The sequence below is a fragment of the Alligator mississippiensis genome, chromosome 6, assembly GCF_030867095.1.
Source record: "Alligator mississippiensis isolate rAllMis1 chromosome 6, rAllMis1, whole genome shotgun sequence".
Lineage (NCBI taxonomy): Eukaryota > Metazoa > Chordata > Crocodylia > Alligatoridae > Alligator > Alligator mississippiensis.
In genome coordinates this window covers 66,963,388-67,035,476 of record NC_081829.1, presented here as the reverse complement: position 1 = coordinate 67,035,476, position 72,089 = coordinate 66,963,388, and the positions used below count along the sequence as shown (strand labels likewise).

The window sequence follows — 72,089 nt, the reverse complement described above, 5'->3', positions numbered from 1 at the left end:
GCCATAAAAAGGAGGAGGACAATTCCTTTCCCTTCTAGCAGAAAGAAGGACTTAAAGGAAGTATTTCAAATTGCAGCAAAGTAGATTCAGATTAGACGTTGGGAAGGATTTCCTTGCTGTTAGAACAGTGATGAAATGAAACAGACTGCCCAGGGAAGTTGTAGTACTTCCTTCATCTGCAGTTTTCATAAAGCATTTGGATAAAGATTGGTCATGGATGATTTAGGAATAGAATTCCCACATTCATGCAGGAGATTCAGCCTTGACATCCCTTCCAACCTTATGATTTTATAATTTGGGTTGGTCTAATAAAAGATATCAAATTCACCCAAGGAACCTTGTCTGCCTATATATGGTGAGGTGCTTTTAAAAAAATTACTGCTGTGTCTTAAGCAGGTTCTGCATAACAGTGAGGAGTGAAGCCTGGGGTTGTAGGTTTATATTTTGTGGGTTAGAGCAACAAACAATCCAAACAGTCTTGTCTTCCCTTCACAGTAAGTACCTTTTCCCCTACATCACTCATATTTAAGTATCTTTTTTCCCCTCCCAAGATGTACATAAAACAGGTTCCTTCCCATAGTACTATTAAGGGTTGGATTGGTGAAGCCAGAGATCAGTGCACAGATCAGGGCTGTCAAACTCACACTGTGTCCCTGGCCAGATCCGTACCACAGGGCTCCTTACAGACCTCTGGGGCATGAGGTACTGGTGGCAGTAACTACTAGTGGCATAACTAGGACAACAACCCTAGGCACCAACTTGAGGGAGGGGCATAAAAGAAAGGGCTGCCACTAGCAGCTGCATGTTCATACTGGAGCCATGGCTGCAACTGTAAGTCACCACAGCCCCTGTTTCCCAAGTGCCTGTCTGCATCATTTTGTCATTGGCAGTCACCACCAACATGGCAGTGGGGCAAGGGGCTGCAGGCCCCTTGCCATAGTGATGGGAGTGCATGTGGTGGCAGGCCAAGCAGCTGCAGGGCAAGCATAGTCTATCTTGGTACAGCCTTCACTCACCCCCTGTTGCTGATTTGCAAGTCCACCAGGGCCATAGGACCCTGGATGCTGTAGCAGACCAGGCCCATTATTAGCCACATTCCAAAATCCCTGGTCCACCTATAGCTTGATGGGCTGGACGGAGTGGCTCCATGGGCCAGATCCAGCCTAGGGATTATATGTTTAACCAGGGGCAGATCCAGGGGGGCTGCAGTGGTGCAGTTGTGCCCCTCCCCCTTCCCCCCATCTTTGATTCCTGTGCCACCCAAACTTTAAAACCAACTGATTGGGTGGGGCAGTGGCCTTTCTATTCAGGCAGTGCTGAGAGTCAATTAACTTCATGACTCATTATCTACTCCCTGATTCCTGCTACCATCTCTCCACTCTATAAGTGTTAATGATCCATTCTCATTTTAAGGGTCTCCATGTTGCACTAATTAAACTATCCTTTCCTCTGCTAATTTTGCTGTTTGCTAGTCATTCCTGGTAATGTGTCTCTTCAGTTCCACAGTCCTGCAGATTGTTTAAGCTAGAAATACTAACTCAGGTGAATTAATATTAACTCAGATGCAGAAATGACTGACAGTGAAGTATTGGGTGCATTCTCTAGATACTCACTCTGAATAAGTACATTTAACTATAATAACTACAGGACTAAAGCCACTATATCTTTGGACTATTTTGACCACTTTTTGCCTAGTTTGTTGTGTTATTCAAGCTTAAAATATAATCTAGAAAATTAATGCACATTGCAAAGAAGTTATATTTGTTTTCACTTTGATCTTAGACTGAATCATACAGTACTAGACCCCTGGCATATTATTAAAGCTTCTAGTTTCTCTTTAACTGGGAAAAAAATGTGTGTTGTGTTATATGTGATGATGTGTCACACCATCTGCATCCCTCATTTCAAAATCCTAGAACCACCCATGTGTTTGACACCCCTACTGTAGGTCTATTGTTCCATGCAGAGAATGATACAAGAAACATATATGTGGATTCTGTTTCCTTTCAGTCTGGTAGCACTGCCCTTCACTATGCCTGTGAAATGAAAAATCAGTCACTTGTTCCCTTACTACTTGAAGCCCATGCAGACCCTTCAATAAAGAATCAGGTAAGCAGAAGAAGCTGATAGTAGCTATGACTGGTTCCCTGCTGACCTTCCATAAACAGGAGAGTAAGCAGAGGAGACTGCAGAGTACACTGTTTTCTACGAACAGATTTACTTGTTGTGGAGGACAAAATAAATTTGCCCCATGGCCTTCTCTAGGGGAGAACAGTTTAAGCCCCAAATAAGGCAAATGCAGGCTGCCCAGGGAACACACTGAATCAATTTATCTAACTGTCTTGGCCAAGCCCCTTCCCAAACTAGCACTCACTTCCCATTTCTGGAGTAAGAGGCCGCCTGCCGGGGTCCTGGTAACATTTCTCCTTTCATTAGACATTGTTTCCTCTCAATCACTGCATGTCAGCCAAGAGGAACAATCAAATATATTTCAGTAAGAGTTCAAAGGGCCCAGACTCACTGAGTTCAGTGGGAGCAGGATAAGACCAAATTCATTACGGCAGTCCAGTAGGTGCTTGCTGTGGATCCAACAATAAAATCCATTTAGAGGACTTTGAATCCATCTGATTTCTCCTTTGAAGCCTGTGGCCAAGTACCTGCTTTCATGAGCATTATATCATGGTGCATTTTGTTGATATCTTTCAGGATGGAGAGACACCACTGGATATAGCAAGAAGGTTAAAGTTCACCAACATTGAGTGCATGTTAAAGAAGGCATCTTAGCCTTGAATAGGATGGTATCAAGGTTGTTAGGCATTCAAAAATTACTTATTTTGGCAGTCCTTATTATGCCATACCAAGACTGCAAGGCAGGATGTTTTAAGATAGTGATGTTTATCGGAGACATGTATTATATCTATTGGTTGCAGTCAAGTACACATGTGGCTGTGTGTTCTGCCATGTCTAGAAGGAGTTAGCTTATTTTCATTCCATTTTGACAGAAAAGTGAATTTACCCCAATGTTTATTGCTTTATTTATACTATCATGGAATTAAAAAAGGTATCTATATTCATTTTTTGAAATGTAATGTCTGTAGATGTCATTATTCACATTATATTTCGAAATAAAAGTATATTTGAAAGTTATATTTCAGAGCATTTGATTTTTAACATTTTACCAAATATAATTAACCAAAAACCAGCTGCCATGGGAGGTAACAAATACAGAATGTTTTCAGCTTTTCACTTGAATTTGTTAATGGTAAATGATGGACCTTTGGGGCCTGATTCCACATGGAGTTCTTGGGGAATTTTCATTCTCACACCTTTTGTTTTCTTGTTTATCTGTTATTTGGTTTTAGTGAAGGTAAAACAGACAAACCAAAATCAAATCCTTCCAAACTAATCAATAAAGAGCCAGACTCTTCCCTGGGTTATACTTGGTGCAGAAGAAGAGATCTTGAGGAGCTGGTTATAGCTCCTCAGTTCTTAGGACCAGGTCAGTGCCACCAATAATGCTTACAGCTACTACAGGGCATTTCCAAATTGGCAAAGGGCCCCTACAATGATGGAAGATTGCTGTAGAAAAGCAGAATTCTTTCATATACCTCCATTTCCTAACATACCCATCTATCTGTAGGGCAGGCATGGGAGGTGGAGGGACTGACTTCCGCATGGATAAACTAAAATACATTTTACATCTAAAAGAGGATTTTGGGCTGCATTATGGCCCATTTACTACTGCTCATCAATGCAGAGAAAGTGAACCTGTAAGTGAATTCTAAATCAAAGGCTCTATCCTATCCTATTTAAGTCAATGGCAAAGATCCCATTGGGCTTCTATGTGTCTGAGGATCAGACCAGAAACATTTATATCATGTGCTTGGTTTGTTTGATATTCACTTCAGAGAAAGTCTTGAAAAATGAGGTGGGAGTGAGAAAGCAAAACAGGAATTAGAGCTGCCATTCTTGGAGAGCAGAATGGAGGATGTGACGCAAGATAAAAACTAAAGAATATATGATAGGCAAGCCTAGCCATCCTGATTTTAGACTGGCCCTAAATTAGACACACCAACAGATCAATGTATGATTCTATATTTATTAGTCTTAAACTGCTGATAGTAATAGGGTATGGGAAGTACAAGCAAAGCATTTCTATAAATATGCATCCATTATTCATTAAATTCCTTGATTTAGTGATAAACTAACAACAACAATACTAATAAAATTTCCACATAATGTTAAATCAACAGGACATATTTAAGAGAGCAGTCCTGTAGATGATCACAGTTAATTTTATTTAGTGTCATAAACCCACTGAAAGAACCGCAAATATCAATAGAAAATAAGAAAATAAAAACATTACAGAAGAGGACTGAAAATGGAGCCAAGTACCTCACTTACAGATGAGCACCAAAGCTTACCTAAAGGTTTGGTGCTGATTACAGGAAGACACATAAGGTGGTTCCGTTAAGCTCAAATGCTGGACTGTGTAGTTAGTGCAGGTTGCTGAATATTTGTATATTACAGACACTTGTCAGATTAAGTTGTTTGATTTTTTTAGTTCAACTTTTACAACAAAGTGGACTGGATATAAAAAATAATACATATTTGGAAAGCTGAAATAAGCCTTTCAGTATGCCTTAATAGCATTTAACATTTAGGTAGGTCTATTCATCTTCAAAGTGTTTCACAAATGTTAGCTATATTCCCATGTTAGCTATATTCCCCATGAGGCAGATAATTTATTATTCCCATTTTGCAAACAGGAAGCTTGAGGAAGATGGGTAGAAAGTATGGCTGTGCCAACTGTTTCATTTGGAAGCTGCTTTGATGTGTTTTGAGCTCAAAACAGTGAAATTGAAATGAAACAAAAAGCATCGAAACAGCTTCAAAATGAAATGAGGGCACTCAAAATGTTTTGAAAGTTTTGAAACATTTTGAGTTTTGAAGAAGCCAGGTTGGAGGCAGAGGAGAGCCAGGGCTGTGCTCTGAGCAGCTCTGCAGCCCCATGTAGCTCAGCCTGGCAGGGAGTATAGCCCTGACACTACCAGCCTCCCACCTCTGGGCTGTGCTTCATGGGCCTGGCAGAGCCGATCGGAGGGCATTGCCAGCTCCTCCTGCCTCCCCCTGGATCTGCACCCTGGATGAGAAGAGGCTCAGGCTGCCTCTCCCACCTGGGACTGTTGCTGGGCATGGGCTGCACCCAGGACCAGACAAGATTGCTGCTTCTTCAGCCTGAGCCTTCTGTCATCCAGGGTGCAGATCTGGGGGCTTGCACCCCCAGGAGGGATGCTGGGCTGTGCCAGACTCCTCCCAGGAGTGTAAGCCCCTAGATCTGCATGCTTGATGAGAGGAAGCTGTTGCTGCTGCCTGGGACAGGTGGCAGCAGCAATTTTCTCCAGTGGGCACAGCCCACGCCCAGCACCAGTCTCAGGTGACAGGGAAGCCTCCTCTCATCTGGGGTGCAGATCGAGGATCCACACCCCCAGGAGTCTGGCACAGCCCTGCAGCCCTCCTGGGCATGTGGGCCCCTGGATCCATGCCTGATTGACAGGAGGCTGTTGCTGCTGCCTAGGGCCAGCTACAGCATTAGTCTTCCCCGGTGCTGGGTGTGGGCTGTGCCTGGCACCGGTCCAAGGTGGCAGTAGAAGCCTCATGTCCAGCACAGACCTGAGGGCCCGCACCCCCAGGGGGAGTTCTGCACAGCCCCGCAGCCCTCCCGGGGGTACAAGCCCCTGGGGATATGGGTGCTGGATATCAGGAGGCTGCTGGGAAATTTTGCTTTCAAGACTTTGAGGAGCAGTTTCTGAGACACCTCTGCACTTATCTCCTTGAAACTTGGCAGACTTCGTGACTTCAGAAGGGGTTATGATCCCTATAATTTGCATCCAAATCAGGCAACAAATGACAACAGTTTTGGCATTTTCATGATTCCCCATTATAGCCTATGGGGAAAATGTCGAAATGAGTCGAAACAGTGAAACAGTTTCAGTGAAACAAAATGGGACAGTGCTTCAGAATGAAAAGAAACAATGAAATGAAGCACTGTCCCTTCAAAATGGTGAAACAGACATTGAAATGAAACAATGGTATTTCGCACAGCCCTACTGCCTATGAGTATTGATAGGATGAAAAATATGGTATAGTGACACATGCATGAAGAAAAATCCAAATTGATCACAGTAAATCCTTTTCCTGATCCTCTGAGTACACAAGCTTTTAAGAAAAAAACAATACCAAAACTAATCACCCATTGCCAACATGAAGCAAACAAGCCCCAGGAGGTCAAATCATACCATTTCAAGCCCTGCTCTATGGCTTTAGGGATGCTTTTTCATCATCTGAATGATTTACACATACGAATGATTCAATACATCAAGACCCCAGATTAAATCTATATGGTTCCATTCAGGAACATGCTCATAAAAAATGAGATTAGGTAATTGAGGGAGTAATAGCGCAAATTCCTTTGGGTCAGGTAGGAGGTCACATCCACCACTCTGAACAGCAATTGGCATGTTAATGTTTTCTATGTTGTGTGCTGGAGGAGGTGTCTGAAAAAGCGGGGAATAGACTAGGAATGAAAACCTGTAAACTGTAGACATTTTGTAACAAATTCTGAAGTGAAAAAGTCTATTTTCTTCTTTTCCTAATCCACAAAAATAAAACAGTAAGAATCAAATTTGATCACTTAATTCTGCCTCAGTCTTTTCTGATGAAGTGAGCTTCAGCCCATGAAAGCTTGTGCTATGAACTGTAATTATTCAACTTTAAGATGGTTTCTTTTCCCAATTCATCATGTGAAACGAAGCCTTGTCTTGGGAGCTGTAAGAAATGGAGAGAGCCCAAATAGGGTAGGGGCAGCATCAGCAGCAAACTGCAGATTTCTCCATCACTGATCTGCTCCTTTTCTCCGCTCCCCCTTCCCCTTTCTCCCCATGGAAGGGGGAGGGGGGATGAGAGCAGAGCAGGGAAGGAGTGCTGCTGGTGCCCAGGTCAGTGGGGAAAGCAGCAAGAGGAGGTAAATGGTGGGGTAGTAGTCACCAGAGGGGAAAGAGATGAGGGGCAGGATGCCTCTCCCCCACCCCTGCTTTCCCCACTGCTTCTCCCCACTTCTACTTCCACCTCCCAACCACCCCCTCACTTCTGCTTTTCCAATTGCCAGCCACTTTGCTGCTGTTTTTCTGCTGCAGCTGGGTGGGATGGTAAATTTAAGATGACCTCACAATAATTACATTCTAGACGTGGAAAATTATAACAAATTTATAATTTTCCATGTCTAGAATGTAATTATTGGGTGTATGTCTTAAATTCAAAGTCCCTCTCTGTCTCTGTCTGTCTGTGTCTGTCTCTCTCTCTCTACATACACACACTTTGGTTAGTCTATATGGTGAAAATCTACCCTGCTTTTAATCTTCTCTGCCACTATTGGTAACAATTCTTCCTCTTTCTGGACATTTGTATGGCATGTGAATAACAATTGTCCCATGATTTGACAGCTGGTTTGTGAGGAACTCTTAAAAATTATAATTATTCATTTCTAAAGACTAGCATTGGCACATAATTTGGTGGTTATGGCATTTCGATCCATGTTACAAATTTTGCACAAACACACACACTTCCAACATTGTTGGGTGCCTTAGCTTTCCATTCAGATTTCCTGACTGATAGGCACAGAGTAAACTGAAGTTTGTTTTATTTCTTATGCTCCATATGCTCGTAGACCACACCTTTCTGAGCTTCCTCAACTGGCATTTGAAATAGGATTTTTAAACTATTGGAGGGATTCATTTAATTAGGGTTTTTTGTAGTACCTACCCAAAGGCATCTCAGAAACCTTGATGGATCTATCTACACAGCACTCTTAAGTATTAATATTATTATTAGGCTCAATTTACCACTGGGAACTATGGTAGACAAACATATTAAATGTCCGCTTACAGTGATAGGAGAAAGATGTGACAGAGCAAGGAACAGAACCTGAGTTTCTTCAGTCCAAGGCCAAGACCTTCTGCATAAGCCTGTCATTGGGTTCTATCATTTTAAGATCCAGCATACACAGCTCTTTTAAATTGACTCTATATCACAAGGGGTAGCAACTTAATTTTTTTTTAAATTACATCAGAAAGTCTCATTGATGCAGGAGCAGCAGAAATGGTGTGTGTGTGGAGGGAGGCGGGGAAGCCATCACAAGTGAATTTAGCACATTCTGTTTAAAGATGTGTTGTGCTAGGATCTGATCCTCAGGGCATTAACAAGTTAGACAAACCTTTTCATGCAGCTCTGGAAATGTGGTTTCTGGGGATTTCTTTAATTGAAACTTAATTCTATGAATTGGCAAGCTTACTGAACTTGTTAATAAAACTGTTAATTAAGAGAGCTATACAAATCACTGAGTGTTAAATAAACAGTAACTAAATCTCAATATCTATTTTTTCCTCTTTGTTTAGTTTAGCATGTACTCAGTGCATTCATTTCTCCATAACCATGGTTTCTACCACTTTGTTTTGAATAATCTTCTACATTTTTCTTTTCCAACAAGAACCCACCTATAGTTTGGAGTAGTTACTGACATGTGAGATGTTAATCTTCCTTTCTTTATCTCTGACTTGGACTAGAACCCTTGCTACCCCAAGACAGGGTACACTTGCAGAATGGTAAAATTTAGATGCAGGTGGTAGTTGTCACTCATGAGGTAGGTTCTAGATCTTACAGAGTGGAGACAATTGAAGGAAATATTTACAGAAGGAATGGGTAACACTCACAACACATGGAGGAAGGACCTGGGGTTACTAGGAATAATGGCCACAAATTGTTAGATAGAAGGCTCAGGCTGGACATCAGGAGACATTACTTTACAGTTAGGGCTGCCAGGCTCTGGCATGGGCTCCCAAGTGAGCTGGTACTCTCTTCTACCTTGGGGGTCTTCAAGAGGAGGCTGGACAGATATTTGCCTGGGGTGATATGACCCCAGCACCTGTTCCTGCCTGGGGCACGGGGTCGGACCTGTTGATCTGTTTAGGTCCCTTCCGACCCTAAGCACTATGATACTATGATACTATGACAGGTGAAGGAACAAACTGTCTGAACCAGAGAAGGACATAGAGGAGACTAGAGCCCCGACCAAGGGAGATAATGCAGTGACTAATGTGATGCCTCACAGATCTCCAAGACTGCAAAAGGCACCACAGAAACTGATTTGTGGGGACATGAATGTCAGAATGCTGAGTGATGATACATCTAACTTTCCCAGCCAGGCTCACATACTGGGATCCATAGAAAGCAGCAAGCTGAGTCGGGAGCTACCTAGAGAGAATCAATTAGGAAATGCTGGAGTGTGAGACATTCTTTCTGGGAATTAAGCAGCAAAAGTACTCAAAATTATATGGCAACACCCCTCTCTTTGGGTCCACAGATGCAGAGCTCACTTCCTGAACCTACATCTCTTTTAGATCAGAATAGAGGTCACTTTTCCCTCAAAACTTTCATGGACTAGGTGAGGCACACCTTTACTGCATTGTATAGATAAGCTCAGTCACTTGGTATGTGTGTTTCCCTGTTCCAATTTCTCCTGTGTCTGAGGGGATTCATACACACATCTCCTACCCCTCAGTGATTGCACTCACTACCAACCAACCAGTGGCAGAACTACACACCACTCTCCTGTTGAAGCTATGACATGTCATATAAACAAATTCAAGTTTCTGGGAACTCAGTTTAGTTAGAAGCTTCCTAGTTTCCAGCCCCCGTACTCTAGTGTCTTCATATTCTAGCTGTGCCTGTTTAATGTAAAGTACTGAAACAGTTGTGGGAACAAGGACTGAGACTTGAGTCCCTTTTTGAGGGGAATATCACAACTGCCAGACTACAGTCATAATCCTGCTGGTATCTACTCTCCAGCCCAACGAAACTTGAATTCTTTTTTGCAAAGTGAAACAAACAAGATGAAGAGTGCTCTTTCCTCAACTATTCCATTGACTAGCGCAAGGGCTGTCTTCCAACAGCTGGAAGAAGTGAGTTTAGAGTTTACCTTTTGAGAGAGAGGAGAGAACTCAACGTTACTCTCCTAGGTCCCAGGTGAGTTCTCAAACTGTGCAGAGGTGGTGATAGCCCCTCCACTCACGCTGGGTTAGAAGAAAAAAAAATCTCTGCTTAGTTTTTGGAGAAAAAAATCTATAGGAGAGGAGTTGTGGTTATGGAATAGGCAGAAATGCACCTTTTTGGAAGAGCCTCAGTGCAGGACATGCTGGTGGTTCCAGCATTTTCCATTTGCTAGTTGTCATTATTTCCACGCTGAATACAGAGGCTCTTGTGGCGCCCATTCTGAAGTATCTAACTATCTCTGGTGTTGTGTAGTGACTCAAGCTGCCAAACGAAAGTTAGGTACCTAGAGTTTTTTGGAAGCCAGTGGGGTGAACAGTGGGCTACCTAAGGTGACTAGTAGGAAAGGTTGAGAAGAAGCATTGGATTTGGCTATCACAGCTTAAAATATAACTCGTTGCCTAACTGTGAGCCAGATGGAGGCACAAACCCTCTCAAGGAGATAGGCACTTGGAACCAGGTTTTTTTTTTTCTTACACACACACACACACACACACACACACACACACACACACACACACACACACAGAGGAACAGTTCCACCTCTGCTCCTCTTCTTTTATCCAATAGGTCTGTGTTTAAGTATTCACCTCTGCCTCTGGCCAAGTCAGTGCCCTGCCACTGAACTACTGGGTGGAATGGCACCACTTCTTCCTCTCCCTCACTGTATTTTATGCAAGGCTGAGCTTGTTCAGAGAACTTTGACAAAACCAGGATCCATGGGCAATATAGGCAAGGGAATGCCTCATGTTAATTAGGGCTCCCATTTCTATTTTCTGTCCAAATTTTCACTGTGTATTCTTAATTTCAGCTATCCAGTTTTCAAACCAAGATAGTTTCAAAAAATGCTGTAAGAAACACCTGTCACTTTGGTAAATGTATATACCAATGTGTGATAAGATACAAAGGATAAGTATGTAACAAAGTCTAATATTGCCTTCCTTTCAGAATAACTTTTACATACATGAACCCTGCATAATAAAAAGCAAAATTAAGGTCCCCTGACATTTCAAGAGTTCATTAATACCTGGTGCCAATGTAATATGTTTTGTACAGATGTTCCAGCAGGGTTAATGCTACAAATACAACAATTCTATTGAATTCAATCCAATTTATTATGAAGGATTCAGGCTGAAAACCATGCTCCTGAAAACAACATAACAGACATGCAACCATAACATAAATTTAAACAAAAATAACAGAAATGCAAATAAAAGAATAAAATAGGGCCACCCATTATAAAAGCATTATTCCTACTCCTAGAATTAACATAATCAAGTAAAAATATGGTGATAAATCAGATCATGAATCTATAAAAATGTTATGCATAGGTCCACAATTAACACAGTAAAAACAAATATAGTGATAAAGTTTATTGGTCATATCAACAATAAAGGATGTTTAGCTCTGAAGCTTCAGCCTTGTAAGCAAAAATTGCAACATTGTTTACTAAATATGGGTCCTACAAATACATCTATCTGACTGGGGGGTGGGGAAGAGAAGTGATTATACAAATGAAAGATTCCATTTGAATAATGCTATAAAGTAAGTGGAGCTTATATACCAGTACATTAAAAAAGGAGAACCTAATACTGAGAAAGTCATTTAGTAGTTTATCCACAGAGAACAGGAGGGAGGGAGAAGGGATGGGACACTGCATCCTGAGATATTGGAGGTCTAAAACTTGGGTGGTTCATCTGTGTGGAGTGGCCACACATTAATAGAACACAACCTGGGTAACATGGATCAGCAATAAACCTACCTTGTAGTGGCATAACATTACACTGCCAAAAGTGAGCTTAAAAGTAGTTTCAGGTGTTAATGGCTGCATCTACATGAGATGCTGACTGCGCAGTTGTTATTGCGCAGTTATTTAGTATTTGCATACACAAGTACTGAATGACTATGCAGTAACTGGAGTTATTGTGTAGTAGCATCACCGAATGACTTTTAACTGATGCTGGCTGTGCACTAGCTCATTACTACTGTGCTGTAGCTTCGTGTCACACTTTGTGGCATACAACGCTACTGCAGAGCTGTAATAAGCTACTGCTCAGTCAATGTCTTGTGTAGACACAGTCACTGTGTGGATAATCCAGGGGTTAAGACAGGGGTGGGCAAAACATGGCCTGCAGGTTGCATCTGGCCTGCCAGGCAATTCCATCCAGCCTGCAGGGCCCCTCCATGAGCCCTTTGTAAACCCTGGCCCTTGCTGCCCCTTTGCAAACCAGCACATGGCTGCAGAAGGTACAGCTCTGGTTGCTAAGTAACCAACCCCTCCCACCCCAGCCTGACCTGACCACCCCCAGCCCCAAGCCAGGGGCAGTAAAGACAAGAAGCCTCAGCCTGGCACAGGTTTCTGCCTGGTCACCCTGTGGCTGTTTCCAGCCTCCCTGCATGGAGAGTGGGAATTCAGCTAAGGGCTCCACCAGGCCAGGGTCTGGGACTGCCACTGGAGGAAAAGGGCCCGGCATCTAGGGACTTGGGTGAGAGAGTGGGAGCTGTGCACTATGGCGCCAGATGGAGCTGGGCCCATACGCTGCCACCATGTGTGTCCAGGGATGACAGCAGGAGTGCACGGAGTTGCATGGTATGGGGCCAGGGGAGCTGCCCCTGCATGCTGCCATCACATGTGCCTGGGACTGAGTTGGGAGCATGGGGAGCTGTGCACTATGGGGCTGGGCAGGGCTGACCCTGCTCACTGACACTATATTCCTCTCCAGGGACTTGCACACTCCAGGGACTCCAAGGACCACCTCCCCTCTCCCCACCATACCCACACACACATCCACACCCTCCCACAGCCCCCCCCACACACTTCCACCCCCCACCATAACCCAACACACTGCTACCTTCCCCACCCCACCATACATACACACACCCCCACACCCCACCATACACACATACCCCCACACTCTCCCACAGCCCTCCCACACACTCACCCCCGCCATAACTCCGCACATGCCTATGCTCTCCCACATCCCCCACACACAGTCCCATGTCCCCACCATCACCATACCCACAAAAACACCCGCAGCCCCCCCCACACTCCTACATCTCCTGCCATACCTACCCCCACCCAACCACATACCCAACAACCACACCTTTCCAGCCCACCTCTGCCCCACTACACACACACACACACACACACACACTTCCCACCCACAAACCTCCCACATACACTTCCTTACCCCACTCCCACACAATATACAAGAGTAAGACTGTATTTTGAGCTATTATGCAATCACCTCTAGATACACTGTGCAAACACATCAATCAGGACATAAAATATTTTAAAAAATAAAATTAAGTTACAGTAGATGTTTGATTTTTTTGGTATACGATTTGTTTTTTTCCCTGTTTCAAGATGTCAAGCCCCCTTCCCAAAAGAAGTACCTCAGAGGCAAGGAGAGGGACTTCCACTGGCAAAGGTCAGGGAGTTAGGGGTGGGACTTTCAGTCCCAAGATGGTAACCGGGGGTGGGGCACCTGTTAAGGAGCGGGGCCACCCTTGCAGCCCTTGACAGGTAAACAAAATTTGTTAAATGGCCCTCCAGCCAAAATAATTGCCCATTCCTGGATTAAGAGCTCCAGGAGATACCTAAACTTAGTGTGCAACAAGGCCCAGATACGTGCATAAGAAAGACTACGACGTTTAACACTATTCTAGATAAACTTTGCTGTTTAAAATGTCTGCATGCTTCGGCACTGACCCGCATTAAGGTTGGTGATAATGAATGGTACCACCTCACATGAGGCACTAGGCAGCCTAGATTGCAGTAAGTGTGCTCATGTATAGCATGAATTGGTTTTCTGTATCATCAGACTGCTGAGAGCTTGCAGATGAAATAATTTCCACCTGCAATATTTTTGGGAGCTGAACTGATGAGGCTACTAATGATTGCTCAGATTGAGAGTTCTGTTTAAAGAGCAATACAGATAAAGCCTATATGGGGCTTAAGCTCAGGAAACATACAGAATTGGTTTATTTAACCATCTTAGGTATGCCTCCTCCAGTGTTGCAAATGGTGGAATTCAGAGCTGCGCAGCCAGACCGTTAGGCATTGTTAGCACTGATCTGATGCTGAGATTTCCTTATGCTCCTGCTATACCAAATGTAGCACAGGAAAAGATCTGTCTTTTCCTGTGATTTGATTTTAGCTTGTTTGTTCTCTTTATCAGAAAATAGAACCATAGGTGCAACAATGAAAGTCCTATCAGCATACCCTGCAGAATCAGGTTGGTCTGTAGGCTTCAAATATATGATGGTTCAAACAAATGCACAAAAGTAGAATATGTTCAGAATATTTGTAACTATACTGGAAGTATAAGAAAGGGTGAATATATACTATTGTTTGGGTTTATGTATATTTTGCTTCATGTGTGGTAGGGTAATTTTTTCTGGCTGGTGCATTTTCTACTTGTCTCCTACTCACTCATCTTTATCCACAAAGTTATGACTATGCAGTTAGAGAAGTCATACATTTTTTTATTAGACAGACCCCAGTAATAAAAACACAGATACACCAGAGATACTAACAGAACGTTTGGTTGAAGTCTGGGCTTCAGAAAAGCACTGTCTTTATTCTGCTGCTCTCCTTCTTCCCTTCTTAGCATCCATCTTAGCATCCATGGAGCATCCCCATGAGCAGGAAAGTGTGTTTCCCCCAAGGACCAATAGCAGTGACACATATTTATGCTGCTGCTACTTGTCCCTGGGAACGACCCTGCATATGTGCTCTGGTGTGCAGCAAGTTGCCCTGGGTGGGCTAGGGGAGGTTGGGGCAGCACCTGGCCTGGGCCCAGTAGCCTTACCTGGGGTACCGGGCTCCCTCCAGGGCTGTAGTGGTAGAGATCTGGGCATGCAGAGCCTGGCTAGCAGCCAGAGTGTGGCTCTGGCCAACCAGGCTTCAGTTTTGGGTGGTGCATGCTGCCTCCATGTGCACTGCCCTGCTTCTTTTTGGCACGGTTTTTCTGACACTGAGTGATCCCGGTATCCTAAAACCCACTGCACTGCTATTTAGCAATGCGGTGAATGTATGCATGTACAACGTGTGTGGTTTACGGCACCACAGATGGGTCTGTGGTGCCTCAAACTGCTTATGTGTGCTCATCTGGACATGCCCCTGAAGTCTATAATACCAGTCACTTTCATTTAAGGTACCTTACACCTTCACGTTATCCAGCAGAGTTGCTTGTGAGAAGCCTTAATAGTCGCTTTAAAAGCTGATCAACAAAAGATAAACCTGCTCTTAAAAAACAAAATAATAAAAGTAATTTCATTGACTACAATGAGATGAATGTCATTCATTACTCACTGGAAGAGTAAACTGCAGAAATTAACATTTTGGAATTAAGTGATCTTCTGCAACATTTACTTTCTATGGGTTCAAAAGAATTTGCTATAGCACAGCTTATTTAAGTGCTGCCAGCTACTTAAATCCACTAGCAAGATAGAATATAGGTATATAAGTACAGTGACACATGCATGGGAAAAAAACAATTCATTTATAATAAATTTCTTTACTGAACCCATGAGTAATTATTTTGCAAAAATAATATTAGAAAGTAATCCAATAGACCAACACAATGCCAACCATTCCCAATATATCAAATAATTACATTTCAAGTCCCACTGTGTGGCTTTAGGGATACTTTTTCATCAGGTCAATGATTTTTGTATAGAGGCGTTCTGCTGCATCAAGACCCCAGATGAAATCTAAATGTGCCCAGTCAGGAAAATGATCATGAAAAACTAGGTTAGCAAATCGTGGGAGTAGGATTGCGACATCTTTTGGGTCTGCTAGCAGGTCTTTTCCAGCACTCCAAGCAGCAATTGGTATTTTCAATGTTTCTATTTCATATGCAGGAGGAGAAGTCTGGAAAAGAGGGAAACAGACCAAAGTGGAACGCAAAACTGTAAAGCCACGGTAATATTAAAAAAAAACAAACATTCTGAAGTGATAAACATCTATTCTCTCCTCTTTTCAGTCTACTGAACAAAACAGTAACACTAAAACTTGGCTTTTTAATTCTGTTTTCATCCTTGCCTGCCATTACTGGTAACATAACAACCTCCCTATTTTCGGACCTTTCCATAATGCATCAATAAAAAGCTTTCTGTGATAAATACCTGGTTTGGAGGTGCCCCACAAAAAGTAAAGTTTCCAATTTTGAAAGATTAAAAGTGCTTATAAAACAAGCGTGGCAGTGTCTTGGGTCACGTTACAAATTTTACATGAAAACAAATTTGTGTCATTTTCATGTGCCTTTGGCATTTTAGTCAGATCTCAGAGGACTGGTACACACCAGGTACAATGCATACTTGCCATATTTTCTTATGACCCATGTTCCAAACTTATTAAATCTAATAAATAACATAATAAAATTAATTGTAGGGCACACCATTACATGCTTATTGTTATAAAAATATGACTCCATAAAGCACTTAAAGTTTTTTTTCTTAAAATTAGGGTCTATTTAGTCACCTTACCATAGTAACACAGAAACTGTTGTGAATTCATCTACACAACACTCTTAATAAATCATCATTATATTATTTTTGATTTACCAGAGAGAATAAATGCCTGCTGCAGGTCACACAGGACATCTGTGATAGGGACAGGAATGGAACTTTGGTGTCTGCAGTTTGAGGTATGCCCCTTAAATTCAAGACTATCATCCTACCCTGTAGCTGTACAATACTATCACACAATTCTTAAAACTAGTGATGTGTTGCCTTATTTATTCATCAGCAAGTCTACCTAAGGAAAGGACTAACTAAGATGGCTACTTTTTTTATGTCTGAGCATTGAATACATGGTACCCAAAAGTCTCAATATATATTTTTCTCTGTCTGTTCTTATATTTTATAAGTTAAGTGATGCATTCATTTCTCCTTAACCACAGCTTATTCTACATTGTTTGGAACTATCCTCTGCACAACTTCAAGAATCATTTCCTTCCAGTCTCTCTACACATTGTCTTTCTTCTCAGCTGTAAAGTACCATTAAAACATTAACTTAAAGTATGTTTCCCTTATCTTGCTAAAAACGGAAATTTCTTTCCTAAGCTTTTAAGTTTTCTTTTAATTTTTGAAAGACCACAGCATTTTACAGAAAAAGCATGCAGTCCTACCTGATTGTATTTCTCCATGTTCTTTTCTTTAGAGCCATAGTCATAAGCTTGGAATTGCTTTGCATAGTTTATCTGTTAATTATATATAAAAAATAGATCATTTTACAGTGAAAGGCTGGATAAGTCATGAAATAGAAAGCAGAATGCCACTATCTTTCACCTGTCATTATCACTGTATAAAATGTTCCCACTAGCAAAACTAAAGCTTGATAGCTTTAGCTATTGATTTAGCGGCAGTTTTGTGTGCTTACAAGAAGGAGAAATTAGCTTTCAAGTCATATTTTGAACTTGGTGTCAGTGGATGGAAATAGCTTCCAAAGCAGATGCATATTTGGTGGCCAGTTTATTGGATCCATCAATTCCTTGTGGACATCTAACCCCCCCACCCCCAAAACCCCCCCAAAAAACAAAGACTAACACAAGTCCTTGTTGACAGTCTCAGCAAGGGAGAACTGAGACAGTAAGTTGCACTACTTCTTTTATTTGAGTCAACCAGCATGTTTCTTTCTACCAGTTACTTTCCTTTTCTATTTCTTTTTTAAGTTTTAACATTTTCAAAACTACATTTTGGAAAATCTCAGAAGAAATTGTCATTTCAAATGAAAAAAAATAACCCTTTTCATTTTTTTAAAGCCCAAACTATTCAACACACAGTCACAAAAGGTTTTTGTGGATCCCAAACTATATTTCAGGTAAAAATTGTAGTTAAACAAAAATTTGTATTTGGCTGTATTTCTCAGGCGTTCCCCTTTCCAATTAGGTAGTTGGAGAATATTACTTAATCTTTTCATTTCAGTAGTGCTGCTAAGAAATACTTAAATGTCAGACAGGGACAATAGGAGTAACTGCCCTGTGCACCAGCTTGGCCAAGGTGGGGTGGGAGGGAGGGGATGGGAAAAAAAATCAGCTGCTGCTGGCAATTGTGCATTCACAGTGGCAGCCAGAAGTTGCCGCTTCTGCTTTGTCCCAGGCCCCTGACACAATCCTCTATAATTCCTCTCCTCTTCCAAGGGGGAGGAAGGAAAGGAGAGCACTGGTGGAGTGTCCTGTGAGATCCCTGCTTGAACTCTCCAGGACAGTTCCCAGACTGTTCCAGCAGCTGTACTACTGCCCCCTGCCACTGAACACACCCAGGTGGGATCAGGCCAGGGAGAATGTCCCCTATTTTGCCAATCAGCTCATTGTCTACATTGTAGATCCACAAAGTCTTCTAGAACTGTAAAAGGGCTTCAGAAGCTCATCTACTCCAGCACCCTGATCAAGGCAGGATCATCTGTCTAGGGCTATGGACAGGTGTGCAGCTCCAGTGCTGACATTCTTAGTGCTAGAAAAATAGGCCGGGGCCCCTTGGTTGGAGAGCTCCACACTAGGCCTGTAGGCAGCTATTTGATCCGGCTTCAGATCTGGCTGCTTCGGATGCCAGCGATCAGATCCGGAGCTCCGGACCGGGTTCCCACTTTGATCCGGCCAAAGCAGCTCTGAAGCTTCAGAGCCACCTTGGGTGGTGGCCTCTGGTGAGGCCACAAAGCCTGCCAAGTTTCAAGGAGATAGGTGCAGGGGTTTGGGGGAAACTGCACCTCAAGCTGCTGACAGGCAAACTTGTGACATGGGTGACACTGTGTGTGTTAAGGTGCAGCAGGGTGAAAGCTGCAGGGATGGTAGCCCCTGCTGAGGCCATGAAGCCTGCCATCTGTCAAGGAGATAGGTGCAGGGGGGTTCTGGGGCCCTGCACCTCTAGCTGCTGACAGGAAAAACTCATGACTTTGGTGCTTGTGCAACTGTGTCTGTCTTGCAGGGGGGGGAGGGCGGATGGATGGGACTACTGCTGGCCTGGCTGCTAAGCTACTGTGGTACCAGTTACCAATCAATCATGATTCGCTCAGGGACCAGCTCAATACACAGTTGCTAGCTAATGTAACCAGTTAATTAGCAACGATTAACACCTACAAAACCACAGACTAAGAAGAGGAAAGAATCAATACAGACAATCAAGTGCCCCAAACACCTGTACTTATCTCCTAGAAACTTGTCAGGCTTTGTGGCCTCAGCAGGGGCCGCCACCTCCGAAGTTTTCAGCCCATTGCCCCTTAGCACACGCAGGGTCATCTATGTCACAAATTTTGCCTGTCAGCAGCTTGAGGTGCAGTTCCCCCGAAACTCCTACACTGATCTCCTTGAAAGTTAACAGACTTTATGCTCTCAGCAGAGGCTACCAACCCTGAAAATTTCATCCAAATCAGACAAAAAACAACAAAGTTACAAATTGATTCCCCATTATACCCTATGGCCGGATCGCTGAAGCTTTTCCGAAGCACTTCGGAAGCTCCAAACCACTTCAGAAAGCCTAATTAAGCCAGTGCTTTGATCTGGACATGCTGCTTCAGATGCCGAAGCATCCAAAGCTTCTCTGGATCTGAAGCATGGTCTGAAGCCTCGCACAGCCCTACTCCGCACATGCCTCAAAGGTGAACTAGCTGGCCAGTGGGGGACTTGAAGGCTGCTCCTATTTTCTTGCCAAGTTTCCACTGACATTGCTTCACCTCGAAGCTGAGTAGGCTAGGCTTTATTTTACCTATACACATTTTCTAGCCAAAATATTTTTAGCAAAGACAAGCACCTGTCACAAACAGCCAGCACCAGGTCAGCAGCGAACATGGCAGGACACTAACTTCCCTGGACACACCATCACTGACCTCAGAGTGGTTGTTCTCAGACAACAAACTTTTAAAAGCAGATTTGAATGGGAAATTGCAGAACAAGAAATCATGTACAAATTGGACCGTGTTAAGTATGGTTTAAACACGGACTATGGATTCTTATCTCATTACCTGGATTAACTTTTCTGACTCCTTTGTTCCTATGGGTTTACTGCTTGTTTCTGCTAGCATTGCCCCCTCCCTCCTCTCCTGACTCCACTTCTCTCCCCCCAGTGAAGTGAGGATCAGGTCACAAAAGCTCAGGGTGGGTATGTGTGTCTGGGCGCATGGATGCACGCACACGCTTTGGTTAGTCTATAAGGTGCACATCTACCCTGCCTTCTACTTGACTTTAGACTAATGTGACCACTATGTCTCTGTCTCATTTAATTACAACAGTTACATCTATCCTGAAAAAAATATACAGCAATTAAAATCTAGCTACATTTTGAGAGATCATTAATACCTGACGCCAGTGTAGTACATTTTGTACAGCTGTTCCAGCAGGGGAATGTGCTACATACATGTCCATCCGACTCTGAAAACAAAGGTACTATTATGAACATGGAATTCTATTTGTCAGAGAAGTTAGAATAAAGTTATAAAGAATCCTGTTTACTACTGTGTTACAAAGAAGGATTCATTACTCTTAAGATACAAAGTAGGAAACTTTTTCAGATATTAACAAAAACAGTTAATTTTAAATACTAAATGATAGTACTTTGGCCACTAGAGGGAATTCAGAGCACAAGAAGTTGCTACTACTAATAAACACACAGCTTCAGCAATTAATATTTAAAATTATTATAACAACTATAGTTATCAAACCAGCTGCATGCCTTATCTCAGGCCACAACCCAACAAACATGTAAACAATCCTATAAATGTACATTTTACAAAAACAGATTTAATTTACTCTGCATTTCACTTTTTTCACCAAAACCCTAAAAAAATCTCTATCTTCTACCCTCCAAATAATTTTATATGAATACATTCAGAGACAATTACTTAATTTGGTGCAGCAGTAATTAAGATTCTTCATAATGTCAGGTGTTCTTTATTAAGAATCCCATTACTCATAACTGTTTTTATTCTTTTATTCTATGACTGTATATTGTTTCATTTTATTTATTTTTTGTATCAATATTTATTATTCTCAGTTTTAATTTTGTTTAAATTGGTAGAACGCAGGATCTTATAGTGTACTCTTACCAGTAACCATCATTTATATAGTTTTACTATATAATATATTATTTTATAGTCAGTTTTCCTGTATTGTTTTAGGAAAAGCTGTAAATAAACTACTACTGCTACTACAATTAACCCAAATCAGAAAATGCCTTATTGGTTTATCTTCACCCATACAAAAGGCTAACCTGTTTTGAACCTGACTAGTTGTAATTAATACCACATCTGTGTATGGGTATGTTTCTTATATGTACTTTATGAAATGCTTTAGTTTCAAGACATAACACAACAAAGCTTATTTTATAATTTGGTCTTTAAATTTCAATTGTTATAAAAATCTGAATTGTTTTTACCAATGTTAAAACAAAACAAAATTGGGCAGTGTTCTAGGCAACATTCTGAAGTAACAAAGAACACAATGGGCATGTATACACATGCATTCATGTGCTTTTCCTAATGCATATTAAATTTAGTACCTCCAATATGAGGTACTAAATACATGTACCTTAGACTGCGCTAATGCACAGTAGCGCAAACACACGCTTTTTAGGTGATGCTTAATGCACAATAGCCTATTCTACTGAGTATTAGTGTATTATCATTGTTTTTTATATGCCACTTTAATGCTCAATGGAATAGGCTACTGTACATTATAGCACATGTGTAGATATGCCCAGTTAATTCAAATTAGCTTCTTAGCCTCAAGCCATGCCACATCATTATTACTAGCCCAATGATATGTAGTACAATACAGGCCAAGATTTTTATCTTAAACAAATGTTCTCCTAATACATGAGTAACATCTCTGAGTTAGAATCCAAGATGGGTCTAGTTACCCAATTTGGAACTGGATCTTCAATACCTTGCAGTTGGATACACTTACGTTGACAACCCAATAAGTGGTATTATGTTCATTGACAGATGGGAAAAAAGGCTTAAGTTCAGAAAGTGACTTAGGGTCTTGCTACACCTTATTCTGTAAGCAGAACAAATTTTAATTGGCTTAGTGGAGCAGTCACACCTTAAGGTGTAAAACCATCTCTGGCTGTCCTTCATCTGCAGAGCTGTGCCTTGCCACTAGAGGCTTGGTGAGCAGGGGCAGGACTAAGAACTCGGGGCAGGACCAGCTCACTGCTTGAGCTTCAATGGGTCCGATCCTTTTTCTCTGGCACCTTACCCCCTCCGCCCCTGCCTGGGCTGCTGACTGGCTGGGTATGTCTTGAGTTCCAAAAAGGATTGGGCACTGTCGCAGGGAGAGGCAAACCGGGGAGACTCCCAAGCCCACAAAGGGAACCCTAGGGCCAGGAGCTGGGGGTGAAAAGAGAAAAGTGAAAGTAAAATTACTCACAGCAGGATGGGAGGAAGAGTGAGGACAACGGGGAAAGCCCGCGCGAATCATTAACCATGCCTTTATTCAGCTGCGGCCAGCAGATGACATCAGCCCCAATCACTGGCCGGCGGAAATAAGAGGGCCGGCGGTGAGAGGGGGTGGGGGCACGCAGACACCAAGGGAGAGCCCGACCGGTGGGGGGCGCGGGACGCCGGAAGAGCCTGTGCGCACTGGCTGTGGAGGGGCAGACGATTCAGATGATGAGTCAGTGCCCGGAGCAGGAGTTCCAGCCACAGACAAGGCAGGAGGTGAACCAGTAAGAGGACTCAGGGCGCAGGGAGGAGAACAGACCTGGGAAGACCCAGAGAGAGGGCAGCTACGAGGGGAAGACACAGAGGGAGAGCAGCTGCACTGGGAAGACCCAGAAAGAGGGAAGCTGCGAGGAGAAGACCCAGAGAGAGGGCAGCTGCTCTGGGAAGACCCAGAGAGAGGACAGCTGCTCCGGGAAGACCCAGAGAGAGGGCCGACATGTCTCAAAGACCCAGAGAGAGGATCACAACAGAGGAAAACTGGAGGGACAGCAGCTCTAAACCAGGGCAGGTGGAGTGGGGCCACAGAGCTGGGCCACGTAGATGAGGCCTCATCAGCAAGCTGAGGTGTAGAGGGGCTATCTGTGCTCCACAAGGAAGTCCAATAGTGGCGGGGTGATGTTTTTCTTAGGATTCGTTAAGTTTTTCTTTTGGTTAGAGAAGGGTGTTTTATGTTTCCCTGCGTCAGAAGGGCTTAAGATTGAGCGGAGGCAGGAAAAGCAAGAGAGCGAGCGGTGGGCTCATTGTTTGGGGTGTTCAGGGGAGCACGAGGTTGGCCACAGTAGTGACCGGGATCCACCGGGCTGGGTAAAGGGCAAGGTACAGGGGAGGTGGAGCCTCGCAGAAGACACCAAAGGAGCAGGTGTCCAACAAGGGCAACCATGCCTCACGAAGCCCCACCCACTGTGAAAGATTCAAAGTCATGGCAGGCAAGAAAGGGGCAGCTTGCAGCACATGCAAAGATCTCCTGTAAGACCACCTGCAACAGCAAAGTGAGTACCGGTGAGCACTCGAACTAAGGAAGCCCGGGACAAGATGTTCGAAGCCTGGCGGGTGCAGGCACCTTAGAGCTCAGGTGGAAGCATGGTGGGTGGGGAGAGGGTAAGGGGGAGCTCTGTAGAAAAAAAAGGGTCTGGCCTCCAGGATCTGGACACATGCCCTGGTGGGGCTGGGTGGTTGGAGCTTGGTGGCTGCAGCATGGGACCCTGAGACCAGTTCCCACTGACCTTGTACTCTGCTGGGCTGTGCAGAATCTGGCTGCTGGCTCTCCCCACCTGGCTTGTGCAATAGTGACCATGGTTGGCAGGCATCTGAAGTGCCAGAACCCCCTGTAGTAGCCAGATGGCTCTGGGCACAAAGCACAGGGCTTGGTCCTACCCATCTGGGCTGGGGCTGCACAGAGCAGGTGAGGAGGCTGGGCCATTCACAGCTGCCTCCCAAGTTTGGTGGGATCAGAAAATCCCTGTGCCTCCCTCTCCCCCCTGACATGTTTCTGGATCCTTGGGACTCAGCAGAGTGAGCAAGCTCCAGGCACTGGCACTGCCCAGGAAGATCCTGGCAGGATTCCTGATCACCCTGACTCAGGAGGGGCCACTGCATTATGGGATGCTGCAGGACTTCAACTTAGGTGGAATAGCTATCTGGAGTGGTGACACCTTAATGGAAGAGGAGCAAAATTAGGCAGACTAGAGATAACCCTGCCCTGGAGTGGTATAACTTTAAATTGAATAACACGTGATTTAAGCCACTTAAAAGGTGTTAACATACAGTTAATCCAGGCATTAAGACACCAGAAGCCACCTAAAATTACCATGGTGCAAGGCCCTAATGTATTGCAACATTGATCCTTGCAACTTCTAAATTGGCTGGCCCCCACAGTGGGATTCTCAGCCCTGCAGAAGGCACCTGGGTCCTTTGTAAGGATGCTGGACCTTAAAAAGACTTGTAGGAAAGTAAACATATTGGTTGGAATGAACTGGCCATGCCCAGTTAGTTAGGAGCAAATGGCTCCAGGCAGCTATGTATTAGAGTTGTCTCCTACTTGCATCATTCTTCTTTAATTTACTTATTATAAACTAATCTGTTCCTGAGCATTGACTACAGCTCCTCAGCTGAATCCACAACACCACCCAGTGCATTAGGACTTTTTTATACATCTTATTGGGATCCACAGTTTATTTTACCCTCTACTGTATTCCCTTCCCCTTTTTTCCTCCCTTCTTCCATTCACTGCTGCTCTGTTCCAGGTTCCTCAGCTGATAAGAAGACATGCAGAGGAGGGTCTCCAGAGCTGTTCTTGTTCCAGCCAGGCTGCACAGGGACCTGGGTTAATTTAGGGAAATCTAGGACATCAGGCAGGTTTCCCTTCCCTGAGCTTGGTCCCAGTCCCAGGCTGACAAGGAACAGTGGGTGGACCAAGCAGGGGGAAGTAAACCCACCCTCTACCATTGCTGCTTCCAACCCTAGTTGAACCTGGCTCCCACTGAACCAGGCTGGAGCAGGGCAGGAGTGGCTCTGAAGTCACCCTGCCCCAAGGGATCTGGTGGCAGTAGCAGTGGGTGCAGAGGGTAGGGGAAGTGCTGCTGAACATGGAGGGGAAAGGGAGGGTATATTTTTACTTGCTTCAGAGACTTGTTTTCAAGTCCCCAGCTATGGCTCCCATGGGAGGGTCTAAAGTCTAAAGCAACGGTGGCCAAACCACAGCTTGTGAGCCACATGCGACTTGTCAGCATGGTACTTGCAGCTCTCTAGGGGAGAGACCCACCCACTTCTCTCTGAGGTGGCTCTGGGGGACAGCACAGCCTGACACTGGGCTGCTGGGGGTGGGGGCTGCAGCCACACTACTTACACCGGGATGTGCTCCCCATAGGGAAAGTCAGAGCGGCTCAGCAGTGCAAGGTTGGGGGGTGGTCACCTCCACTCTGGGTCACTCAGTACCCTTGCCCCCTCTGACCCCACTCTCCAACTTTGGTAGAGGATCGGATGTGGCTCCTAGGGTGAGTAACTCTCACCACTCCTGGTCTAATGAGTTGGGGTCCTTGACAGATAGGGATTTATGTCCAATGGCATGGAATCCAAGATGATTGGATACCCTTCATCTGTTACAATCTTTATCTGCCTTCAGAGCCACTGAAGCATGGGGTGCTACGCATGAGAAGAAACCTCGAAATCAAGGGTTACTTACTCATTTTAGGACTCCGGACTCCAGATGAACAATGCTGAGGGGAGAAACCCACGTGGTTCGTTAGCCACGCTTATATACAGACTATCACCAACCAACACCAGCTGGGAGTGGGGGAGAGCAGGAGAGGCAGAAGAGACTGTGGAGGCTCTCCACACCAGTGGCAGGCAGTGCTGGTGAGAAAAGGGAAGTCCCAATTGGGTAGGGATGCCCCAGGCAGCAACAGCTGCAGAAAGCCTCCACGCCGGTCACGGGCAGCACCCATGTGTGGGAGGAGAACCTGCTCAGGGAAGAGCAGGGGGAAGCACCAGAGATGGAGAAAGCTATCCACACCGGACACTCACAGACCAGGTTGTGGGAGAGAAACTAACCTAGAGAGAAGTGGAGGAAGCTCTCAACAGAGGTAGAGAGTGGAGCAGTGTCAGGGGATGCAGCCAGGCACAGACTCTAGGGCAGAGAAAATAACGAGGCTGTTCAGCCTGATCTTTTTTTTTTATTACCTGCCTTTTCTTTTCTTTGTGTCCTTCCTTTTCATTTTCTTTTGGCCTGTGCATATTTCCCTGTTGTCTTATACTTTGTTTTGTTGTTTTCTTTTATTTTGTTGTTAACCCTACGTCGAGAGGTCCAAGTGACAACTGAACAACAAGGGCCGCTCACAAGAGTTGACAGGCAGCTGGCGTTGAGCAGGAGAGACCCGCAGGAGAGAGGAACAGCCAACAGACCTGTAGTCTACAAAAAAAAAAAAAAAAAAGGAAGGAGAAGATCCAATACCTGAAAGCGTGCAATGGATAAGGATCATCCAGACTGGAGAGCAAGCTGCATCAAGATCAGGTGGCCTGTCAGAGGCTGGTGTATGGAAGGAGTGTAGAGGAGGTGGAGCCCCAAAAATATCCATCAGGAGGAACAGCCAATCTCGAGGGACCTCCAACAGGAGACCCCACCACTGAAGATACACTCAAAGTCGTGGCAGAAGAGTTCTGGGGTCCTCCCCAGGGTGATTGGGGCCCCTGTCAGAGGTTGCATGAAGCCTCCCTGTGCCTATCACCAGGTGCCCACACCAAGGAGGTGCGTGAATGAATATTCGAAGCGAGGCAGGCACGAGGGGTTACACTTTTCTTCTGCCTGGTCCGCCATTGTGGTCTTCTTGTCAAGGACCATGAGTTTGTTGGCATGCAACAACATTCTCATGCTAAAAGAAGTCACACACAAGTGTCTTCCTTGTGTGAATCATAAATCTCCTCTGCACGCCAGGATAGTCCTATGGTGATCAGCAAGAGGTGATGGGGATAGGACTGTGAGATTTCGAAGCTCCTAGTCATGGACCAGCACTTAGACAGTGGGTGTTTGCTTCAGTCATCTCGTTCGAGGACAGAAGCAGTAAGAGCAGTTTGCCAGCTGTACCCATGACTGAGCAGTCCTATTTAGGATCCACTCTGCTCACCCCACATGGGGAGGGGGCTGGAAGAGGTACCCCAAACATAGTCTGTCTCGATCAGTTCCTGACTGGATAACCATATCCAGTGGGATCAGCTCTATGTGGTCACAAAGAAACAAAAATTATTTTCAGAACCTGGAACATATGAATCTTAATGGACTATGCAAATAGTGATTGCCCCAAGTGAAGGACAGCAATTGTCTCTCATGAACTGAGGAAGTTCAACATCAACATTGCTGCCCTATCTGAAACTCAACATGCTGAAGAAGGACATCTGAAAGAAGAAGGTGGAGGATACACCTTCTTCTGAAGAGGGACAGCAGAAGAAGAGCCACGGGCACATGGAGTTGGTTTTGCCATCAAAAATGAACTTGTGAACCAACTCTCAGAACTCCCAATTGGTGTCAATGAATGCCTCATTAATCTCTGGCTGAAACTTGCCAAAACCCAACAGGTGACAACTGTGAGTGCATATGGCCCGACTCTCAATGCTGATGATATCATGAAGGAGAACTTCTATTCACAGCTTGACACCATCCTCTCAAGTATCCCAAGGGAAGATAAGATCATCCTTCTTGAAGATTTTAATGCCAGAGTGGGAAGAGACTCAAAACTTTGGAATGGTACTATTGGAAAAGAAGGCATTGGAAATTCAAATGCTAATGGGGTCCTTCTCCTGACGACGTGCGCAGAGCACAGGGTTGTCATCACAAATACCCTGTTCCATCAAAGGAACAAGTTCAAGATGTCCTGGAAACACCCTAGATTGAAACATTGGCATTTGATCAACTATGTGATTGTTCAGACTCGCAATCGCCAGTATGTCCTGATTATGAGAGCCATGACTACTGCTGATGACTGTTGGACTGACCACCACCTCATCCATCCATGCATGTCCATCAGGATTGCTCGTAAATGAAGAATGCAAAGGAAAGAGATCAGGCACGAGTTAAACAATGAGCTTCAAGGACCCACTCAAGCAGGGAGAATTCCAGCAACTCCTGAATGAGACACTAATAACAGAGCACCCAGAAGGAGCCAAGGAGCACTGGACAGGACTCAAGACAGCTGTTCTCTCATCCTGTGAAAGACCGTAGGATACAAGACCAGGAAACATCAAGACTGGTTTGACAAAAATGACACTGAAATTCAAGGTCTCGTTGACAGGAAACAGAAAGTTTTCTGTGCCTGGCAGAATGACATCAACTCTGCCATCAAGAAAAATGCATACCAACAAGCAAAATCAGAGGTGCAGAGGCTAACACAAGAACTGAAGAATGAGTGGTGGATTCAGAAATCAAAAGAAATCCAACATTTTGCTGACATCTGTGACACTCATGGCTTCTTCAGTGCTACCAAACCTGTCTCTTGGCCTTAATCCTCTAAAATCAAAGGATGAAACAACACTCCTGAAAGACAATGAACCCATCAGTGCTCACTGGAAAGAACACTTCCAGGACCTTCTGAATCATGACTCAACTGTTGATGAAGATCAGATCAACTACTTTCTACAAAAAGCAATCTGAGAAGACCCTGGTTTGCCACCTAACCTGGCAGAGGTCAGGAGTATGATGGGGAAAAAAAAATAACAAGGCAGCTGGTGTTGACAGAATATGTGCAGATTTTCAAAGGAGGAGGAAAACAACTTATGTGTCAGCTTCATGTCCTCATCCTTAAAATCTGGAACAGGGAAGAAATCCCAGGTAACCTAAGGGATTCCTTGATTGTTACCATCTTCAGGAAGAGGGACAGAGATAATTGCAGAAACTACCAAGGCATCGCTTTGTTGGCCACTGCTGGGAAAGTCATCACCCATATCCTCGCTAACTGCCATTTTTTCCAGAATCTCAAAGTGGCTTCAGACTATCTTGAGGAATTGCAAACATGATCTTTACAGTACGTCAAATCCAGGAGAAGTGTCATGAGCAACATTGACTTCTCTATTTGGCCTTCATCGACCTCTCTAAGACTTCGATTCTGTAAACCACAAATCCCTATGGCAAATCCTATCCAAAATTGAATGCCCAAACATGTTCATCGGTGTTCTGAGATTTCTCCATGACAACACGTCAGCAAGGGTTCTCAGCAACGGGAATCTAACAGAAACATTTGAGGTGAAAACTGGAGTGAAGCAAGGTTGCATCATTGTTCCAACTTTGTTTTCCATCTTCATCTCCACCATAATGCACCTTGTCAACAGTAAAGCTCCCACCTGGAATTGAAGTTGTGTATAGGAAGGATGGAAGACTCTTCAACCTCAACAGACTCAAGTCTAAAATGAAGACCATGACAACATCCATAATGGAGCACCAGTATGCAGATGAAAATGCTGGCATTGCTCAATCTGAAAGCGACCACCAAACCATTCTTAATGTATTTTCAGAAGTCTACAAGTGTATTGGCCTAACTCTAAACATCAGGAAAATGCAAATCCTTTACTAGCCTGCTCCAAATGGAAAAACAACTCCCCCGCCATTCAAATCAATGGAGAATTGCTGGAGAACGTGGATCACTTCACCTATCTTGGAATTCATCTTTCACCAAAAGCAGATATTGACATGGAAATACAACACTGCTTGAAATGTGTGAGTGCAGCCTTTGGGCGTCTGAGTAAGAGAGTCTTTTTAAATCATGACATTGTTGCTGAAATGAAGCTCTTGGTTTATCAAGCCATTGTCATTCCAACTCTGCTGTATGGCTCAGAAACTTGGACCACATATAGAAGACATCTCAAGAGTTTGGAAAAGTGTCTTCACAAAGGTGACAAAGGTGACAAAGGTGTCTTCACAAGATCCTTCAGATTAGCTGGGAGAATAGACACACAAACATCAGCATCTTGGCCAAAGCAAATTCCAACAGCATTGAGGCCATCATAATTATCCAAAACCAACTTCACTGGACAGGTCATGTTGTCTGCATGCCTGACTCTCACCTTCCAAAGACAATCTTTTTCTCACAGCTGAAAGAAGGTTAGAGAAGTAGTGGAGGGCAAAGAAAGCACTTTAAAGACACCTTGAAGGCAAACATAAAGAGGTGTAACATCAACATCAACATTTGGGAGACCCTTGCTCAGGACTGACCAAAATGGAGGAAGGATCTTTGGGAGGGACTGCAACACTTTGAAACAGCTTGTCGACAGGCAGAAGAGGAAAAGTGGAACAGGTGAAAAGAACATCAGAACATCCTACACAGCAACAGAGTGCCCATACCTCCTGGAAATGCCTGTCCTCACTGCGACAAGACATGTGGATCTAGAATTGGAATATGGAGCCTCCTGCAGACTCACTAGTAAGATCTTTGGAAGATGATCTTACTCATTTGTGAGTGATTGCCCATCAAAGAGTTGGGGCGGGGGTCGTCCACACCACTGTACCCCTTCTGGGTCTGCCCTTGCTTTTCATGGTGCATTCCCTTTTTGTGAATCTCGTTTGAGGGGCCCCGCTTTTCCCATATGGTACTTGGGCAGGGCTGTGGATCCTATGCTGGCCATGAACCTACTGGAATGAACCTATGAGGCCATGAACCCACTGGAAAATGTTAGAGTCTATGACACTGAATATGGGGCACCTCAGTTGCTTTTGAACCTTGGGTATAAATGACATACCCAAGATTCACAGGAAGCTAATCGCTGAGAAACAGGAGTAAGAGCTCTCACTGGCATGTGGGAGGGAGCCTTGGAAAAACATAGGGCCCTCATTTTGAGGACTAGTATTGCTAGCTGTGGGTCACCCCAAGATTAGACACTTATGTAGAGTCCTCCCTATGTGGGAGGACGATCATCAAGAGGGGCATACTAGGTATTGCAAGTAAAGTGCATGCACGTGTGTGCAAGTTGGGAGTGGGAGAATCAGGGAACATGAAGAAATATGGAAATAGACAAGAAAGGCTAAAAAGAAAGTTTGAACAATCACTGGGATCATATGCCAGCTAAAAGAGTGCAGTGAGAGCTTTTAGAGGTGGCATACTGGAAGTGAAAGGAAAGGAATTCTCTGCTGCTGTTTGAACACAGAGAGAATCAGAGAAATGGACTTTGTTTTCTGGTTGTAGATAAGCAGGAATGTATCAAAGAAACTATCTGATTCCAGAATCATTTTTCCCTCCTAATGGAATTCATCCCTATCAGACATCTGTGGCTAACTACTCAGCTCAAGAAAGGGGCAGTCCTGGAGATATTTGCTCATGGTGGATCCAGACTTCATCAAGTCTTAGGCATATATTCCCATAGGTAAAAGTAGCTGTTTGTATACAACATCTACACATTATCTATCTATCTCAGAAACTGCTCTGAAAATACTTCCTTTCATACTTACTGTATTTAGGTTTGGAGTATTATAGCCAGTCACAGAAGAGAGGATTAAGGTACAAAACTTCTTCATGACGGTGCACAATTTCGTAAACGGCTTTTTCAGAAACACATGCTGTTGAAAGGTTCCCTTGTTACCCAGCCACGCCTGAAAAATATCCATGATTTTATTTTTACAACACTAGAGTCTTATAATGGATCCATTCCAGATTTTAAAAAAAGTTTTGTATCCTCATTCCCAGTGAGAAATAAATATTATGGGGATGACAGAGCAGTTTGTTATTCTTTTATTCTTCCATCCTAATATTTTTCCAAAGCCCAGAGTCTGTCCTAGGTCTCTTATTTTACTGAGTGATAATCCCTGAAGGAACTAATCTTTCCATTTTCATGGCAATAGACTCAAAATATTTCAACTGGCTGAAGCCACCTTTACAGAGTACAGAGTGTGGTGTAATTAGGGGAGAGCAAGGGGAGCACCGGTCCCAGGCACCAATTTAGATGGAGCAGGAGAATGGTGGCTCTGAGGGATCCAGCTCCCCAAGAGCTGCTGCCAGCCACCAGGGAACATGAAGCTTGCCCCAGCTAAAGCCAGGGAGCCTGAACAGACTTTGCTCCCCTGTAAGAGGAATCTTTGTCTGTCCCTTCAGGAAGAGGCAAATAAGAAGCAGTCAGAACTGAGAGTCTAGTAATTTTGAGGGGAGATAACATACCTTGAGTACTATTTCAGGAAGCCTCCCAAGTGTTGCTAGGGGGCTTGTGGCATACGTAACTGTGGCTACAGGACCCAGGGCAAAGAATACTTTGATTTTTTTAGCCAGTTCTGGATTGGTTAGAAATGCTGCAAAACCTGAGAAAATACAAGAGATGCCTTAATTTATCAAGGCAATCTTCCATAAATAGAACAAAGGGCATTTATACACATGTTCCAGGAGTGGGAAGAGGGTACTTTAATTAGAGTGGCTACAAGAGCCAATTAGAGTGGCTACAAGAGTGGCTAATTAAAATGCCTGGAGCATCATGTGTATCAGCATCCCCACACTGAAAAATGGGGTGGAGAAGCTTTAACTAAAGCTTGTTTGATGAGCTTTAATTAACGTGCCCTTGCCAACATTTTTCAGTGTGGGGATACTGATACATGTAACGTTGGAGTCTGCTGGAGCACGCTAATTACCACTCTCCAGCATACTCTGTTAATCAAGTCTGTTCTGATGGTGAATTGGAGCAGTCTTGCTGCATGTGCATAAGCACCCAGAAGAGAGTTAGGAGTCAGAAAACAAAATTAAATTATTATTCAAATGCTATACATATTATCAAATAAAAGGTTAATTCCAAATCCTTATTCAGATAAGAGAGTTCTGGACATTGTTCAGTTGTATTCAGGATGGACAAAAGTGGAATGCACTATATTTTCCAGTTAGTTTGTTGAGAAATTAACTTTCCTTTAAATCAGTTTTCTGATTTGTTTCCCCTCTAGAGTTACCAAAATTCCTATGCATTATTTTATGGGTTTTGTGTCACTTAATGTTCAAAGAATAGTGTAACTTTACATCCCCCATAAATCAGTAGCAGAGTAGTTTGAGGCTTGAGTTCACGAGTAGAATATTATTTTTAGTGTTGATCACACAGTACAACCTAAGGTAATAAAATTAACTGGATGATAATGGTTATGTACAAAACTTAAAAACAGTGACTTAAATTCACATAAGCAAGCAAACATCCCCCCAAAAGTTAAATTATTCCTTTACTGACTTCCTATACTACCAATTAGGACAGTATGGCATGTGTTAATACTGATTTTAGTTTCTGTGAATTTGTTTTAGAATACCAGCATTTCTGAACACAGGCATCAAAAGTGTTCTCCAAGCTCCCATGAAATCTCAAAATGGCCTCTTAATCATAGGATTTTAACAATAATGATGGCTAGGGTTTTTCCTGCTACTTTTGGGAGGAAATTGATTCATCATAGGCTTTTTGCCTCCAAGGCCAAGAGGGCTACAAATATGCTTTCTGAAATAAGAAAAGCTAAGATTCTCTCAGGAGCTGAGATTTGAAAGGAAGAAAACACCCTGTTTGGCAAGACTTGTGAGAATACCAAGAGCCAGTCACATTACCATAACCAAAGAAACCGGCCAAACTATGGACTACCTGCCAAAAAAAGGTTTTACTATCAACAATATTAGTTAGACAAGACATAAACCTTTTCCAAATGTTGAAAGTTTCAGTTTAAAAAATATTTTGAGCTTACCTTTTAAGCTGGTGAAGAAGGCAGTTACTAAGTGAAGCCCATAACCTTACATTATCCTCTAACGAGGCAAATAGTGGAAACAGTAGCTTATCATTCATCTTAACATACCTACAGCTGTCCCTTCTGAATGGCCAACGTAATACAGCTCTTCCTGTCCAGTTTTTTCCATGATAAAATGTAGTGCTGCTGGAAGATCATATTTACCAACCTCATCAAAACTAAAGAGCGAAAACACAAAAAGCTTATGCATGAATTGGAATTCAGTTGGCTGTTATAGCACATAAAGGCACCTTAACTAAGTGAAACAAAGACTGATCAATGACAGTGTCAGGTCTGGGTCCTTTGCCTCCCTTCAAAGACGAAGGTTTGCTAATTTCTTTCAATTATGTAGCATGTTTTATCTGTTTATATCTAACAGTCAGGGATCCTAGAAATCAACTTGCCATGGAAAAAACACAGAATTTGAGTTTTTACAGAGAATTTTTAGAATTGCCGGGAGAAAAAAACACTGAAAATAAAACTCTGGCTCCCCAGTGGAAACTAACAGTTCCCATACCCACTGTAGCAGCCCACTGGAGGGTAGGAGGGAGAAGCTCAGCAGCTGCCCCCTCCTCTCTCCCCAATGGGTACACAAGGAGGCAGCCAAGATGGCAGCCACCCCCTCCCTCCCTCTACCACGGACTAGCTGAGAGGGCTGCCCATTGTGTGGCCCCACCCTCCTCTGCCAATCAGTGATGAGGGGTGGGGCCACATGAACAGCAGTCCTCTTGGCCAATCAGCAGCAGGGGTGGGGCTTCTACTGGGCCCCTTGGTCAATCAGTGTTGGGAGGTGGGGGAGTGGGGCTCACCACTGAAAAAATGTGGATGTTTATGGTTTTTTATTGGAGAATGTCATTTTAACATGGAAAACTAGGACCCTTGTTAATAGTATCCCAAAGCAGATAGAGATTTACAGATAGAGATACAGACACAGATTTACTGATTTACAGATAGAGCTTTTGAAATTAATGAGCCTTATAAACAGAGCAGCATCAGCATGGTTGGTATATGTGCCCTGACCTTGATGCATGGTTCCATCTCTGGGCCCACTGGATTCCTCTTCACTGTCTTTGTACTCTTCTGAGAATGACAGAGGACTAGTACTAGTTCTAATAGTTGGATGTAGCCTATTAGGAACTGGATTCAGATTTGTAGTGGTATCTCATTTTACCTAAGACACTGAACTAGGCTTACAACTGAGGGCAGCCTGGAAGTATACTAGGGCTTTCTATTTCCCCTGACCTTTCACAGCACCCAGTGGAAACTGCTCAAGTGATCAAGTTGGGCAGCCTCTTCCCCTGCCTACATGGGAATCAGCAGTACTGAACTGCAGGAACTTAAGGGCACTTATACATGTGACAGACCTCTGCCCTGACATGTTCTCATTAGCAAGCATTGGACCAGACTTGATTAATCAGGTTGCTGGAGTGTGCTAATTAGCACATGCCAGCAGCCTCCATGTCATATGTATTCAGTGTCCCCACATTTCAAAATGGCAGCAGGGATGCTTTAACTAAATCTTGTTGAATAAGCTTTAGTTAAAGTGCACCCACTGCCATTTTGGAGTGTGAGACGCAGAATACATGTGACACCGCAGGTACTTTAATTAGAGTGTCTCTTAGGGCTGTTCTAATTAAAGCACACCCCCTCCCCCCATGGAGCATGTGTATAGATGCCCTTATAAGGCTATGGGAGCCCCCAGTCTCTCTGAGGCTATCTCCCCAAAATGCTACACCATCTAAAACCATGGATGTAAGAGATAAGTTGGGGATTGTTCAGCTCCTTTTTTGTCTTCCATCCTGCTTGAAAGAGACCTGACCAAGGCACCAAGGCATCAGCCTCCCTGCCACATACACCCTAGGAGCAGCATTCAGGGAGAGCCTTCAGACTCAGGACAGCATCATATGACAACTGAGCTCTGGGTAGTTTTGTGCCTCATTTTCTGTGCTGTCAAAGATTATCCATCCCACTTCATTCTGTCCTTCTATTGCTACAGCCCTTCAGCTTCTCAACCTCACCATCTCTGTCCACTGTGCTTTTTACTACCTCTCGCACCTGCATCAACTCTCTCTGCCATATTCTCTTCCATTTATCCACAACCCTCCTTTGCTCCTACAACCTCTTCCCAGATTTCAGCCCCAGTGAATACTCCTTCCCCTGCAGCTTTCACCATCCTATTTCTGTAGACTACTCCCATCCTCCCCATCACTACCAGTCCAAGTAGCAGTGGACTAGGGATCAGAAAGTGAGAGGCTCCCACATGCCATTATTAGTCCCTTAGAAACTGCCATTTTCAAAAGCTCACAATCATGCAGTCTACAGTCTACCTGAACCTCCAGAATGCTTTTTGCTTGGGCTTAAGAGTCTTATGTTTCAAAGACCAGGTGTTTCCTCTGCTGTTTCCTAACCAAACATCATAGCCAGCATCTGCTAGGATGAAGCCCAGGCTGTTGTTAGGCAGGTTAGAAATCCAGTGGGTTGCATCTCCCAGGAGAGGGTGCTGCAGAAACACCACAGGCCTTTTTCCTGGAAAGAAAGAAGGTTTTGTTTTCATGTGAGCATTGTTGTAGTGCAATTAGGATTGAGTAAAAATACACACTATAATGGGACATTTATATAGCAATACCTAGAATATAAAGTTTTATTGGAATAATGGGATTTACATGGCAATATGATGAAATTTAAATCAATACAGAAAGAGTTGTAAGAGTTCAACATCAGTCCTGATACATCATTTCTTTCTGAACTGTCTTATTTATAACAGTCATTTTGAGGGAGTGGGGAATGAAACCACCTTATCATCTCTACTTTTCCAACATTTGTTTGTTTATTTACTTGTTCATTTATTCAGTCATTTGAGTTATGTGCTGTCCTCCTCAAAAAGGCTCAGGGTGGTTTACAATAAAAGCAAGATGAATTGTAAAAGCAGATAAAATATTAAAATGAAATAGGAAGTGATGAAACAACTCCCCAGCTAATACCCCAAAACTTGAATCTGCCTGCTAAAAGCCTCCCTAAATAAACTTCTGGTAGTCCTCACATGTTGATTTCTAAACTAGTGGATAAATTGGTAGCATTTAGCTATAGAATATTTAAGAATTATTTAGTGGTAATATCTTATTTGTGTAGATTTGGTATAAAAATTATTTCATATGTTTATGCTCTGTTACGTTACAAATAGAATATTCAAGAATTAGTTAATGGCAATTTAATTTTTGTGCAGACTTGGATTTAAAGCACATGACAAAGTACAAGCATGGACATAAGGTATGTGTGGATGTTTGCTGAGTACTAAAGATGGAAATGAAAGTTAAAATATTGATTCATGTTTCCACTTACAGTGGGGATGATATTAAGGAGGAAAGGATATATAAATATGTCCACGAATTCTTACTCCTATTCTCTTAGGATTTTGAGTGAAAAGAGTTTGTATTTCTGGAACTATAATGGAAAATGTTACTTACAAATATGATTAGAGTTTGAACAACATATAGTAATGATAGCAGTAACTTGCTGCTGGTCTTCCACTGAGTTTCTCAAATCTCAAGTGGAAATCTGGATTGTTCAGAAGACAGGGTGTGCTGAAGTTTGTTTGGGGTTGTGGTTTTTTTGGCATTCTACATAGACTTCACCAGAACTTCAACTACTACCAATCCTGGCATCAGACCAGGGCGCCAATATCAGAAAATGGGCAGCAATAGCAACAGAATAGTTTCCCTATTCAGTACCAAAACTCTTGAGTCTAGATCCACGTCTTTATTCCATTACTAAGATTTAAGAACAGCCCATGACTTGGATCCTTGAAGAGAATGGCAGAATATAGCATGGCTGAGGTACCACAGGAAGTCTGCTGCTCCTTGGCATTCTGCCCCAACCTGCCCATCAAGATGTGCCTTGATGTTCCAAATTATAAGTGCAAGAGACTGTCCTTGTTTAAACAGGTCACCAGTCTGAATTCCCTTTGCTGCAGCAGTGATCTTTCTCTCTCTCTCTTTTTAAATCTATGTAGGGGTAAGCCCGTGTATATCTTTATGACCAGTTCTGGGTTGAAGGTGTCCGTTCCACCCTTGTGCTGTAACTATTGTCGCACCAGTGCACTTACCCTAAACACCTGCCACCTCCCTCACCAAGCAACACTTTAGAGGCTCAGCTCTTACACACTGTCCTTGGGCTGCACCACAGTCCCCAAAGTCCATGAGCTTCTGCTCCCTTGGTCCCCATCTGACAGGACCTCTTTGCATAGTCCTTTAGGTCCTCAGCCACTTTGCATGGACCTCAGACCTGGCTATGGCCCTACCAGCTCTCTCTCAAATTCTGTAGCCCTTAGTAGGAAACTCAACAAAACACTTTTCTGAAGAATTCATAGTGGTCTTCTTCCACCTCTTTAGCCACTTCCATGTCTTGAAGCTTTAAAATAGCAACATAAATTGAATAGGCAACACAAATCATTGAGCTTCTGTATATGCTTTTCTGCAGGGCTTTCTCCACTCCAGCTTCTGCAGAGCTCTGTCTCTGAACCTGGCAAAGACCAGTCTCAGACCCCATCAGTGGGTCCTGATTTATAAGGTCCTTGACCACTCTTTTTCAGTCCACCTGACCTAGCTCTCCTGCAATAGGCTGCCAAAGCTACCAACCCTTTCTCATGGCTCTCATTTGTAGAGTTTCCAGGTCAGCTGCAGGCATTTTCCAATTAGAGCTGGTTTCTTGATGCCTGGAGTCCTGCAGTTTTTTGGCTCTTTCTGGTTGTACTCCCAGTATCTGGGGTAGGAGTAGGGTTGTCAACCTTTCCGGACTGGTTGGGAGTCTGCCGGAATCGGCATCCATCTCCTAATGACTATTGAAAACAATCTTGGAGATTTTATGTAATGTACATGACGTCATGGCGGGGAAAAAAAATCTCCCGGAATAGCTTTAGTCAGAGTTGGCAACCTTAGGTAGGAGCAGTGGTTTTCCTCAGAGTCTCTGAGATTTCAGTGGCTCCTACAGCAATCTGGAGCCAGACAACAGCTCTTACAGTGCTCTATAGCTTGTCCCAGAGCAGGCAGACCCAAGTCCTCTTGAATGGGCCACATCTCTCTCTGGCCTGCTCCTCCTCAGTAGCATAATAGAAGCCCTATTACATAGAGAATCTACTTTCTCACCAAAGCACAGCAAGGGTGAGAACACTCACCTTCATTAAAGATGCCCCCTTCTGTCCTCAGTAAGGTTGTTATACCATAGTTTAAAGAGCTTCTATCTAGATGTCCATAGTGCACAATGAAACAGTAAAACTGTTAAGTGGCAGTTACATTTCCTTTAATTCATGTCATACAACATTTTAAAAAATAAGAATATTTTTAGACTATGACTAGAAATGCACAAAAAGGTCCCAGGAAAGCCAGATACCAGAACAACCTCACCTGGTTTCAGAATTTGATACAGGCTCAAATTCAGTTCAAAATCATTATCTAAAACTAAAACATGTGAAATATGTAGCTGCACATACACAAGGAAAGTTAGATTATGTTTTTTAAAAAGTCACCTAATCAAAGCTTTCTTGCTTCCTCCAGATAAAGCTTACCTCTGGTCCCATTGTCTTTTCCACCAGGAATTCTATTAACGCTCAGGATATATCCATCTTGGGTCACAACTTCATGCTCCTCGCTAGGGTATCCATGATATCTGATAATTTCACTCTGCAGGGAGCCAAATGAAGGGTTATTTACATTTTTTAGAATGTCCCTGTTTATAAGCAGTGATCTCTGTGGAGTCTGTGTTTTCCCAGTACGCAGGTCCAAGCTACTGAACAAGAAAGACGTCTGGCTTTTTCGTGTTTGTCACTTTCCCAAGGACGTTGAGTGCTGGTTCAGCTCTCTGGTGCTGTATCTTACACTGGATGGCAATCATAAAATCATAGAATATTAGGGTTGGAAGGGACCTCAGGAGGTCATTTAGTCTAACCCCCTGCTCAAAGCAGGACCATTGCCAATTATATCATCCCAGCCAATGCTTTGTATAGCAAGGTCTTAAAAACCTCCAGAGCTGGAGACTTCACAACGTCTCTAGGTAATCTGTTCCAGTGCTTTACTTCCCTCCTAGTGAGAAAGGTTTTCCTAATATCTAACCCAGGGGTGGGCAAAATATTGCCTGCTGGCAGGCACCCACCAATTAATTGTATCCAGACTAGCCCAGGCTGCCTCTGCTGTGCTCTGCATAGGGCCGAGCCCCACCCACTTCCGCTGGTGCAGCCTGCTGTCCTCCCACACTTGCCCGTGGGAGGGCCCAGTGCCAGCCCCAGCTCTAGCCCTGGCCAGCGCACACAGCTGCTGAGCAGGGCTGCTGCTGCCACTGCTGCAGCTGCCTGGGGAACTGCTCAGCTCCCCCAGCTTCCACTGGCTCATCCTATCCCTGCTGCAGCACTCTGGGCAGCAGGTAGGGAAGTGGTTGCAGGCAGGGGCAAAGCTGCCCTGGGCAGGAGTGCAGGGCCTGCACAGGGGCTTGGGGGGTGGGGTGGAGGGAGTGCAGAGCCCAGGTCAGTGGGAGTGTGGGGCCCACTGAACTCGTGTAGAGCTCTTGAGACTCAGCCAGAGCTCCATGTGATGGAGCCAGTGGCCTGACCCTGCTTCCTTGCCACTACCTACAGCTCCCAGGACTCAGCTGGGACTGGTGGGGAGTCCCACGTGATGGAGCTGGGTTGGCTTGGTTCTGCTCCCTGACACACTGGACAAGTCCTGAGAGCTGCATGTTGTAGCAGGGAGCAGGGCCAGACCACTGGCTCCATCACACGGGACTCCTCACTGCTGCATGCAGCTCTGGCCAAGCCCTGGGAGCTGTATGTGAACCACAGGGAGCCCTGCACATTGAAATGGGTTGGCCTGGCCCTCCTACCTGCTGCCACAAGAAGCTCTTAGGACTTGGCTGGAGCTGTGCACCACCAGGGAGCTCAGCCTGCTTTGGGCCATGAGAGTCCTGAGGGCCCACAGCCTGCTGCTCTCTCCAGCAGCAGGGGCTATGTGCTTAGGGGGCCCACACACACATCCAACCCCCCACCAGACCCACATGCACACTCACACCCCCCACCATTCCCACACCCCCAAACACACCCCACACCCTCCCCTACATCCCACCAGCAAACCTCACACCCACACTTCCCACACCCACCCACCACACCCCCTCAGCAATCCCATACGCACATACCCCATACCATACACACATCTATCCTGCAATCACACCCCACACATTCCCCCACATCCCCTCACATGTCCCCCCCCCCCCGCAATATATGAGTAAGACTTTATTTTGAGCAATTATGCAATTGCCTCTATGTACATTACACAAACACACATGCATCAGGCCACAAATATATTTTGAAATAAAATTGGAATATATTATAGTAGATGTTTGATTTTTAGTATGATTTGGATTTTTTTCTGGGGGAAAAGGGAGGCACTTCCAGAGGCAAAGGTCAGGGGCTAGGTGTGGGACTTCCAGTCCTAAGATGGTGACTCGGGGCAGAGTGGTGCTGGCTGTGGCCACTGGTGAGGGTGGAAACAGAGGGGCCAGTCTGCAGGAGCAGAGCCTTTCCCAGCTGCCTGCAGCTCCATGACAGCCTGGCCTGGCCTGGGTACAGGGAGCTGGGAGGGATCCAGGCACACATCATGTGACCTGACATCTATCTGCACCTCTGACCCTCCTCCAGCTAGAGAATATAGGGGCAGGGCCAGCCCTGCTCTCTGGAGCAGACAGCACAGCACAGCACAGCACAGTCAAGGGGTGAAAAGCATGTTGGGAAGCTAGGGGACTCTAATTTAACCAGAACCAGGAAGGAGTCTGGGACAGAAGTTCCATAAACCAGTTTGACACAACTCAGACAAGTCTAATACTACATTCAACCAAGTTTATCTTAAACCAGTTTCAGCCATTTTGAAACTGTTTTATGTGCACTGAACAGGTTTTGTTACAAGTTTTAACCAGTTTTTGATCACTTAAACCAGTTCATGTGTAACTTCTGTCCCTAGCCATGGTGATCACTGCAGCTCAGAAATACCTTGATCAGCCCTCCATTGCTTTGTTCTTTGGTATGTGTGATATAACTTTTTTCAAAAATCACAAACATTTTATATGACAAGTGATTTAGGAATCAAATCAGATGATAGATTTCATTTTTTGCTCAGGTGTGCAAAAAGCTGTTCACTGAAGAAAGCAGGATATATTTATGCCTTTAAGCTTGCTGTAGTTTCATGAGATGAGCACTGAAGATACTGCCTTAAAACTGCTGCATAATGATAATTTTGCAAGAAACCTGTGAACTGGGGCAGCAAAGGGTACATTATTTAGCATGACAAATTACATGGTCAACAATACTCAGTGAGCTCTTGGGCTAGAATTATTCCATTTATTTGCAAATATAGGAACTTGGTCACCTGAGTCTGGCTGTAGACTCAACAACGTCTCTAGGTAATCTGTTCCAGTGCTTTACTTCCCTCCTAGTGAGAAAGGTTTTCCTAATATCTAACCCAGGGGTGGGCAAAATATTGCCTGCTGGCAGGCACCCACCAATTAATTGTATCCAGACTAGCCCAGGCTGCCTCTGCTGTGCTCTGCATAGGGCCGAGCCCCACCCACTTCCGCTGGTGCAGCCTGCTGTCCTCCCACCCTTGCTCAATGAAGCATGCTCAAGAAAAAGCTGAGAAGCTGCTGATGCAAAAGCTGGGTGGGTCCTCCTGCTCCCTTTTTCATGGTTCACTCTTAAAGGTTAGGTGCTGGTGTGTTAGGAAACTACAGTAATGGATTCCGAAGTACTTGAGCAGGGTGGGCTAGAATCACAGTGGCACTGAAGTCCACTTACTCATGGACTTACATGAGATGGGGGCTGCTGAGAGTGTCAGCTAACAACAAAGTGATGCTGCAGAAGCTGACAGCTTCCACTGAAGGGAGGCTGCAGAAATATCCCTGCAGACTGAAATTATTTATTTTCTGCTAAGAATGCCTTGGCTGCAGCCTCAAACTAGGCAGAATTTATACTGAAGCGAGGAGTAAAATCCTCTGCAGACAGATTAAGAGTCATGACCCTGAGACAGGATTAGGGTGGGAGAGAGGTAATGGGTGGAGGGGAGGGGGGACAGGGGGAAGTGGTTGCTGAAAGATTTTCTGGGGAGAGTGGGAATCCAAGAAAATACCCCAGCAGAGCAGGGAGGGAACTCAGGGCAAACCCATGAAACATTGATGGTTCTGCTGAGGATGGTGCAAAATTAGGACAGCAGGAACAAGATTCTCCAGCTGTTGAATGCAGGGAACAGTTCCACCACTCAGTTAGAACCAGTCACTGGATGTGTCCACATGGTCCAGGATGATTTGAAAATGTATTATTGTCACAACCCAGTGATTTTGGTGCCCCCCAGTGCAAGAGAGTTCCTGCCATTCGAATGCAAATTTGTGTCCCGCTATTGGCCAGCTCTAAATTATTCCTACGTGGCGGCTAGTAATTGGCTTGCTAGCCGTTTAAAAATTCGCGCGACTTCCGCCCAAGTCGGAGAACTTTGAGCACGCTGCAGAGTGCTTCTAAAAGAGATCTGACTTGCGGCTGAGCTGATCGATAGACTGATCACCTATCGATTCTTCTCCCCATCACCGAGCGCAATCCCAGACGTACCCTATTCCCGCCGGCTTGATTTGTAGACGGATGAGCTAGCCTGAGCCTTATCAGCTGGAACAACTGACATAGTTGTTCAGACGACCAGACCGTTTTCATCGCAACCACCAGCGACGTAAGTAAAGTTTTACAACCATAAAACTTTCTCGGCCTCTCTATTCACCAGCCTGCCTGACGAACGAGCAATTATTAGATCACCTCGAGTCGGCTCTGGCCGTCCGAGACATGGCGACAAGGATGGGATCAAAGGGCACGGTGATAGAGTAGAACCTAATCGGGTGCTGCCCCTGGCACACTGGGACCTGCCACGTAGAGAATGCCAACGATCTATGGGCGCATATCGCTTACCACCAGGCAGTAGAAGGGGATGAAAGAAATATTGATGGTTACTTCTCCGTAAAGAGAGAAGAAGCCGTAGTGAAGGAATGGAGAACTAAGCTATCCCTTGGGGAGTTCGGATGCATAATGGGGAGCGACCGGGTCTATTATCGACCCCCGGAGGAAACCTCAACCATATCCTTAGCTGGGGTGAAAGCGCGGAAGGCAGAGAAGCTGACCCCTGCTCAGGAGTTCGCTCAATGCATCCGATACTTAAGGGAAGGAAGGGAATCCACCCCCACGGACTGGTTCAACTGTCTGGATTTGGTGCCTGGGTCGCGGGGCCATGAACTCCACGTTCAGCTCCGGGAGGATTTGGAAACTAAGGGCCGTCATGTGCTGAGATGGGGTCTAACTAAATGGAAGAAGGGAAAAATGATGAATGTGCTGTTCCGTACAGTAGCGGGTCTACTAAGGGAATATGCAAATTTAGAGGCACAGATGCATACAGCGGGTAAGGAGTCACTGGAGCGGACAGCAAAAGGCTCCGGAGCGGCGCTTATCAATAGCGCCGGCCGCATGATGCCGCTGGCAGAAAACGGCGCCGAAAGAAGCGCGAGCCATCCGGGGAACCCGGAATGGAGGGGCGGAGTTTCAGAAGACCTGGCGGGGATCCGCCTAGTGCCTCCGCCCCCTGAGGTGACGTCGTTCCCAACGGCCCCGCCTCCTTGCCAAGGGGGGAGGGGGCAATGGGAGGAGGGATGTGCCCAACGCTCCCAGATGAAGAATTTAACTCTTCCTCTACTGCAGCTCACCCGATAGCTGTGATGAAGCATATTGCAGATGGAGATGGTGCTACGCGTACTACTGTTATCTCACGCACACGCACCCGACCAGAAATTCAAGACCTTTGCAAGGAATCTAAAATAAGATCAGAAGAAACCTTGGCAATGTGGTTAGGACGGTTAATAGTGGAATTTGGATCTGACACCTTAGACAAAGAAGAAGCAAGTGCCTTGACCCGACAAGCGGCATGGAGCGGAGGGCGTGCTACCGACTTGAATGTGGTCACAGACAGTGCCCACTGGCCCATCCCGATCCCGGCACTCGTAGTGGGACAGGTAACCCACAAATTTCACACCTGGAACGAAGGTCGTCCACAGAAGGCTACTGCAGAGCAACTCCTCCTGGCTATAGTTGGGGTGTCATATCTCTCATGGAGCCCGAGAACAAATCCAATGGGACTAACCGCTGTGCAACGAAAAGAGAGATGGGCTCATCGCCACCTATCGGACCCTGGGGCAATCCCAACGCCCTTGGAAGCTATAGATGCCTGCGTGGAGGTATATGGAGGAGCAAATGCCGTTACACTCCGACTCTTTTTTAACCCAATGGCAGGTCAACCAGTGGGAAATCTCTTAGGCCATCTCCAACGTTTACAAGCACTTATGAAACAAGGTGAAGAAGCTTCTGATAATATGAGGGACCGACCTTCGGCATACCCAGCCGAAACACAGAGACCTAGATATCAAAAGCGCATCCCTCAATGAGAGCCATGGTGGTCACCTCCAAGAACCCCGAAGGAAAGAACGACAAAGGAAAGGAACATGTTTGGTTTTGTCCTCGCCTATTCTGGACTCACAAAGGTGCAGCTACGAATTTTGGGAGAAAGAGGTCAGTCTCGTTTAGCCGAAGCATTAGGATTCAGATTTGAGGACCCATCAAAAAACGAGTAATGGCCGTCGGCTCCACCGGCGGCCTTCTCCAGTTCAGGCCTGACCCGACCGATTCTTGACCATACGCCAAACTCACTGTTTACAACCCTACCGATCTGGATAACCAACAACAAGCATTCTTCCTTCTTGATACTGGAGCTCAAACCAATGTGATTACCTCAATGATACCTCATCAAAAGACCACCAAGATGATCAAGGTACAAGGGCTTAATGCTATCGCCGTCACAACGAAGGTCAAATTTTGGGTCCAAGGCTACCGATACCCACTAGAGGCTGTCCTAGGGGGCATCAATATTTTAGGGATCCCAGGGATAAAAGCGCTTGACCTTAAAGAACAAGTGCTACAGGCATTACCCATTATTATCCCAGAACAGTATTGGCATCGACCAATGCTTCATAACACCTCCACCTGGCGATATCGACCGATCCCAATTAAGGGTCCTCTAAAACAGTCCCTTACTGACCTCCTGCAGCGACTTGAGCGACGAGGCTGTATTAAGACCGTAACGGCCAGCACCTACCGGTCATCAGGATGGGGGGTAGCAAAACCTGGAAAACCTAATGAAGCCCAGTTGGTTGTAGACTATAGAGAAGTCAACAAAAGGTGTCAGGTACTTCAACAACCTAATCCTTCTACTCTGCCACAATGTATGTTTGAGATGGCACAGTTCCAACAAAGTAAGTGGGTCAGAGTCACATTGGATCTTAAAAATATGTTCTTTTCCATTCTGATAAATGACCTGGAAGGAATACTAAACATGTGTATTGATGGCATCATGTACAGGTGGACAGTCTGTCCACAAGGATATCGTAACGCTCCATCACTAGCTATTGGTGCCATGAATAACACCCTAAAGAATTTTCAAGTGTCATACTCTCTTCCCCCAGAGAAGGAATTAAAAATTTGGAGTTACGTCGATGATATCGCCATCATGGGTCGCGATAGTTCCGCAGTTACTAGTATAGTCAATCAACTAGTCACTCACCTTCAGAGTGAGGGATGGACAATCAACAAGGAAAAGTCGTGTTTACAACCTGTAGATGACATCACTTTCCTCGGTACTTGATACATCGGTTCCATCCACCACGGAATTTCGCATGAGGGTCCTAACATCGATCCATTAAAAACATTCTTCCCTACAACTAAGAAGCACTTCCAACAGCTTTTGGGTCATTTGAATTGGTATCGACATTATATTGGACCTAGTGATTTGGCCCTCCTCACTAAATTGCAGCGACAGATCCATGATAAGTCCCGAAGGTCCATGCCTTGGACAAAAGGAGATCAGCAGAACCTGCTTCGCCTGTTAGCTACGGTTAAAGATACACAACTCCATGCCATCGATCTGGGTGAGTCACTAACCGTAACCTTCGGGTTCACCACCAGCCACGTGTGGGCTGTCGCACATAACCCTCACGATGAGCTAGTATATACAGCCCATAAAACGCTTCAAGCGGCACAACATTGATATGGAGCTGTAGGAAAAATCCTTCTAGCCAAACAACTGGTGGAGCCATTAGCAAGGGGGCATGGGACGTTACGCGCTCCGGGTGCCACATTGTTACCCTTACTGGATGCAGACAGAGTTGACCCACATTTTCAGGGAGAATCTAAGACCTGGAATACGCTAGTGCTTACCCACCATTACAACTGGCATTGTTGGAGGTTGGAAGACACGGTACCTGATACAAGCCCAGAAGATGAGGAGAAGGTCCCTACATTGTATGGAACTTCTGCCCCAGCATGGATGGCCTCAGATGGAACCTCCCGACATGGCGGAGGCTATGGGTATTATTGCAAAGCTTGTAACGATAGGGAAATATTTCAAGCCGACCCAGATGATAATTCGGCCCAAAAATGTGAATTATTAGGATTCCTCAAGGTACTAGAACACTGTTTAACACATCATAACGATACATTCCCAGTTCCGATTATCGCAATTGATTCACAATACATTTATAAAATTCTTACGGGCACAGCTTTTCCCTCCGAGAATTTGAATGATTGGCAAGATATTTGGGAAACGTTAACTAAATTTGTGCGCCTCCCGTTGATTAGGCACACTAAGTCCCATCGTCCAGATACCGATCCAGTGCATGAGGTAATTGATAAGTTCTTAGAAGATCCACTCCGAACCAACATAGTCTTGCCTATCACATCTACCTCCGGTCCTGAAGTAAATCCATTCCTCGCGTGGCTTCATGAAAATTGGGGTCACCCAAGACCACAAGCTTGCCATCAACATTGGTGCCGAACCCTTATGGAGCCGGCTTCATACGGAGCTCGGCGTGATTGGGAAAAGGTAGCTCAGGCCTGTGAGATATGTGCTAAAGAAAAGTGCCATAGAACCAAGCACCAACTAGGAGCTTTCGATTCTTCACAGTTTCAGGCAGGAAAAGTTTGGCAGGTGGATTTGCTGGGACCCCTCCCAGGGTCTAAGCCGCCAAATAAAGGATTAGTTGTTGTTGACTTGGGAACAAGACAGTTACAGGTTGTCCCCCTATGGAAAAGCAATGCCACTGCTGTCATTTCTGCTTTGACTGCTGTATTTGCTACCTGGCAACCTCCTCATGAAATTCAGTCTGATGGAGGACCCCCGTTTAATTCAAACGCTCTGGACAAATTTGCTTGTCTTCACAATATAGCCTGGCATCTTCATTTGCCGTACCACCCGCAGTCCAACGGTGTTGTGGAAAGACACATAGGTCTGTACAAAGAGCAACTTCGCCTTAGAGGAGGAGGGACGTTTAAAAACTGGACTAAATTTAATCATGATGTCCTTATTTCACTAAACACTGCTAAACCATTATGGGACGAAGCTAATGTCCAGAAACCTCCACCTTGGGAACCCAAGTTCCAACCAGATGAGTTAGTGTGGATCTCAATACCGCACCCCCATCAATCTCATCCACAAGTTCATAAAGGAACAGTTCAACAATCGGGACAATATCCTAATACCTATTCTGTCCAATTAGAAGTGAAGCCCGATCGTCCTCCTATTATCGTTCATCACAATTGGATGACCCGCCGTTCCAACATTCCCCCAGTATCTTTACAGTAAATTCAATTATGAGTCTTTTGTTTTGTGTTGTTGTTTTCTTTCTTCACAGGTCTAACCCCAGAAAAGTAGTAATCCACAACCGCCCTATTGTCAGATTCATCGAGCACCAGACTGCAGTTCGTTCGAATCAATAGAGTGATGGTTGTGAAGGAGACACTGAGATGGCGAACGTCCATTTGCTCAAGACTTACTATAACACTATTCACTCTCATTTTATTAAGTATTTTATTGACACTGTCTATTAGTAGGAGAGGACGGACTGACTACCAGACGAGGAGAGTTCCAAGCAGATGTTCTCCAATCAGATGATGATCAACAGTTGTTGTTATATGTTCAAAGTTATTGTACTTTGTAATTTGTTGAAAAGACCGGTCTATCAAGTTGTTTGTTTATGTATATATATTGGTTGTTAAAGCTTTGCCTGGTCAGTGAATCCTGAAACAAAGATGCCGTGTGATGTGCTCATGTGTCTAAAATTCCAGTTGTGCTGTCGGCAAGGGGGCATGTCACAACCCAGTGATTTTGGTGCCTCGGCACGGTGGAATTTTCCTGCCACATGAGAGCCTCTTGCAAAGTAAAGGTTTTCTGTTGCAGCAGAAAACCCCCAGTGCAAGAGAGTTCCCGCCATTCGAATGCAAATTTGTGTCCTGCTATTGGCCAGCTCTAAATTATTCCTACGTGGCGGCTAGTAATTGGCTTGCTAGCCGTTTAAAAATTCGCGCGACTTCCGCCCAAGTCGGAGAACTTTGAGCACACTGCAGAGTGCTTCTAAAAGAGATCTGACTTGCGGCTGAGCTGATCGATAGACTGATCACCTATCGATTCTTCTCCCCATCACCGAGCGCAATCCCAGACGTACCCTATTCCCGCCGGCTTGATTTGTAGACGGATGAGCTAGCCTGAGCCTTATCAGCTGGAACAACTGACATAGTTGTTCAGATGACCGGACCGTTTTCATCGCAACGACCAGCGACATAAGTAAAGTTTTCAACCATAAAGCTTTCTTGGCCTCTCTATTCACCAGCCTGCCCGACGAACGAGCAATTATTAGATTACCTCGAGTCGGCTCTGGCCATCTGAGACAATTATCACAGGGGGTCTGCTGTGGGCATGACCTGTGAAATGGGAGAAAATTCACAGATCCTTCCCTCACTGTGGGTGAACTGGTGCTTCCCTCTGCGACAGCTGTGGCCCACCCCTGGGGACACCTGCCTGCAGGCACCCAGCTCGGGCAGTCGTGGGGGGCACCACAGTGGCAGAGGTAAGCACTGGGCCCCACACAGCTCAGTCAGGCAGGTGGGCTCCAGGAAAAAAAAAAGATCGTCACTTCTTTTTCCTTGGGCAGAGCCTGCTTTCCTGAGCTGCTCCCAGGCTGCCTGCACGGGCTTCTTGCAGAGCCCCTGAGCTGCACAGAGCCCGGTGCTTCGCTCCACAGAGGAGTTTCCTCCTCCTTGGAGTTTTAGTTTGCTGTGCCCCAAGTCTTTTAAGGTGCATTACGCCACTAATTTTGCTACAGAGGCTGGAATAACTTTGTAATACGCTGCCAATGTGTGCAAACACCAGCACCATTAAAATGGCACAAAAACATTTAATCTGCTTTAAAGTGTCGTGCATACATGCCCCTCATTTTGTCTACACACGGCCAGTGAAAAATGTTAGACTGAGGTGTTTTTTAGCCATCTTTCCTGAACATGTTAATGGAGAACATTATAAATTATGTCAAACTGAGTCATACCAACCATTCTATAAGAAAACAGGCAGAAAGATAACTTACAACATTCATGAAGCATTCTGGATTCACAGTATTCTTGGTTAGGACTTGTTCAAAATCCATAGTAGCTGGTTTTCTAAATGCTTCTGAAAATGTAATGGCTTGAAACCAAGCAAACACCATAAGCCACCTCATTTTGGGCCTGTATGGAACAACACACATCTCTGTTAACAGGAATACAGTGATCATACAGTATATTTCTTTTATTATTTTGTGGCAAGAAAGGAATATAGGACTAGAGCCCCTGGACTTAGCCGCTTAGATTTTGCAAGCAGTTTTCCCCAGAAACGTGCAAAATCACCACTTTACCATGTTACACAACTACAAAGCACAAAACCCGAAACATGAAGAATGCCCAGAAGGAAAAATTGAAGGAGATGGGGGCATTGCCATCACCTTGCCACAGCAGCAACAGGGAAACAATCCAGAAATGTCCCTGTGTTCTGACAGTGTCAACAATAAAATACATAGAAGACCTGCATGAGAAACTGCTACCTCAGGCTCAGGCCACCTGAAAAGCTGCAGAAAGTATTTTGGGAAGGTGTCATAAATTCTGTCTGTGTCTTCTGCAAAGACAACCTGCAATTAAAATGACAGGGGAATGAGCATTGTAACTCCTACCAAAACATTCCTGGAAACTCAAGTAGGAAAAATGGCTGTGAACTTCCTGTTGTTACAAGATAGTGTTCATTGTATCCTCTGCAATCCAAGCCTTTGTCACGTACAGGCTAGACTACACAGTGTGCTCTTCCTGGGGTTGACAGAAGATCACAGCAAAGTTTTCTTGTGTATGACTCCAATGAGTGAGATCATAGCACTAAGGGCCAGATCCTATCCCATCCAAGTTTTTCTTTGGGTCTCTAAGTGTCTATGTACTAAGTAATAGGGCTGTGCGAAATTTTGCCGGCTGTTTCTTTTTGATGCTTTTTCGACTTGTTTCGAGCTCAAAACAGTGACATTGAAATGAAAGGCAGGGCTTCGAAACAGCCTCAAAACACAACAAGGGCAGTCAAAACGTTTCAAAAGTTTCAAAATATTTTGAGCTTCAAAGCTTAAACTGGGCGTGCCTGCAGGGAAACAGGAAGTAAGGAGAGAGAGGGGGATGAGTGGGGAAGGACACAGTGAGGGTGCGCCTTAGCACACACACTGGAGAAGAAACTCCTGCAAGAGAGGAAAGATAGTCTCTGTCATAGTTTGGCTGCCTGAGATGCTGCTGGTGCTACTGTGCTGCTTCTCACTAAGTTATTATTTTACCTGATGTTATTTAAAGTGGTGGACTGGAATGAGGCTGTAGGGGAGGGGGAGACCACATTGGGGCACATCACCATGTTGTTTAGAGGTCCCAGCGCCAGTGAGGGCGTGCCTTAATACACACACACAGGCACATGTCACGAGATTTGCTTGTCAGCAACTTGAGGTGCAGCTTTCCAGAAACCAATGCACCTATCTCCTTGAAAGCTATCAGGATTCATGGCCTCAGCAGGGGCTACCATGACTGTAGTTTACATCCTGCTGTGCCTTAACACACAGATGTGACATGAGTTTTGCTTGTCAGCATCTTGAGGTATAGTTTCCCAGCATCCCCTGTATCTATCTCCTTGAAACTTGGAAGACTTTGTAGCCTTAGCAGGGGCCACCATCCCTGCAGTTTTCACCTCCCATGCCTTCACACTTACAAGTGACACGAGTTTTGCTTTCAAGAATTTCAGGTGCAGTTTCCCAGAAACCACACACCTATCTCCTTGAAACTTGGCAGGCTTCATGACCTCAGAAGGGGAAACCATTCCTGCTATTTTCATCCAAATCTGCCAATAAATGACAAAGTTAAAGGTAGTTTCATGCTTTCCCATTATAGCCTATGGGCAAAACAGCCTCAAAACAGCATCAAAACAGAGAAACAGTTTCAACGAAACCAAACAGAACAGTGGTTTTGAAATGAAATGAAACTTAAAGTGAAACACTGTCTCATCGAAATGGTGAAATGGAAGTCGAAATGGAATGGTGCTGTTTTGCATAGCCCTACTAAGTAATCCTGGTGTCCCTTGCCTGGGTCCCTGAAAAAAAATGCTATAAGGCTCTGACTTATTGCTCACTCCACATTAAATAAAAGATTCATTTCAAAGCCTTAGTCCCCCTCTTCACAGACCCCCGTGTGCAAGGATCTTGTCAGCAACATCATTCTCTATAGGCCTCCCATATAAATGTGACTGAAATGGAAATTTTGGCCAAGAGATCCCAGACCTGGCATTACAGGATGGACACCCCTAACAATAATATTCAGAGGGAGTCCAGGTGTTGATTATTAGGTACATAGTCCCTAGGAGCATGTGCACATCGTTTCCCTGGCATTCCCAAGGAGCTGTTCTCAAATGCACCCACTCAACCCCTCCTGCTTGCTTGAACCAGGAGTGAGACAGTGAAGAAGACCCTGACAGTGCTTTTGAGATCTGTGCTTCTGATGCACTTGAGAGACAAGGCAGGTGTGCCCTAAAGCAGTATCACAATCTCATTCTCTAGTTTGAAATGTGAGTGGAAGTGGGGCGACAAGGCATGCTCCAGAGCAATGTCCACAGGAGTGCAGACATACACTTGATAGTTTTTCCACTGTTTCCCCTCGTGGAAAGGAAGTTCCCAAATAGACCACTAGCATTTCTCTTACCCGAATGAGGAATCTCAGAAATGGGCTTTAACAGTGAGGGTGAGAAGCAGCAGCCCTTTTGTTTCTAACACTTCTGACAGATGCCTTTAGAAACTAGCATATCAGACCAGTTACACCTGAGGAACAAAAATACTGGCAAACTTCATGTCCAGACAAGTCTTACAATAATTATGCATCATCACAAGACACTGCTGGTTTAAACTCATCTCATCAAAGCTTATTGTTCTTCCAGGTTGTTCAGGTCCCTTCACTCCTTCCCAGAACACCCACAAGAATAGATTGCATCATTTTTTAGACTTTTCAAAATGTTTGGAAATTGCTTGTCAAAACTGGATTTCTGATCCACATTATTTTATTTGTTTTAGTGCCTCAGTCCCTGCCCTGGGAGCTCTGAGTATATGTTTGGGGAACAATCTGATGAATCAAGCTGAAGCAAATTCCTCATCCCCAGTGCACTCTCCTGGCAGGCTTTACACTGCCCATATGGCACAGGAACTCCTGTGGGAAAATGCCCTTGCACAGCTGAATGAAGGGAATTTTGTTCAACCATTTGTACCACTGCAAGGGAAGGGTCTCACATCTTGCTTAAAAATAATGAGATAAAAATATTGCTATCTATTTGTCCCAAACTCCTGAGCCCTTCACAATTTTTACTTTATTTCCCAACCACATTGACATCATTCCTTGAATACTGAAACTTGAATGTTTTCATGCTCTCTCTTTCTTTATTCAACATCTGGAGCTCTATGAAAAGGCCCAAAATATCACAATGCCTACTTGGGGCAGATAACCATACTGAGGTTACCTGCACTGACAATATTCAGGGGAAAATGCAAGACAATATTTCTAGCAAGCCACCAGGAGGATGGGGGCTGCACAGAATATAAGGTGGCAGTGAAGGCCATCTTGCTGTGCCTGCGGTCCGTGCTGACAGACGTGATCTATCCTGACCAGACATACACAGTGCCTGGATGTTCCATCTTTGACAACCTGTACCTGATTTGGGACCTCCTGTAGCTAATTCACTGGGAGAGCCTGTCTTTTGCCCTCCTATCCCTGGACCATGAGAAGGCGTTTGACAGAGTGGACCACGGGTACCTCACAGGTACGCTGTGGGCTTCTGGCTTTGGGCCCTGCTTCATTTGGGCTCTCCAGGTGTTGCACACCTCTGCAGAGTGTTTGATCAAGCTCAACTGGACCCTGGCAGAGCCCATCCTGTTCAGGAGAGGGGTGCATCAAGGCTGCCTGCGGTCAGGCCAGCTGTAGGCCTTGGCCCTGGAGACCTTGCATGTTCTCCCATGGAGGTGGGTGGCAGGGTTGATGGTCCAGGAGCCGGTGATGCAGCTGGTCCTGACAGTGTATGCTCATGGTGCAGGACTCAGGTGACCTGACGCAGGTGGAGGCTTGCCAGGCATTGTATTAGGTTGCTGCCTCTGCCCAGGTCAACTGAACTCGGTCAAGAGCTTTGGCCTTGTGGTGGGTGATGGATGGCAGGTGGGCTCACTCTCACCTGTACTCCATGGGTTCCACTGGAGTGCGCTTTCGCTGCTCTACTTGGGGGTCTATCTGTCTCTCATGCACCCCTCCCCAATGGAGAGGTGGCACCAGCTGGAGGCAAGGGTGATGGAACAGCTCCAGGCATGGGCACGGCTCCTGAGATGTCTCTCCCTGCATGGGAGAGTGCTGGTGCTGAATCAGGTGGTGGAGCAGGGAGCACTGTGAGGCTGGGCGAAGTGCCGGCCCCATGACAAACTCTGGTGGGCTGGAGGACATTGTGGGGGTAGGGGGAACCACCACCACACAGGACCTGGTCAAGAAAGGCAAGGGCATGCTCTAGCACTGCTTACACACCCTGTCTGTGCCTCCTGATGTCCAGGTGGGACTCTGGAGATGGATGCTGGAGTTTTTCTGGCTGTAACAGCACTGGGTTGCTGCAGAGGTCCTGAATTTCCCCTTGCAGGAGGGCAGCCAGGGCCTGGTTTGCCTGCATGGCCAGGTTCTGGCATTCTGCCTTCAGGCCCTGCAGTGACTGCTATATGGTGTCGGTAGCCACGTGGCATGGAGCCACCTGGGGCGCGCTTTCCCCTGCCACTTCTGGGATCTTTGGTTTGACTGGCAGCTCCTCAGCCTGTGGGGCTTCCCCTACAGGACCCACAAAGGTTGCCATATTTCTACCAGGACCTCCTCTGGGCCTGGAGGTTGGTCTCCACCTCCAGGTCCCCCACAACAGTCACCCAGGGCGCTGACCTTCTCGTTGAGCCCCTACTCTGGAACCCCCAGCTGGAGGAGCCAATGGCAGAGGCACCCTGGTTGTGACAGAGGTTGATCCTGGCTGGTGTCTCCCATATTGGAGACCTCCTGGACTATGTTAGGTGGGAGTGAGTGGACCCCGCTGTGCTGGCCTGGTGCATGGGTCTACCCATGACATGTGCAACCTGCTGTCTGATCCAGGAAGTGAAATCTGCCCTACCTCCTAATGCCCTTGCCTTTCTTGACCAGGTCCTGTGTGGTGGTAGTCCTCGCCCCCCACCCCCCCACCCCCCATGTCCTCCAGCCCACCGGAGTTTGTCATGGGGCCGGCACCTCGCCTGGCCTCACAGTGCTCCCTGCTCCACCACCTGAGCTGTCTAGAGGATACCAGACCAGTCCATTTTTGACCGTGCATCACTGCCACCTCTACACACTTATGTGCCACACTGTCCATTATGCCACCTTTGCATCCTGCCCAGACACCAAGTGGTGGGACCTGCTCATGGTTGAGGCACCCCAGTGGCTGAGTCTGTATGCTACCGTCATCCCATGAGCCACCGGGGACCTCATCTGGTGGCTCCTCCATGGAGCCATCACCATGGGCATGTATGGAGACACCCTGGTCTCCTGCCCCTTCTGCAGATAGAGGGAGACCCTGGCACACATGACACTTGAGTGTGCCAGGCTACAGCCCCTCCATCTCCACCTCCAGAACCCCCTTCTGAGATTCTAGTTGAATTTCACCCCCCACCTTTTTGTTTTTGGTCACCCCATCTGCGGTCCGACCAAGTCCCAGGACCTCCTGGTCAACCTCCTCCTGGCCCTGGCCAAGTAGGCCCTGTACTTGACCAGGAAGGAGACTCTGGAAGGGAAGGTGCCCAGAGATTGTGGGGTCACTTTCCTCTCACTTATCCATACATGTTTCCAGGCACAGCACCAGTAGGTGGTGTCCACCAGCTCCTTGGATGCCTTTGAGGACTGGTGGGTATGGCCCAGGAGGCTCTGCTCAGTGTCTCCCTCAGGTACATTTATCTTCATGTTTTGACCCTTTGACCCACATGACACTCCTATCCTGTTTTTTTCATTAGTTGTCCCAGGTATTTTGTTGTAGCATTCACCCATTAGCCCCCATACAATAGGGGCTACTAGTTAGCCGAGTGGGCCTTAGGGCCCATGGTATTTGAGTATTTGAATGTTACAAATAGACAGGAGGATGGGGAGGAGTTCTCTCACACAAACCCTCCACCTCCAGACTTTGTTTGTAATCAAGGTGACTCTAGGGGCATTTATAACACATTCCATTGCAATGGAATGTGCAAAGCTGCTTTATTGCTGAAACGCAAATAAGGCTGGTCCTGCTGGGTCATTTCCCCTTGCTGACCAACAGTTGCTCACAGATGGCTCCCTCCCTTAAAAGACTTTGTCCATTTGGTGTTCCTAAGTGGCATTTGGCTGCTCTTCACCCACTTCGTTGACAGATGTCAGTAAGAAATTCCTGACCCTCTAGTGCTTCACTTACTAGTTTCTACAAATGCTATAATGGGAGCATCCTGTGGGACATATGAGAACAAAGGCATCATCCCCCATCATCCTTGTCATAAGTAATAGGGCTTAATGGACAACGACAACAGGAATTCCTGTTCATGAAAAAGATTGAAGTTTGGAAGATTGTTTCCATTCCTCACTTAAACAGAAATGAGGCCTTTAAGCAATAGTTGATTGGTTACAACTCTTCCAGGCAATTTATTTAGGGGATTTTTAAAAAGACTAGAGTAGAGTACCCTGGGACAATAAAAAATGCTATCCCTGTATTTAAATTAAGGTTTTCCCTTTATTTAGCAATTACACTTCAGTTTATTACTAATAGCAAGAAAATGTAATATCATATTGCACCGTAGAAGACTCATACTGCAGAGATTCATGTTTTTAATTCAACATTACTCTTTAGTTCTGAATGTGTTTGCCGAGGCGGTAAGTTCTTTCTGTTCGAGTGGAGTATCACCTGGTAGCAGGAACTTGTCATGTTGCTGCATAATCTTAAATAAAATAAACATTTGATCATGGCTGAAAGAGCTCTCCTGGCTCATTTCAGTTGCTGGAAAAGATCCCTTGTGGTGCCTTTCACAATACATGGAAAGGAAATTTATAAACCAGTCCCTCTAAGTTATGCCTGCAAATGGAATCTCAAAGAAACTCTGCAGGCATCAGAACAGCAATTCAGTAAGGGTAGCTGTAAGAACTGTGATAGTGTTTGCACACACTAAAGGCAATCTCAGAGTAGCCAATAGTTCAGCTATGAAGTAGAAGGGAGATATAGATATAATCAAATCAATTCGGTGATTTGAATCACTGTCCGGAATCGATTCAGCAGAATCTGATTTGGAGATTCGGCTGCTGTGGAATCAGCCAAATTTCTGAATCACCCAGGTCCATCCCCGGCCCACTTTCCCAGCCCTGCAATGGCTGCCCCGCCCAGCCCCAGCTCTCCACACTTTGAAAAAAAAGCCCTGACTCACCGTGTGCTGTCAGGTGTGGGGGTGATCCCCGCTGCCCCCCACTCCCCCCTAACCAGTTCCAGCACTTTAAAGAAAAAAAAATAGCAACTCCCCCTGGACTCACTGGTTTCTGCCCAGTGGGGGGAGATCCCCGCTGCCCCCCACTGCATGGGGGATTCTTGCATGAACTCCCAGAAACCTCGAGGCTGCTGCAGGAGCCGATGAGTCCCAGGGGTTTTTTTGTTGTTGTTTTTCCTAAAGTGCCAGAGCTGGGCTGGGCGGGGCAGCCGTGGGGCAGCTAGGAGAGGGGGAAGGGGTCAGAGGGCTCATGGCAGAGCCCACCACGCAATGCGGGGCATTGGGGATTGCCCCTCCAGCAGCACCCAGTGAGTCAGGACCTTTTTTTTAAAGAACTGGGAGCTGGGCAGGTGGGGGCAGCCATGGGCAGGGGGCTGGGGGAGCAGGCGGGGGTCAGGGGGGACAGGGGGAGCAGGCAGGGGCTTGGGTTTGGAAGGGGTCCCCCCATAGTCCCCTCTCCCAGCCCCCCTCCTGTGCCCCCTACTTACCGGCTCCAAGTCCGGCTCCAGCTCCCTGGTGCAGTGGGCGGGGACTGTCCGAATCATCAAAGCTCTCTGAACCTTTTCTGAAAATTTTGAGAGCTTCAAATTGATTCGGACCTTTTTATCGGTCACCTGCTTTAATTTGGACTTGGAGATTCGGCCACTGAATTGGGCCAAATCTCCTCCGAATTGAATCAGCACCCAAAGCTTCGCACAGCCCTAGAAAGTACCTGCCAACTTTTCGGATGTGGAGGGGATGGGGATGGAAAATTACAGTCCACTTGCATACATGTGAATTGCCTGACAAAAAAAAAAGCTTGTTCTTGAAAAAGTCTAGCTCACCTCTATGTAAAAAAATACCAAAGATGCATTTCCATTCACCCCTGCATGCTTCAACTTGCAGGTTTGGGGATGACTGAATACCGAAACTGTAGTCCTGTATTATGCAGCTCACTTGACTTAAAGAATCATTCATTTCCCCATCTAAATAAAAGTGTGGCTTCTAAGGGGAAAAAAAAACCAAAAAACAACAATTGAGCAGTCAATGCCACTTAGCAAAACAGCAGATTCCTATAGTTGGGGCTCACATTGCCAACTCTCCTTTACTGCTTTATTTTGACAATTACTGCTGAAGGGGTAAGACTCTTCCTATCCTGGCTACATACATCTTTTTCAATAATAGACATGAAAATTTACACAAGAAGCCTAAAGAAGGCATCTTTAAATGATTGCTACCATTTTCATCCATCTTGTGATCTAAAGATGGGCTGAGGTCCCAATATGCAATGGGGCACCCATCAGCAAGACTTACCTTGCTGATCCTCTGTTCAGTAAAGCTTCTACCATTGCTCTCACCAGTTCAGGTGCACCTCTGTTAATTTTTGTCCTGTTCAAGTCCGTGTAATTGCACGCTTGTGGAACAAGGACTTGAACTCTCTAATGCTTAAGTTCAAGCATGCAGAGGATGATGCAAATCTTCATTTTTTCTTTCATTTCAAGCAGGCAGTCAGCTATTCATGAATAAACCCACCTCTCCTGGCACCAGATTTACCGGTAAGAAAAGTGAGTTTTATAACCCCACAAGGAAGCCTCCTGAAAGAAGCAGTGGAATCTACATTCACTCTTACTCCTCTCTAGACACCAGAGCAAAGGAATTGTGAACTCGCACCTACCCAGCAACTTAACCTTGCTTCTGTTGTCTCAGTCTTCCCTTTTGTCTGTAGTCCTCGGCTGACTCCTCAGCTGACTGAATCACTGAGAGAAACTGTATAAACCTGTACAAATAATAAGAAGGAAGCAATTACTTTTGAATGACAGCGAGAAATTTGATTCTTTGCCAGCATAGCAGATAGTAATGCAGAAACTCAATTATGAGGGAGTGTGTATTCCCGTTCAGATGTCAGAGAAAATGAAATATACAAAAAATAATAACTGCATCAACTTCTTTGGGGTTTCAGATGATCTTTTTGAAATTTTTAAACTTATTCGCTGATTTATTCTTACGAGAGCCAAGATTACTTACCAACTGCATATCTGGGATACAGCTAGAAAAAACTTTTGAATGCAACACATTCTTCATCAGGTCTCACCAGTACAGGTGAAACACAACACTATAAAATCCAATTGTAGAAGGGAGGGGAGAGACATTGCCAAGAATAGCAGACAATTAGAAAAAGAAATGAAGCTGATTACTGGGAGTTCAAGGCCTATGAAAAGGAAGGAGGGTGATTCTCATCTTTCATGCGTGGAAAGAATTCATGAGTCAGGTAGATTATAAGGTGCCATAAAACCAATATTAATACTATTACTGGTTCTTAGTATCCAGGCAGTGTATGAATTTTTGTTCTCAAGATCACCTTTTAAAGGTGCTAGGTAGATTTCCTTTGGGTATGAGGATAGTGATGTCAGAAAGGGAGTGGTTGTTTTGTGGCAAATGTGATCCTTCATGTGTTTTTCTATGACAGCTCATTCTGGTGCTGTTTAGGTTCACCCAGGTAGTCGCCAGTACGACATTTGGTGCATTGGATCAGGTATTTCATATTTTGGGAAACATGTGTAGGAACCACGCATTCTGATAGTTTTGTTATGGGGGTGTGTTGCAGGGCACTGTTTGTGCCTGCCACTTTAAGGGCCAGAAGGCAGCAGCTGGCAGGTGCCTGATTAGGGCAGCCATTTTAGATTCAGGGCTGCCCATATAAACAGAGTAGTTCTAATGCTAGAAGCCAGGCAGTAATATTGTTGTTATCATCTGGAGGTAAGGGAGGAGCTGTAGGAAGGCTCCTGGTCCTGGGCATGACCTAAAACTTTACCCTGCTGGAAGTGGGTGGCCTGGTGGGGCTCTCAGTGGTGTGGGAGCCCCCAGGAAATGCCAGGTCAGTTACCACCCTGGTGAAAGGTGGGTTGGGGGTGCCTTAACCCCTAGCCTCCACAACTGGGTGGGTTACCCCTAGTTTGGAGGGCCTGTAGGTGGACCCTTGGAGAGAGAAAAAAGGCCATAGACTCAATGCCTGTCCGAACTCCTCCTGACTAGCTCATGCTGGGGCCAGGACTGCAAGGGTCAAAGGGCTGGGGGCCCACTGCAAGGAATGCCCTGGAGCTGAGGGCCTGGGGTTCTGACTGGCCTGGAGGCTTCATAGTAGCTAGGGTCAGGAGGGACCTGAACAGATCATCTAGCCTGACCCCCTGCCACAGGCAGGAATGAATGTTGGTCTCGCAAGACCCCAGACAGGTGATCATCCAACCTCCTCTTGAATTTGCCCAAGGTAGGGGTGAGGACCACTTCCCTGGGAAGTTGGTTCCAGATTTTGGCCACCCTAACTGTAAAAAATTGCCTTCTGATCTCTAACCTAAATCTATTCTCTATCAGCTTATTACCATTGTTCCTCGTCACCCCAGGTGGTGCTGGGGAGAAAAGGGCTCTACCTGTTTGCTGTTGATCTCCCCTGATGAGTTTGTAGGCAGCCACCAGGTCCCCCCTCAGCCTCCTCTTGCTGAAGCTGAACAGGTTCAGGTCCCTCAGTCTCTCCTCATAGGGCCTGTCCTGCTGCCCTCTCACCAAGTGGGTGACCCTCCTCTGAACCCTCTCCAGGCTGGCCACATCCCTTTTGAAGTGCGGCGCCCAGTACTGGACGCAGTACTCCAACTGCAGCCTGACCAAAGTCGCATAGAGGGGGAGTATCACCTCTCTGGACCAGCTTGAGATGCACCTTTGGATGTATGACAAGGTATGGCTGGCCTTTCTGGCTGTGGTCTGGCATTGGAAACTCATGTTCATCTTGGAGTCATTACTGACTCCAAGATCCCTTTCTGCCTCTGTGCTCACAAGGGGGAAGCTCCCCAGCCTGTATGTATGCTGTGGATTCCTTCTCCCAAGGTGCAGCACCCTGCATTTGTCTACATTGAACCCCATCCTATTCTCGTCTACCCACTTTTGTAGTCTGTCTAAATCTATTTGCAGCCTCTCTCTCCCTTCAAGTGTGTCCACCTCGCCCCACATCTTAGTGTCATCAGCAAACTTGGACAGCATGCTTTCCACCCCCTCGTCCAAGTCGTTGATGAAGATGTTAAACAGTAAAGGCCCAAGGACCGAGCCCTGGGGTACCCCACTGCTCACATCTCACCAGGTTGAGTACAACCTGTCCACCACTATTCTATGGGTGCACCCATCAGCCAGTTTTTTACCCATCCAACTGTGTAGGCATCAATGCCACAGTCACTTAATTTAGTAATGAGGATGGGGTGAGAGACGGTGTCAAAAGCCTTCTTAAAGTCTAGAAAGACTACGTCCATGGCAATACCATCATCCAAGGATTTAGTCACCTGGTCATGAAAGGAAACCTGGTTGGTCAGGCAGGACCTGCCTTGGAGGAACCCATGCTGATTGCCCTTGAGCATGATCTCCCCTGCTGGCCCCCCACAGATGTGCTCCTTGATGATTCTCTCCAAGATCTTCTCAAGCACCGAGGTGAGGATTGCAGGCCTATAGTTACCTGGGACCTCCTTCCTCCCTTTCTTGAAAATTGGGACCACATTAGCCAGTTTCCAATCCCCCAGCACGGGGCCAGATGACCACGAATGCTCATACAGCTGGGCCAAAGGCTCTGCGATGACCCCTGCCAGCTCCCTCAACACCCTTGGGTGGAGGGCATCTGGACCTGCAGACCCAGGTGGGTCGGAGCTAGAGAGCCAAAGGTCCTGGTGAGGGGATCACACCCAAAGGGGGATCGGTTCAGGGAGGTATGATGGTGGAAGAGGCCGCCTGAGGGGAGGAATCCAGGTGGGGTTCAATAGGAGGATTCTGGGGCCCAGTGTGGGGGCCAGTGATAGTGAGAACATTGTGATGCCATCTGTGAGGCTTGGGCTGTGGTGGAGGGGAGGAATGGAGCCACAGATAGTGCCCCCTGGCATCGAGGCAGGAAATGGGCAGCCTCCCACTTAATTGACATCTATTGATTGATTACTAACCAGGCGTGGCGGGTGAGAAGGTGGGCGGTTAGCCCAGAAACAGGTGGGCGGGCCATGGTTAAATCAGCCCCAAAAAGGCCCCCATTACAGGTTGTTAATTGTAGTGGCAGAGGAGGTACATTGTCCCATTAAGCATTTCGTGCTAATGCGAGGCCGCATCCCACTTGATAGCTGTTGGTCAGTGGGGAGTTTGTTTCTGATGTTAAGTGGGGGAAGGTTAGGGGTTATTTGAAAGCCAGGTGTGGATAGGGAAAGATTTTCCAAGGGCAGGTTCACTTGCCATGAAGGACAAAGATGTACTTGCCCCACTACCCTCCCTAGGAGATAATGCTTCAATCTGGGCATTGTTCTCCATGGACTTCTGATGAAACTCTCATTGTTGTCCCTTTGGTTGTTTTTTAGTACAGGGTAAAACAGACCAGCTGAAATCTAATCCTGCCAACCTTTTCTTATAAAGGGGAAGACCTTTTTTCCTGTGTTCTGCTGGTACAGGCACAGAACGGGAGACTCATGGATTTTAGCTGGGTAGAGCTTATACAATCAGATCCATGTCAAAGATGCTTATAGCTACTTCTGGTCAGCTCTAAATTCTGCCATTGGCAAAAGGTCTCGAGTGGATCATATAATGAAAAAAGGTCACTGTGGGATATGGGGAGGGATATGGAAGAGAGCAAAATTCTTCCATATCTTTCCCTCTCTTGATATATTCCATTTATCTGTATGGCAGCCCCAGGGTATGGATGGACTGAATTTAATGTGGATGATCTAAAATAAGATTTTCCATCTGAAAGAGGGATTTTGGATATATTATGGCCCATTATAACTACTGGAGAATGCAGAGAAATTGGAACTGAAAAAGAAGGCATTATGTTATCCAATCAAAATTGATGGCAAAATTCCCACTGGCTTTCAGTGAGACTGAGGATCAGACCAGAAACATCTCTGCTGTGACTCTGGTCTCTTCGATGTTTACTTTACAGAAATTCTAGAAAATGATGTAAGAGTGGGAAAACATAATGGGAATCAAAGCTACTGTTCTTGGAGAGTGGAATGGAAGATTTGACACAAGACCCAAACTGGGGAATATACAATAGATAAATCTAGTCATTCTGATATTAGGCTGACAGTAAATCTGGGACACCAACAGGTCATTCTATCATGCTATATTTATTAGGCCTAAATTACTAATGGTAATAAAATATGGGAAATACAAGCAATGTATTATTGGGAATATATACCCAAAATTTGTTGCATTAAAATCCCACACAAACCTCACATGATCTTAATCACAAAACATTTTTCAGAGAGGAGGTCTGTAGAGGGCCAGAGGTAGTTCTTCAGTGTCATAAACACTCTGAAAGAACCATCAAGGTGAAAAAAAACACCATAAATTAAAACATTATAGGAAAGGTTGGAGCCAAGTACTTCACTTGTGAGCCCCAAAGAATGTAGCAGTGGTATTGATTATAGGAATACACTTTGGATTAGTTTTTAGGCTTTGGTATTGAACTACTAGTGCTTAGTTGGTGCCTACTGCTGCGTATTTTTACATCACAGGAGCTTGTGACAATAAGGTATCTGAAAGTTTAGTACGTCTCCTACAACAGTGTAAACTGGATGTGAAATATAATAAATGTACGGAAACCCAAGAGACATCTTTCAAGATTAATTAGCTTTACAAACATTAGCTACATTTCCATAATATAGATATTATGATACCCATTTTGCAAATAGGAAACCTGAGGATAATAGACTGAGAGAATTCCTTGAGGCCACAAAGGCAGGCAAGATTCTTTGAATAGATGTGATATCTTTTATTACACTAACTGAGTAGTTGGAAAAAAGTTCTAGGCAAGCTTTTGGGTGCTGTCGCCCTTCTTCAGGCATAGAGTCTCTCTGCTGGTCTGAGACTCTAAGGAACGAGAGAAGGTAAAAGTGTGGCAGGATGTCAGTGAAAATGAAAATAGGTAGAAATTAGAAAGACAAAAGATAAAGCAGGTAAGGGAGGGGGGATAAAAGGGGGGCAGCGGGGGCAGGGGACAGGGAGGAAGGCAAAGGGAAATACTACAGTGATGATAATACAAGGTAGAAAAGAGGATGTCTGTGAAAAAGGAAATATTTGGAAATCAGGAAAACAGGAATGAGAGAAGCTAAAAGTGACAGGATGTCAGTGCAAATATAAATAGATAGAAATTAGAAAAACAAAAGGTAAGACAGGGAAGGGAGGGGGAAGAAAGCAGGGGGGAAAAAGGCCAAAGGGAGACACTACAGTGATAATAATACAAGGCAAAAAAAGAGGCTCTCAGTGAAAAAGGAAATAATTGGAAATCAGGAAAACAGAAGGCAGAAAAGTACAGAAGAGGAGGTGAGAAAAGAGGTCGGGGGGGGGAAGAAGAATGTAAAAGGTCAGGTCAGGCAGGTTGTGATGTTTCATGAATCCAATGTCTATACTGAGTCCATGATTTTCTGTATCTAACAGATTTATAAAGAAGTTCATAAGCTCATGTACAAAAGGTACTTTGTAAGTTCCCTTTGAGGATTAGAACTGAGAGATCAGGTAGGGAGTGATTGTCCTGTGAGAAATGTGCCCCCACAGAGAGTTGGATATTTTTGTCTTTGATAGATTTTTGGTGTGCATTCATTCTGGTGTGCAATTGTTTGGTTTCTCCTACATATTTTCCATCAGGGCATTTGGTACTCTGGATGAGATATATAACACTTCTAGAGGTGCAGGTGTAAGATTCAGGAATGGTGATGGTTCTGTTGTGGGGTGTAGTTATTGTGGGGCGGTTGAGATGCGTTGGCAGGTTTTACATGGTCTCGATCTATTGGGTATGGTTTGGGTCATAAGGAGTTTGCTTCTGGTGATGAGGTTAGCATGTTTTGGTGCTTGTTTAAAGACCAGGATGGGTGATTCTGGAAAGATCTCTTTAAGAATGTGGTCTCCTAGTATGGATTGCAATTATTTGAGGATTTTCCATGTAGGTTGGAGGGATGGGTGATATGTCATAATTAATAGTGTGCAATTTGTGGGGGGTTTCTTTTTGTACTGCGGTAAATCTTCATGTGGTATCTGGGTGGCTCTGCCAAAAAGTGCAATCTATCTCTCTGGAAGAGTGTCCTTGTTAGCTGAAGGCCCTTTTGAGATTTGTGAGGTGGTGATCATGGGTATTCTCTTCACTGCAAATGCAGTGGAACTGGAGAGCTTGGCTGTAAATTACAGCTTTCTTGGTATGTTTAGGGTGCTTGCTGGTTCTGTGTAGATATGTATATTGGTCCATGGGTTTCTTATATATGGTGGTTTGAATTTTAGCATCTTGGATATTGAACATGGTGTCCAAAAAAGAAATGCTGGTGTTTAAGAGTATTCAAGTGATAGTCTGATGGAGGGGTGATGATTGTTGAATTTTTGGTGGAAATCAATCGGAGACTGCAGGGTTTTGGTACAAATGATGAAGATGTCATGTATGTATATCAGGTAAGGGTTTGTTGGTGCATTTCTTGAAGTCTTCTTCTAGGTGGGCCATAAAAGATTGGCATATTGTGGGGGCCCATGGTCTGGAGGAAGTGTTGGTTGTTGTAATGGAGCCACTTTCAAGCATCAGTATTAATTATCTAGACTCTCAACCCTGGCAGTCTCTTTAAAAGTTGTTTACAAAATCATGCACTTTAAAAGCAAAGTAGTAAAAATAATGCCACTAGCTAGATTGATATAATTGCTATCAATTACCCAGTGACAGATTGAACTGCAAAAATGAACACATTCTGAATTTAGTGATGGTTTTACAGCAGGGATGGGAAAAATATAGTCTGTGGGCCAGATAGAATGGCCTGGCAGGCTGTATCTGACCCACAGGGCCCCTAAGAAATTTAGAAAATATTTATCTGCTCCTGGCTGCCTGTCAAAGATGACAGTAACCAGGGGCAATAAGACCCAGGAGGAGCCTCAAGAGCCCAGTCCCACCCCCATGCAGTTCCCTACATTCCTGCCTCCGCATTGCTCCAACACCACATGGCTTTCTGCTGCATCGCCGAATCAGGGAGCATGGGGCTGCACAGGTACCTGGGGGTGCACGTGTTCGTGTGCTTGCTGGGAGGGACTGTGTGTGTGGGGGGGGGGTGGGTGGAGGGAGGGACTGTGTATTCATAGAGTGAGTCCTGCACGCACATCCCATCATACACATATACCCACACCCTCTCTCACACAACCTCCCACAAACCCCATACCCAACCACACCCCACATATCCACACACATACTTGAATGCTCCCTCACTCCACACCCACACTTATTCACCCCCCACAGGCACACGCACACCCTTCCCCACTCCCCACATACTCACATACCTGCAGCCCCCCACAAACCTATACCCACAATATACAAGAGTAAGACTTCATTTTAAGCTATTATATACAAACCTATCTGTGCACTACAAAAACGCATGTAAACCAGGACAAAAATATTTTTTGAAATCAAATTAATGAATGCTGTAGATGTTCACTTTTTAGAATATAATTTGGTATTTTTCTGGTTCTGAGATGGCAAAATCCCTTGCTGAAAGGAGTACTTCTGGAGGCAAGGGGAGGAATTTCTGGTGGCAAAGGTCAGGGGTTAGGGGGCAGGACTTCCAGTCACAAGATGGTGACCAGTGGATGGGGCACCTGTCGAGGGGCGGGGCTACCCATGTGGCCCTTGACAGCTTGCCAAAACCCAGTAAGTGGCCCTCTACTCAAAATAATTGCCCACTCCTGTTTTACAACATTTAGTGATGCTCTGCAGCACTGCATGGATAATCCATGCAACTGTCTTTAATGGTTTTACAAGGCATTGCTACATAAACCATCTCTTACAAGAAGATGCTTTAGTAACTGAAATGCTCCAGCTGGATGGTGAAACAGGTATGAAAAATATAAAACAATCACTGGAATTTCTATTACTGACCTTTTATGAAAAAGAAATTCCAGAATGTCATTTCTACTGATGTCACAAAGCAGAGGATCTAGTAGATTTTTTTTTTTTTACTTCAAGCCTTCTCATGTAGCTTTGGGAATACTTTTTGATAATCTTAATTACTTTTACATATAGGTGCTTTACTGCTTCAAGACCCAGGAGAAATCTAGACGTTTCCATTGAGGAAACTGCTCATGAAAAACAAAGTTTAGTTAATCCATGAAGTAACATGGCAACATCCTTTGTGTCTGCCAACGCTTCATTTCCAGCACTCCAGGCAACAAGTGGCACTTTCATATTTTCTATGTTGTATACAGTAGGAAAAGGATGGAGAAGTGGAACAAACCAAAAATGAAAACTTGTAAACCACAGCTACTTCTTAACAAATATCTTTATGAAGTGACAGAAGTCTGTTCTTGCCTCTTCACAATCCACTCAAAAAAATTAAGAATAACCCCTTACCTCTTAATTCTTTTTATGCTTCCTCACAATATTTGGCAACATTCCTCCCTATTCCTGGATATTTGTATGGCACAGGAGCTATTAACAGGTAAGATGTTAAATTTTCCTTTCTTTGTCCTTGACTGTTTATAGTAGAAGGCCCCAGCAGCATTGCCCAAGAATCTTTTAGTAATAATTATCTATCAGTTTGTAATATTTGATAATGCTTCTTAAATCCTTTTGTAATTGGATATCTAGAAGTTAGCAGGACCGGATGGACTCCATCTGATAGTGCTGAACAAGCTAGTTGAAGTCATTGCAGGTTTGCTGGCAAAAAACTTTGAAAACTCATGGTGCTCAGGAGAGGTCCCAGAAGACTGGAAGAGGGCCAATGTTGTGCCCATCTTCAAGAAAGGGAGGAGAGAGGACCCAGGCCGATCAGCCTGACTTCAATCCCAGGAAAAATCCTCAAAAAGTTTCTCAAGCAGTCCATATGCAATAAGATAGAAGGCAAAATTCTGAATGACAGCCATCACAGTTTTGTCATGAGTAGGTCATGTCTGACTGACCTCATCTCTTTCTACAACTAGATTACTCATCACCTGGAGAAGGGGGATGAGATCAATGTAATTTACTTTTATGTTAGAAAGGCCTTTGACTTGGTGACCCATGAGGATCTCAAGGTAAAACTAGGGGACTATGGACTCAACAATTCAACAGTCAGATGGGTGGGAAACTGGTTACAGGGTTGGACCCAGAGAGATGGATCTGTGTTGATCTGGTGGAGTTTAGCCACTGAGATCCCCCAGGGTTCAGTACTTGGACCAGTGCTTTTCAACATCGTCATCAATGACTTAGATGTGGAAGTGAAAAGCACACTGGCAAAATTCACTAATGACCCTAAGCTGTGGGGAAGTACAGCCATGCATCAGGGTAGCCTGATGATTCAGGAGGACCTAGACAAATTAGTTATATAGGCAGACCAGAACCAGATGGTGTTTAACACTGAGAAGTGTAAAATGCTCCATCTGGGGAGTAAAAATATACAACAAACTTACAGGCTCAGTGGTGCAGCATGAGCTATCACCACATCTGAAAGGGACCTGGCAGTCATAACTGAACATAAAATGAATATAAGCCACCAGTGTGATGCTACAGTTAGCAGAGCAAACAATACACTGTCATGCATCAACCAATGCATCTCAAGCAAAATTAAGGAAATTATTCTCCTATTCTACTCGGAACTGGTGAGGCCACAGCTTGAGTACTATGTCCATTTCTGGGCACCGCATTTCAAGAAGGATGTGGAGAAGCATGAGAGAGTCCGGAGTAGAGCCACTTGCATGATAAGAGACCTGAAGAGCAAGCCATACAAGGAAAGGCTGACATATATGAGACTGTTCAGCCTAGAAAAGAGAAGACTTTGGGGAGATTTGGTGGCAGCTTACAAATATATCAGAGGTGAGCATCAGGGGCTAAGCAAACAACTATTCACCAAAGCACCCCAGAGGAAAATCAGGAGCAATGGTCATAAATTCCTAGAAGGATTCAGACTGGATATAAGGAAAACTTCTTCGTGGTTCAGGTGACCAGACTCTTGAATAGACTCCCAGTGGGGGTGGTCCAGGCACTTACACTGAAGATCTTCAAAAGGAGACTGGATGCACATCTTGCTGGGTTTATTTGACCCCTGCAATCTTTCCTGCCCAGAGCAGGGGGCTAGACTCGATGGTCTTACAAGGTCCCTTCCAGCCCTAAACTTCTGTAAATCTGTGAGACATCCATATTAAATTACCTCTTGCACCACAGGTTCCCTAAGAACTATCTACTTCTGGTCTTTTTGGCCTAACATGTGCTCAGGGATGTGTGTGTGTGGTGAGTGTTTTAATTAGAGTGGTTCCCAGATAGCCGCTTTAGTTAAAATGGCTCACTGTCACATGTATTAAGCCCCTACACCTTTTATAATGGCTGCAGGCTGCTTTATCTAAATCTAATTCAATGAGATTTAGATAAAGCACCTCCTCAGCCATTTTAAAATGCATGCAGACTTAATAAACGTCATGCTGAGGTGATGTTGGAGCATTCTAATTAGAACACAAAAGAGACTCGATTAATCTTAATTATTTTAATGTATGTTTTTCTTATCAGATTACAGAGTTTCTCACCAATGATTTTAAGTTTGCTTTTCAGTCATTTTTCAAGACCACAGTATTTTCCAACAAAAAGCATGTTATCTTACCTGAAAGTATTTCTCCATTTTTTTTTTCCTTTGAACCATAGTCATAAGCTTGGAAATGTTTTACACCATGTAGCTGTTAATGATATCACCAGTAGTTATAATTATAGTGAAAGCCTGTATAGATTAGGAGACAGAGAACAAAGTACAGTGGAGGAGATCCTATTTCACTTATTAGATGCAATGGGCATTTACTAGGGCTGTGCGAAGCTTCGGTAGCTGATTCAATTTGGTGGAGATTTGGCGTATTTGGTGGCCGAATCTCCGAATACGGATCAAATCAGAAAACGCTTTAATCTTTCTGTATTGAATTGGAACCCTCCTAATTTATTTGGAGAGCTTTGGAAAGATTCGGACATAGACACAGCTTTAAAAGTTTTTTTTCTACATACCTCAAGGTACAAGGTGGCTCATCAGCACTGCAATGCTGGGGTGGATGCAGCATCCCACAGGAGTGTGGGGGCTCCCCAGTGTGCTCAGCAGCAGACCTAGAAGTGGACCAGAAGGACTTCTGGGTCCACCAGAGTGTGCTGGGGGGCCCCCCTGTGCCCCCATGGCTCAGTGACTGGTTCTAGGTCTGGGGGGACACCCAGGGTCCCCCTGCAGCCAATTGCTTATCTGGGGGGATATGCCCCCCACACATGCTCCCCAGTGGACTCAAAAGTAGACCAGAAGTATTTCCAGTTCATTTCCAGGTTTGCCACCAAGCATGCAGGGGGGCTCCCCCGTGCTCCTGTGGGACGCTCCATCCATCCTAGCATTGCAGCATTCATGAGCCATACCTGGTACCTCAAGGTATGTAGAAAAAACATCTAAAGCTGTGTCTGAATTGCTGATTCTCCGAATCGGCATTGAACCTTCAGATTCGGATTCAGCTGAACCAAATTGGGGACAGTGATCCAAATCAACAAATTGAATCACTGTCCCCGATTTGGGCGGAATCCAAATCGAATAGGGCCCATTCGCATACCCGTAGCATTTACCTAGCCATGTAAGTGCTATTTTTACTACCTTTGCACAGTTATGATTCTATTTCACTGGAGGGTGGAATGAACTTCCCATGAGCATATTGGCTGGAAAGAAAAAGATTGTGTGTATTGGAGGGGAGCCTCCTGTGTGTGAGCCTAATAACCCACTGGTTGGAGCACTTACCAAAGGAGTGGGATATCTCTTGGGCCTCTTTTCTCAGAAGGTTTGAATCTACATTCCTGTCTTTCCAAAACTCTGCTCCAGGCAACGAGGTAGGCATTATTCAGCTCTTCTCTTCAAGCTGGCATCATGGGCAGCAAAGTTAGGGAGATAAGTGGGACAATGAGGAAGAGGACAAGGCAGAGGCTTTGTGGCTAAGTGGGATGGAGACTGCTTTGAATGTGAGGGAGCCTTAGATTTTAGCTTGGGGCCCTGAGTCTCAGCAGGGCGAAAACTTATCCATTTCTCTCTGTCTAATAACTATACAATACAAGGTGTAGTGTATTAGTTTGAGAAAGCTTCCTGCCACCTTGCTCCCCACTCCACAACATCTTGGCCTTTGTGCTGGCTTATCAGAGAGGGAAATTTGCCTTATGATTGTGTTTTGACCTTGGCTGATAAGAGATTGGAATAAGCCACAATCAGATGCATAGTTGTTGGGTCTGTTAGAATGAGGTGGTAGTCCTTATCAGTTCCTTGTAGAAATCTTAAAGAATACCAACCCCATTTAAGCCTTTGTTGGTAGTCTCAGCAAAAAGAATTGGGAGACTAAGCTACAAAACCTTTTGTATTTGTTTTACAT

General features: G+C 45.1%; 2 protein-coding genes across 5 annotated transcripts in view; one reads left to right on the top strand and one right to left on the bottom strand.

Moving 5' to 3' along the window:
• ANKRD22 (ankyrin repeat domain 22) overlaps nucleotides 1-3,147 on the top strand; it is a 16,489-nt gene extending 13,342 nt beyond the window's left edge. The window contains exons 5-6 of the mRNA XM_006269138.4: nucleotides 2,011-2,109; nucleotides 2,707-3,147. Coding sequence (XP_006269200.2) covers nucleotides 2,011-2,109; nucleotides 2,707-2,784 — 177 coding nt within the window. The 3' untranslated portion in view covers nucleotides 2,785-3,147. The remainder of the gene's footprint in view (nucleotides 1-2,010; nucleotides 2,110-2,706) is intronic.
• Nucleotides 3,148-14,571: 11,424 nt separating this feature from the next.
• On the bottom strand, nucleotides 14,572-59,766 carry LOC102576768 (lysosomal acid lipase/cholesteryl ester hydrolase). Of its 4 annotated transcripts, XM_006269137.4 has the most exons (11): nucleotides 59,751-59,766; nucleotides 59,401-59,502; nucleotides 50,268-50,406; nucleotides 39,307-39,421; nucleotides 36,074-36,272; nucleotides 33,816-33,925; nucleotides 32,173-32,309; nucleotides 31,470-31,610; nucleotides 20,403-20,474; nucleotides 17,241-17,312; nucleotides 14,572-15,982 (listed from the first exon to the last, which is right to left on the bottom strand). In XM_006269137.4, exons 3-11 carry the CDS (start codon nucleotides 50,397-50,399, stop codon nucleotides 15,749-15,751), a joined length of 1,212 nt encoding a protein of 403 aa, XP_006269199.3. In that variant the 5' UTR covers nucleotides 50,400-50,406; nucleotides 59,401-59,502; nucleotides 59,751-59,766; the 3' UTR covers nucleotides 14,572-15,748. The 4 variants fall into 4 exon arrangements, with proteins under 4 accessions (XP_006269199.3, XP_019339820.2, XP_059585931.1 ...); XM_019484275.2 differs by lacking the exons at nucleotides 59,401-59,502; nucleotides 59,751-59,766 and adding an exon at nucleotides 59,040-59,318; XM_059729948.1 differs by lacking the exons at nucleotides 59,401-59,502; nucleotides 59,751-59,766 and adding an exon at nucleotides 58,235-58,311.
• Between the last annotated feature and the right edge of the window lie 12,323 nt (nucleotides 59,767-72,089).

What these genes read in the sequence shown, in the direction of transcription:
- LOC102576768 (XM_019484275.2), bottom strand. Translation starts at nt 59,074, where the DNA reads ATGGTAGAAGCTTTACTGAACAGAGGATCAGCAAG. An exon ending in ATACTCCAAACCTAAATACA is followed by an intron (nt 20,475 to 31,469) that starts GTAAGTATGAAA and finishes CTTTGTTTTCAG; the next exon opens with AGTCGGATGGACATGTATGT. An exon ending in ACATGGAGAAATACAATCAG is followed by an intron (nt 15,983 to 17,240) that starts GTAGGACTGCAT and finishes CCTCTTTTCCAG; the next exon opens with ACTTCTCCTCCTGCATATGA.